This window comes from Macrobrachium nipponense, chromosome 30 (genome assembly GCF_015104395.2).
Source record: "Macrobrachium nipponense isolate FS-2020 chromosome 30, ASM1510439v2, whole genome shotgun sequence".
NCBI lineage: Eukaryota > Metazoa > Arthropoda > Malacostraca > Decapoda > Palaemonidae > Macrobrachium > Macrobrachium nipponense.
This window is the reverse complement of record NC_087218.1, coordinates 31,470,629-31,542,717: the sequence shown is the minus strand read 5'-3', so window position 1 is coordinate 31,542,717 and position 72,089 is coordinate 31,470,629. Positions and strand designations below refer to the sequence as shown.

The following is a 72,089-nucleotide window of genomic DNA, read 5'->3' as shown; positions in this document are numbered from 1 at the left end:
CAGGAGATTAATGGCCGATGAGCGATATCTCCCAGGCATCTTCGAGAAATTGGAACTCAACACATTAGCGCCTACACCAGCAGCATACTTTCCGTGATTAATCGGTGTTCCCTCCGTGTGACAGGTCAGAGAGAGCCATCTGGCATACATTAAAAAGGAATTATATGACCCGTTGTTAGAAAGAGGGAAGTGCCAAACTCTTGAGAGCTCCACCCTTTCCAAAGATAGACCTATGGACTTCGACGAATCAAGAAGCAGAGCTAGATAGTGGGTCACCCCAGAAATGGGTGTCGACGAATGACCTATGAGGTTACCAAAGGGATACACCCCTAAGAAGCCAAGACATCAAGCAGGAGGCGTTTCCGAATTTAGAATCCGTGATTCACCATAGAAAATTTGACAGGAAGGCAGTTTTGTATAAAAGTCTGTAGCCACTCAGACACAAGAAGTCTTTCAGAAGATGCCACACCCAGTCAAAATCACAAAATCCAAAGGCTATGCTAAGAAGATATCATCCTAATAAAAAGGCAGACAGAAAGAGAGAAAGGCAGAAAAGAAAGGAGAAGAGAAACAAAAGGAGGGGAGCCGAGGGGAGAACGAGTGGCACGGCCGTAAAACAGAGAGGAGAACAGAAGTGAGGGAAAGTGCAAAGTGTGGTGGTGCCAATCAAAAGACAGTGATAAGTGACAATCAATACTCAGTAAATTTCCCTCATGCCTATAGACTCGTAATTGCAACAAAGTGCCTCTCAAAGAATTAAGTTTTATCAGTCCAAGAGCCCAGTAACTCATTGGTGGAAATTTTATATGAATCCCAGCAAAGGTTAAACATATATAAGGACACATCAATTTAATTTCTCTTCCAAATTACAACCCTTTTAGCTAATTCCAGAGTGAGAACATCCAGCAAAGGTGAGATATAATTAGATAAGGCTTTTTCCCCAATTCACAGCCTCCAAGTCGGCGCATGTTACCTTAGGGCTGTGTGTGCGTAGAGTCACTGCTACCGCCACACTTGCACTGATGGGGAAATCAGAACAATATCGTCGGCGAACCAGAGGTTGTTTATAGTTGTTTCATTGACATTGTATCCGATTGGCAGTGAGTTCAGTTTGACATTCAAGGCACCTGTGTACGTATTAAGGCGCTCCCTGTGTGGCTCTGATTGACCTGGGATCATAATTCTTCCAAGGTTTCTATTTGTTTTCTACTGACCACCTGTAAAAATAGCCGAAAAGGAAAAATATAACGGGATTATGTCCGACGGAACCCTCCAAACCTAAATTTAAGACTTTAATGCATCTTCGGTTTCAGGACTTCTCTCTACCGCGCTCTCTAATTAAAATGAACGAACTCTTTAGATTTCGCCATGATACATTCTAGTCCTCTCACAGGCCACTTTCGTTTGGCTCAATTAAGTCACTATATTATAATTTGTTATCCCTTTAGTACATATATTTTCAATATAGTTCATTGAAAGCAGTTTAATAGTTGTGTGTAAGGCTGAGACAGTACTAAGATTGATCTGTTTTTACCATCGGCCATGTGCCCACAAGCTTTACTTTTATTCTCTATGTCTATGGTATAAATGGCGTTACAATTACTATGACTATCCAACGCATGTATGATGCTCTCCATTCTATACGTGAATTACATTTCCACTTTATGTATATACATTATATATCGTGGAGTTAAAACTTCTATATTTATTAAAAGCTACTCTATTTCCAACAGATACGGGTAGAAAACTATTTGCAGTAAGAAATTGACGTGTAGGCTCATGCCCCGCCATAGTCTCAAAATATAAGAATTTGACGTGTAGGCCTATGCCCTGTCATTGCCTAAAAATATTAGAATTTGACGTGTAGGCCTCTGCCCCGTCATTGTCTCAAAATATACGAAATTGACGGGTAGGCTTATGCCCTGTCATTCCCTCAAAATATAAGAAATTAACGTGCAGGCCTAATCTCAATTATATTAACATTTGCCGGAATATGATGAATTAATACCCTAACAAAGGAACTGACTGCTTAAGTCTATGCTTCATTTCAATTAATATGGTCTATGTTGGATCGCTAATGTAGGCCAACACCAATTTAAAAGAAAAAAAGAGCAAATTGCATGTGTATTTAGGCTGTGCATGGTGAAAAAAAAGAAAAAAAGATGCACAGACAAAATTATCCAAGATCTTCACAGTGATATATTACTTTTATTGGGATCTCAATTGCATACTTCACAACTCCGAGACCTCAAATCTGTGGTGTCATAATTCATCCATGAAATTCAACTTTACCGAGCGGAGTCACATCCGTACTAGTGATCATTTGGAGTGTAACGCGTTCTCCCTTCGAGAGCTAGCTGTGGCGAAAAAGATGGACTTGTGGACTGTATACTTAATGTTTTTACTTGCCCAAAAACCGCAAAAGCCTTACGTAACAACACCACATACCCTTTGCGGTTTCTAAATTACGGGGAGATATCTCTCAACTCAATTCATTGTTAATGAGGATAACACACCAATATCATTAACGAACAGCACCACAATTATGTACTTTCACTTACTGAGCAGTCCTTGCAGACATGAACTCGGATCATAATTCAGTCAATTTATATTCGCCATCCATAAAACTGAAACACGGGAAAAATCAAATAAAATGGAGGGATATTGAAACGCATTTGATAAATTTAAACTTAAAATTAATTTAATAACGAAAATTTAAACAAATCAGAGTAATAACAAAAGTGACAAAGGGTCGGCCAGACAGGAGATTATCGATGACTCACCGACCTGGGATGTCATCTGAGCCAAACCTCACTGAGGCTTACTCACTCTGACCTGACTCACACTCTCAGTCACTTCCTCATACCTGTTAAAGACACTAACATCCTGCTCTAGTCAAGGACTGATTTTAAGGAAAATGCCGAGTAACTGCTCCGTTTTCGGCTGTTCAAATACTATAACAAAAACAAAAGATACTGGAGTGAAATATTTTCGATTTCCAAAGGGCGATGAGTTAATTAGCCTGTGGAAAAATGCATGCCGTCGTGCAGACACAATAAACCATAAACATGCTGTCAACTGTTCAGATCACTTTATTTATTTTAAGAACCCTGCTGCTGATAGACAAATATTCGTCTTTGCATATGTTCCACATCTTATAAAGCTTGTAAGAAACAACCTACTTGATTCTGGTTTCTATTTAGAAAATGGGGAGTATGTATCAGATTCTAGTATTCGTGAAATGATTAATTCTAGCAAATCAGAATATGGCTTGGCATACAAAGTAAATGAATTGCATTTATGTGTTAGTGTGCAACAAAGACAACGAGTCAAATATGCTGTGCAGTTACTATCAAAATCATGTGCCGATGCTCTTAGTTATCTTGGTGAGAAAGGTCTATTGCAATCAGAAAACTGGAGACCAACTTCTGACTTCATATATCTCATAAATGACTGGTTTGATATCATGAATTCAAACCATATGTCTGGAGACTTGCAAATGCGCAGTGGATTTGGAATGCACATGGAGCAACAAACAAATGTACTTAATAAAGTGATAGACTGCGTGAGTAAAATGAAAGTCAAATCTCTGAAAACCAAATCCATTTATAGATTTCAGAAAGGGGTGATACTTTCGTCAAAGTCACTGATTGGACTTTAAAATATGGTGAAAAACAATTTAGGCATTAACCATATTTTAGCTCAAAAGGCTAAATCAGGACTGTCTAGAACATTTCTTTGGCTGTGTAAGGCAGATGAATGGTCCATATGATCATCCAAATCCTGTAGACTTCAAGTATAGGATGAGAACACTATTGCTGGGCAAAAATGTTGAAATCATGAGTGAAAAAACTAACACAAATGAAAAGTTTAACAATCAGGACATGTTGGCCAATATATCTGCAAATGAAATAAAAGAGCAAGCTAAAGAAAGGGAGCTGGCGTTAGCAGTGTGTCTGACAAGCCTTTTGTTTAAGGATTTGGTACCTGATTGTGAAAATAATTTGGATTTGTCAATGCAAGATGGCATGTCAATTAATGATGTGAACATGAAAAAAACGGTCAACACCGTTATAGAAGAAGAAGCGCTTAAGTATATTGGTGGTTATATAGTTAAAAATTTTTCCATCAAATACCCTCATTGGGGCAACCAAGAAACAAGTGATACTTCAGACAACTCGTGGATCGAATTTAAAAGTAGGGGATATTTGCATTTTCCCTCTAAAGCCTTCTTCCTGCAATTAAAAAAGTTAATAGAAGTGTTTAACTCCATTCACGGGCAAAGTCTTCGTGTAGGAAAAAACTGCTTTAAAACACTCGAGAAAGAACTTGAAAAAGCTGCAAGAGAGCTTGGAATGGAGATTCTTGAAGATGTGTTGAAATTCTTTGCCAAGATATCTATATTTTTCAGAATACGGCACCTCAACAACGCAATTAGATTCAATAAAAAATTGAAAAACAAATCCGACAGAGGACAAGAAAGGAAAAAAATTAAACTTAATATGTAGCATTTTATTCTTCAGTTCCGTATGTATTTTATATATATAAGGCTACAGCATGTCTGTATAATTCTTGTTGTTGTATATGTAATCCTATACTTCAGGTCAGTATGTTACTTATATCTATATATATGTATATATATATTATATATATATATATAATATATATAGATATCTATATACATATATACATATTAGATATATATATATATATATATATATTATTTATATATATATATATGTGATATATATATATATATATATATATATATATATATATATATCTATATATATATATATATATATTATATATATAATATATAATATATATATATATATATATATATATTTATATTATATATTAAGAGGTTCAGGAGTCCATTGATACTAAAGATGAAGGCCAAGATTTATTATAAAAACGTTTCGCACATTAACTTTGTGCATCTTCAGTCTGTAAAAAGAGAAATGCATATATTAAAAACTAAAAAACAGGATTCACAATAGTATTCATTAAAATGCAATAAAATATAAATAGTTAAAAAGAGAAGAAGAACCACTGAGGTACCAACCGACTAGAATGGAAGGAAAGCAAGGAATGATTTTTGAGAGAGCCAGGTCCAAGACGTTGACTATGCCAGATGTAGAGGTGAAGCCGAGGTGTTGTTATTCAATGGGGGAACCAGCCTTTTAATAATTAAAGATTCCAAGGTAGTTAGGTGGTCCGGGTCTTTAGTATAACCAATTATCGAAAAGTGCTGTTTTGATACATTTATTTTGCATTTGGTGGCATGATTCTTGATACTAGAAAATTCAGGATTACTAATTCTTTGACCTGTTCTATAGCTGAAACCCATATGGCTACAATATCTCATCTGCAGTAATCTTCGAGTCGATCCCACGTAAGTTGCAGGGCATCCTGCGCATTTGAATTTGTATACAACGTTGGATCTCATGAAGTCCTGCAGACGATCTTTGAAATTAAAAAGCGAGCCAATTTTGCAAGGATTGTTTGAGATGAGTTTAATTTTGAGATAAGGAATTTCTTGTTCTATTATTTGTGAGAGTCTAAGAGAAAACTTCGAGTCTGTTATATATGGAATCGATGCATACATCAGTTTTTTTGGGACATCCATTAGCGGAGGATGTCCCAAAAAAACTGATGTATGCATCGATTCCATATATAACAGACTCGAAGTTTTCTCTTAGACTCTCACAAATAATAGAACAAGAAATTCCTTATCTCAAAATTAAACTCATCTCAAACAATCCTTGCAAAATTGGCTCGCTTTTTAATTTCAAAGATCGTCTGCAGGACTTCATGAGATCCAACGTTGTATACAAATTCAAATGCGCAGGATGCCCTGCAACTTACGTGGGATCGACTCGAAGATTACTGCAGATGAGATATTGTAGCCATATGGGTTTCAGCTATAGAACAGTCAAAGAATTAGTAATCCTGAATTTTCTAGTATCAAGAATCATGCCACCAAATGCAAAATAAATGTATCAAAACAGCACTTTTCGATAATAGGTTATACTAAAGACCCGGACCACCTAACTACCTTGGAATCTTTAATTATTAAAAGGCTGGTTCCCCCATTGAATAACAACACCTCGCTTCACTCTACATCTGGCATAGTCAACGTCTTGGACCTGGCTCTCTCAAAAAATCATTCCTTGCTTTCCTTCCATTCTAGTCGGTTGGTACCTCAGTGGTTCTTCTTCTCTTTTTAACTATTTATATTTTATTGCATTTTAATGAATACTATTGTGAATCCTGTTTTTTCAGTTTTTAATATATGCATTTCTCTTTTTACAGACTGAAGATGCACAAAGTTAATGTGTGAAACGTTTTTATAATAAATCTTGGCCTTCATCTTTAGTATCAATGGACCTCCTGAACCTCTTATGTCTGCGCTCCTGTATACCTATATATATATATGTGTGTGTGTGTGTGTGTGTGTGTGTGTGTGTGTGTATATATATATATATATATATATATATATATATATATATATATATATATATATATATATATATATATATATGACTCTTGTATTTTGATTTGTCGCTGTTATCAATAAAGGCAAACTAAATCAGGTTATGAACTTGTATTTGTATCCATCACTATTCTCTAGGTCTCCAACAGAAAACTGTCATTACATAAATCTTTAATTGATCAGAAAAGTCCATGACGTATCCAAAGAAGACTAATATACTCTTCATTCTTTATTATCCTATATTTAGATATGGTTTGAATACATTGATAGAAAAAAAGTTTATCCTAATACGTGTTTAATAAAATAGAACAGAATATTAACTAACAAAATTTATCCCAATAAAGAATATTATCGTCATGTCAAAATGCCTGAAACTGAGCAAAGCCATGGCTCAGTAGACGGGGATAGAAAGAAAGAAAGAAAAAAGTGACCATCGTCTGGCCGACCTCCTCTCCTGGTGATGCCCATACAGTGTACTACGCACTTACGCATACACTCCCATAGAGGGGCACGCAAAGGAGCGAACTACCACCCTTCCTTTCCCTTCTCGATTTCTGGACCTCTCCTAATGGCGTCTGGCGAGAGGCACAAACAAGATCTAATAACACCTTCAACTCTTACCATACGTATTATGTGCAATATATTCACCAAGGGCAATTTCATATATATAAGGATAAATGATTTATCGTAACTAAAACAGTAATTATAATGCGTTACTAAAACGTCTACTGACGTTTATGTCAAAAGACTTCGTCTTTGTGCAATACCATCTTTTCGGCGCTAACTGCACCACAGATAGTACTACGTACTATAAACAACAAAATCAGATAAAATAATGTTAAAAGTGTCAGTCTCGAGTAGATGTAGTTCTTTCACCCTTCTTATGTCATGCAATGTAGAGGTACATCTTTTTACAAAATACATGCATTGTTAATATATTTGGTTTTCACAAGAATACAAATATAATAACATAGTTCCTGTCTGTCGATCACCTGACACACGGTAATTCACAACCAAAAATCAATCAATAATTTCTTATGAGACAGACACTAATAACTATATTAAGAGATAGATAGCACTGAGAAGAAGTGAATACACAAAAACATTAGAAAATAAAATCGTTGTGAGAGGAATTCCTCACACTAGCCAATCACCGGCATCCATTGGGCAGGGCTTAGCTGCAAAGCTGGGTGGACTGCTATAACTAGCCTTTTTTTCTTTTCTTAGAGCAACACCATTTATTCACAAATTACTGTATTTTTTCATATTGTGTTTGTGACTAAATAATGACTTTTTTTTATAAAAATTATTTACAATATACTTATAATGTAGTTATGTATCTATTAAGCTCATTCCAGGTTGGGCCACCTACTAGGCAGAATAGGTGTGTAAGGATGACATTTGGGCTGAATGTGTTGCCCTACCTTTGTAAATATCTTTTTCCCATATATATGTTCCTTCTCTTCCAGATACTAAATTGTAGAGCGATTCACGCCCTTTTCATCAATGTATATATCACGTGAATCCGTTTCCTCTATGTCAAACTATATGTGTATTTTCGGCTGTGAAGAAACACACAGCGGGGGGCTCTGCCCTTTTGTTTATGTTTGTTCGTGCGTCCCTGTCAGACACTACGTTTCCATTCGCATGCCACCTTATGTACAGCCTCTCTGCGGAATAAAGTTAGTTTGATCTCCCTCCTTGTCTGACTCAGTCCTCACAACTAGTGACCTTCCAGAGTAGGTGACTCAAGCGGTTTTAGTTTTCACCATTAAGGGACTAATTATCACCATTCACTTTCAGAGAACCTTTAATGAACTCATACGGCGATTAGTCTAGGTTTTCTGGTACTCCTCAATGCCATTAACGGACTCGAAATGGCACTTCCTCACAGAAGTGTTTTGGCGTTTGATCTTATGGTTAGGCCCACCATTCACGACCCTCATAAGAGTGAGCTGATCAGACAATGGAGGACTCAGCTCAATCACGTGACTTCTCCCGGCCTACGCCCTCCCAAGCCTCGACACCTTGGCCCGCAGGACGATCCATACTCTCGATAGGGACTTCCCTGACACCTGTGCCCACGCCCCGAACAACTGCGCCGGTGGAGCCCCACTCCATCAAACTGCCGCTTATCTCCAGACAGGATGTCGCAACCTGGCTATACTGGGCTGAGATCCAGTTCCTGATCCACAGCATCACCAAGGTCAGTGCCAAGGCGGACCTCATTGCTGGAGTCTTCTTGGGGGACAATTTTCACCGCCTCGCCCCATGGGTGTGCAGCCAGCCCGGAGCGCTGTCCTACGAAGGCCTGAAGATGCAGCTCATTCAGGCTTTCTCCCTCCCAGTTCCCTAGAGGGCCACCCACATCTTTGAACTGGTGGTCAATCCTATGATCACCGTGGATCCAAGACTAGCCTGGCACAAGCTCCAGGACCTAGTCCTTCTGCTGGAGATGGACCCCCAAGGACACAGGAAGGAGATGAACATACTTTTCCTTCGCCAGTTCGGGCCCGAGGTCTGCAGCCAGATCCCCGACACGGAGGACCTGGGCATGGAGAGCCTGGTGGAACAAACTTTTGCCCTCTTCACTGCCACCCAGGCTGCAAAACTCTCTGCCCTGCCATCAGCCAACAGCCTGCAGCAGGAGGAACCTGAAGAAGCAGCGATCAGCGCAGCAAATCAAAATAAAGGACCAATGAAGCCCCTCCCGGACATCGGTTGGTGCCGCTTCCACCATCAGTTTGGCAGCAGGGCGAGGAAGTGAGAGCACCCCTGCTCCTTCCGACCTTCAAAAAACGCCGGAGGCAGCACCCAAGACAGGCCCCCAGGGCAGCGGCAGTAATGAAGTCCTGCCCCAGAGGTTTCTACATCGAGGACAGCATCTCCGGACTAAGGATGCTGATAGCCATGCAGTCAGTATTCCCTCCATCGGCTGAGGACTGCAGCCACTCCCCTGATGACCCGACTGCCCTTGTAGCTGCCAACGGAACCCCCATCCGCACCTACGGCACCAGGCCCAGACCATCGCGTTCCTGGCCCGGGCCTACACCTGGCCGTTCTTCCTCGCCGACGAATGAACCCCTCTCCTGGGGGCGGACTTCCTTGCCCACCACGGTCTCTTGGTAGACGTGGCCCGCCAATGCCTCCTTGACACCGAAACCTGCCTCTCCCGCCCACTTGCCACAGCACCGAGAGGGCCCACCATCTGCTCCATTCTTCCACACCACAGGTACACCTCTGTTTTACAAGAGTTCCCAGATGTCTTCCACCCCAGGTGGCAGGGGCCGCGCCCAAGCACGGTGTCTACCACCACATAGAAACCAAGGGCTCCCCGACGCACGCTAAGTTCCGCCGCCTCCCACCAAAGCTCCTCCAGGAAGCCAAGACTGTGTTCAAGGAGATGAAGATGGGTATTTGTAAAAAAGCTTCGGGCCCATGGACATCCCCCCTCCACATGGTGAAGAAGGCAGATGGTACATGGAGGCCCTGCAGTGACTACCGGTGCCTGAACCTCGTCACCACACCCAATAGTTATCTCCTGCCAAACATGCAGGACCTCACCGGGCCCATCCATGGCACCAAGGTCTTCTCCTAGATTGGTCTGCTAAAGTCCTACCTTCTGGTTCCCGTCCATCCCGATGACATGCCGAAGACATTGATCATCATGCCCTTCGGGTCCTTCATGTTTGCCTTCTCCAACTTCGGCCATTGGAACGCCGGAGCCACCTTTCAACGCCTCATGGACAGCATTTTTGGCGACTTACCCTTCTGCGTCTGCTATGTGGACGATATTCTCATATTTTCCAGATTGCCATGGCATCAAAGGTGGCCGCAGTGGAGAAGTTCCTGAGACCAACAACCATCAAGGTCCTCCAAGAGTTCATCGGGATGGTAATTATTACCACAGATTCATCCCGGACATTGACCACACCATGTGCCCTTTGACCGAGGTCCTGAAGGACAAACCTAAGCAGCTGGGGAGAAGACTAGCAGCGCCCCTTCAACCGAACCAAGTCTTCCCTCAGCAGAGCCACCACCCTGCCTCACCAGGACCCCGACTTGCCCCTGACTCTCACCACCAATGCCAACAACATCACGTGTGGCACCATCCTGGAACAGCTGGTCAACAGGGTCCCCACGCCGCTTGCCTTCTTCAGTAAGAAGCTAAAACCCGCCAAGACCCGCTACAGAATATTCATTCGACAGTGAGCTCTTTGCTGTGTACCAGGCCATCCACCACTACAATTATCTCCTAGAAGGTGCACCCTTTACTATAAGGACAGACCACCAGCTGCTGGTCTACACCTTTGTCAAGGCGGGTGACCCTGGTCCGCAAGACAGCAACGTCACCTTGTGGCCATCTCCGAGTTCAGGTGTTCCATTGAATACGTCCCCGGCGGAAGAAACCCTGTAGCCGATGCCCTCTTGAGGGTTGAGATCAACTCTCTTCATCTTGGCTCAAACTACGAGGACCTAGCGTGTGCGTAAACCTCCGACCCCGAAGTACCAGCCTACCGGACCGGCATTACTGCCCTCCGCTCGGAGGACGTCCCCTTCAGCCCCTCCAGGAAGACGCTTCTCTGTTACACAAGCACCGGATGCCCTCATCCCTGCTACCTACCTCCCATAGGAAGCAGGTGATCAACATGATCCATGGTCTCTCCCACCCGTCGCCCTGCACGACAACCAAACCCCGACAGAAAAATTTGTGTGGCACAGCATCAGGAGGGACTCCCAGGAGGGGGCCTGGAACTGCATTGTGTGCCAGAGCAGCAAGATGGGAAGGCACACCAAATCAGGGATAGGCTCTTTCCCCCAGTCCAGGCGAAGATTCAGACACATCCATGTTGATATCGTTGGGCCCCTTTCTCCATCCGATGGTGCCAGATCCCTCCTTACGGTGATCGACCAGTCTACCAGGTGTCTCGAAGCCACCACTGGATCAGCCACTTTGGAGTGCCAGACAAGGTCACGACGGACCGGGGACCCGCCTTTACATCAGAGCTCTGGTCCTCTCCTCCCTGGCACGCCTAATGGGGACCAATCACCACACCACCATGTCCTACAACCCCGCAGCCAACGGCATGGTGGAGAGTGTCCACCATTCTCTCAAGGCTTCCCTGATGGAACGTTGCAAAGGCCCCGACTGGAGGGCACAGCTACCATGGCTCCTCCTCGGCATCCGCACCGCATCCCCTGGCAAGACTCCGAGCAGCCGCCCAGAAGTTTGTCCCCTGCCGAGAAACATATACCGAAAGGAAGAAGCAGTTCTGCCCGAGTACCTTGGACTCCTGCAGATTCATCTTCATCAGGAACAACGCCGCCCGCCCACCCTTGATGAGGCCCTACCGGGACCCACACCGAGTCATCTACCAGGAAGAGAAGGCATTCCTCATTTCCATCAGCGGCCGCAAGGACTGGGTCTTGATAGACTGCCTCAAGCCCGCCATCATCTCCAATGAAGAAGACCCTGCAGAATCCTAGCTCAGAACACGATGCCACTGGATCCCTGCAGCGCCCTAGACATCGCCAGGGCTGCCTAAGGTAAGCAGTCGAACCCCCCAGGTCCACTACCAGGGGTGGCATCTTGTTTACCGACCCTCCAGACGTCGAGGACCCGGAAGACGCCCTTCGGCCGAGGGAATCACAGACCTGCGGACTCCTCCAGCTCCCCGGAAGATTCTGTTGACCTCATCCAATGATTTCTATGCAATAATTGTCTTGGGGGGGGGGGCGAGTATTTGTAAGGATGACATTCGGGTTGAATGTTCGCCCTACCTTTATAAATATCTTTTTCCCATATATATGTTCCTTCTCTTCCAGATACAAAATTGTAGAGCAATTCACGCTCTTTTCATCAATGTATATATTGTGCAAATTTTTTCTTCAATGTCAAACTATATGTGTATTTTCGGCTGTGAAGAAACACATTCACAGTGGGGGGCTCTGCCCTTTTGTTTATGTTTGTTCGTGTGTGCATGTCGGACACTACGTTTCCGTCTGCGCGACGCCTTATGTACAGCCTTTCTGCATAAAGTTAGTTCGATCTCCCTCCTTGTCTGACTCAGTCCTCACAGGTGCATGGTTCTCTCTCTCTCTCTCTCTCTCTCTCTCTCTCTCTCTCTCTCTCTCTCTCAGGGTAATGCAAGATGTATTTAAAATATTACTGTAAATATTTTTGATGATAGAGCATATTGTGAGGACCAGATGGTACTGATAATTTATTACAGACGAACTGGGTTGACATAGACAGGTGCAGTTGGAAGCGTAGCGTCTGTCACACACGCATGAACAAACATAAACAAAAAGGGAAAGGGCCCCCGCTGTGAATGTTTCTTCACAGACGAAAATACACGAATAATATTACATAGAGGGAATGGATTCCCGACATATATACATCAAAAGAAAGGGCATAAAATGCTCTACTGAATGGGTAAAGGAACAACGCGGCTTGATGAATGCTTTGAGACCAACCAAGGGGTCTACATTTGAGTCTTATGCGAATGATGAAGTCCTGTCCAAGGTACAGAAGCACATACAGAAGTAAAAACAAGCCAAAGTGATTAGCACTGGAAAAACTCCTGCAATTGGGCCAGCTTCCTCAGAAATGAGCAGAACAAAACTGAACTATTTGGATGTGGCAGACACAATTGATTCATCTGAAGCAGATGATACAATATGCGTTATTTTCACCAAAGGAGATGCTGCACTTTGTAGCAAAGCTGAACAGGACAGTGTTGACCTACAAGGCTGCACTCACGAAGAGGCAGAAACTAAGAGATCTTTTGCACGCTGCATATGCTGCTAAGCATGAACATATCTCAAGTGCAATCATTTGTAGTTCAGACACTGATATTGTCATCATAGCAGCATCTTGCAAGAAAAAAATGGGTTTGGACAAACTATGGATTAAATTTAGAAGAGGAAAAGACATGAGGTGGATACCTATCCATGAAATTGTAGCAACCATGGGACCAAAATCTGCAGGCCTTCCATTTTTCCATGCATTTAGTGGGTATGACACAGTGTCTGCCTTTCATGGAAAGGGGAAGAAGCCTTCATGGCAAACATAGACTGTTTCAGCATGCAGCACCCACCGTCACAGAACTAAGTTCACCACCACCAGCTGTAGAAGATGAAGAACTGCAAATCATTGAAGAGTTCGTGGTGATAATGTACAAGAGATGCAGTTCATATAAAGATGTAAATGAGGCTAGATTTTATCTCTTTGCAAGGAAGCAAAGAGCTTATTATTGCATTCCTCCTACAAGGGCTCTTCTTAAGGCCTGTCCAGACGAACTGTGTTCAATGTGACGTCAGAAGCGGAGAAACAGCAGATAAGGTTCTGACTTTCCCCGCTTCTGACGTCACATCGAACAAAGTTCGTCGGGCAAAGCTCGACCGTGTGGACGGGGCTTTAGAGAGCATTGCAAGAGAGCTGCCTTTCTAGCAGGGCCATTTGAAGCCAATCTATATTATGTCATCCAGTTTTACCCAGTTCAACACACTGGGAATGGCAAATGATTGATGGTCTCAAGTTTCCGTATTGGACAGATTTGCCAGTAGTAGCAAAATCTTGCCAAGAATTGAATAAGTGTGGCTGCAAGAACGAATGCCGTGCCAGTGCTACAAGTCTGGACTTAGCTGTACATCTGTCTGCAGCTGCACTTGCTAAAACTGATTGATACATGAAACATATTGGTATCTATCAAGAGATTTATACATTTATATCTTTGGTGGCCATACTGGAAAGATAGGTTCAGTTTCTCTCTTAATGAAGTAAGAATGCAAAAATATAAATTCACAATTATTATAAGGACAGTATGCAACTTCTGTAGGCTTATGGAATGAAAATATTTTAAATATAGAGCAAATTTACTGCCATTTTCGAAAATTGTCAGCTATCTTGGAAATCGCCATATATTGAGGTGGCCAGAGGTTGATTTTGATTTATAACGATAATAAGAGTTCTCATGCTTGTACCTACCACCATTTGCACTTTTTCCCACTACCGCTCCACTAATACGCCCAAAAAGACAAATATGGCTAACCTAAATCGCTGTTAGTAACTTCAGTTGAGAGAGACAGTATGTTTATAAAGTGGACAGTTGTTTTATTTACTTGTGCAACAAGTGCTGCTCTAACTTCAGTAGCAAGGATCTCCCTGAAGTGAAGTTGCACAAAAGCAACTCCACTAAGAAGATTCGGCAAGAAGTAAGTTTGCCTGTCATTGTATCCAAGTTTTAAAATTCTCTCTCTCTCTGATATATATATATATATATATATATATATATATACATATATATATTATATAATAATATATATATATATATATATATATATATATATATATATATATATATATCTATATATATACTATAATATATATAATATATATATATAATATATATATATATATATATATATATATATATTATATATAGAATATGTATATATATATATATATGTATATATATATATATATATATATATATATATTATATATATATATATATCATAGGAAAACAGCAGTCGTTCGAGTTATATTCTCAAGGAAGCAAGGGAGACATCTTTTAATTGTGACAATTTTAAGAAACTTTTAACTTGGCAGTGCAGGACACCGCTTTTATTTCTAATGGGAAGTCCTATGTACTGAGTGATGGTCTGGCTATGGGCAGTCCTTTAGGCCCAGTCTTTGCGAATATTTTTGTGTGTGAACTGGAGGAGTGGTTGCTGGACAATCGCCCTCTAGCTAATCATCCTCTCTTTTACTGCCGTTACTTTGATGATACGTTTATTCTTTTTCGAGACAGAGACGGCTGATTCCTTCTTACAATTTGCCAATTCAGCCCACCCTAATATCAAGTTTACAATTGATTATGAAAATGATAATAAGCTCTCTTTTTTAGATATAGAAGTGTCACGTAATACAGACGGTTTCAACACCTCAATTTTTAGAAAAAAAGACTCTTACTGGACTGGACACAAACTTTTACAGCTTTTGTAGCTTTAACTGTAAAGTAAACGCTTTATATACCCTCTTCCAAAGGGCATATTCTCTCTCCTCTGGCTGGTCTGAATTGCACAATGAGATTACTGTTTTACAACAATACTTCACCGATAACTGCTATCGAGCTAAGGTTTTCTTCAAATACCTAAACAAGTATTTAAATAATAAATTAATAGAGAAAAATAACAGGCCAACTGCTCCTAGAAAGCCTTTCTTTGCTAGTGTCCCGTTTATCAGTGATACAACGTTTCATACTTAAGTTAAACGTTTAATACGTGAACATTGTCCGGCCATAAAAAGCCAACTAATCTTAAGCAACCCATTAACTATTGGGTCTTTATTTAGATATAAAGGAAAACTGAGCCCTCTTTTGACTTCCAATACGGTCTGTTTATTTTCGTGTCCCAAATGTAGTTTGGGAAATTATGTCGGGCTTCTTCTCCTCAAGAGCTTGTTGTCTTCGAATCGCTTTCCATAAAAAACAATAGTTCCAAAATTAAGCAAAGTACCGCTACCCCTCTTTACATGGCATAACTATATTTACTTAAAACCTTTCCTTCTTCTTCTGGTCACTCGTCTTCTTCCCTTCACTTGAGATGGTAATTTTCTTAGCATTGTAGTAGGTTTTCTGTGAGTTTTAAATGAATGTTATTTATGGGATGATTCTTTTTATTATGTTTTGTGTATTATTCGTTTTACAGCCGTGATGATGGGGCTGGACCCCGAAATGTCGCTTAATAAAGCTTTTTAATTACCAGAAGACGTCTCCCTTGCTTCCTTGAGAATATATATATATATATATATATATATATATATATATATATATATATATATATATATATATATAATATATGAAATATGTGTGATAGATAAATAGATAGTAGATATATCCACACTGCACAGTATGAAGGACCTTTCCTCTGTATATACGTATATATTATAGGCAATGCTGTATGTTCAGAGAACCGAAATGCCTCATTTCGAACAATAATATTGTTCTGTTGCGCTTTAGAGAATTGTCACCTTTGAGAGGCGAGAATTTATTGATTTATTTGCATTTTATGCTAGCTATCTTATAAATAGTTAAATCGTTATTTTTTAACCGTGCAGTCACTGTAGGGCTCGATAACCACTTCACTCTTCATCCATATATACATTTCCTGGTCATTTTCTCGGGGATATTTCAACTGTAAAAGAAATCTCATCAATTCATATTCACTGCCCGTCCGTATATATGTGGCTCTGTTTCACCATCATATACATATACACACAATATATATATATATATATATATATATATATATATATATATATATATATATATATGTGTGTGTGTGTGTGTGTGTGTGTGTGTGTGTGTGTGTGTGTGTTTAATATACAATATATTTCACGTATGTGTCAGCATTCCGAATCCGGTTGTCTAGGAAAACCTTACTTGGCAACATCTACGATTTGAAGTTTACTAGTTATCAACTACGCTATTTTCGTGTTTTATTTATTTTTGCAAATAACTGAACGTGATTAGTTTTTTTGTGGATGCTATCTCATTTTGTCAGTGATATGTTACAATTGACTTATGAAAGAGATTCGCCATATAAGCCTAGTTAACCTTGGAACAACTACGTTTATTGGAATGGCTTGAAGGAAACTTTGCCCGGTGCCCGACCTTGTAGGTACGAGTCGTACGATAATCAGGGTAGGGATGAAAAGACATAGTGCTACCTTCTCCACTGTAACCTCTGTTAGAGAAACAGCTGTGTATAAAGTGGACAGTGTCGTTAACTTACTCGTGCAACAGAAGTGCTGCTTTATCTTCAGCTACAAGGATCTCCCTGAGGTAAATGGCACAGTTGCAACTTCACTAAGAAGTTCCGTCAAGAAGTAAGTTTGCTTATCATTTTATCTTATACGTAGTAACACCTTTCAAGTTTAAAATAACCAATCGAATTTTATACAGCATCACACGCTGTACAGAAAACTCGATTGCACTTAAGTTTGAAACTTAGGCGCATTTTTTCTTTCTTTCACAGACAAACTGGTAAACAGGATTCGTGGCCAGGTGAAATTACGATAAACATAACGTTGTTGATTTCGTGCGACTGCGGAAATCCCTGGGACATGCGGTTTCTTATATAAGACAAACACTTGATAGAGTAAGGCTTTTTTATCTGGATTTTCAAGTAGTTCTTTAACCATGCAATAAATCGTATGAATAACTTTGCCTCTTACGTCATTTTAAATTTATTAGACAGAGTGTTTTTCATAATATTAAATAAACGAACTGGTGAATGATGAATAGTAACAGATGTGTTTGCAAATATTAGGGGGATATAAACAAGTACCAAACCAAGCAAACACTTCTTTGTTGTGCAAAGGTTGCGCTTATTTGGCAGCCTCTTCCCCAGGGGTTGATAGCCCTTTCTCCACAGTAGGCCTTGATGACCTTATTGTCAAGGTCGTCATTTACACCTTCCTATCCTAGCATCCGCACTAAGGCAGCTTAGAGTAATAGTGTGGTATGACTTGCACTCCCGTTGGATTTCGCTGTCAAAATTGATTTTATTGCATATTCTGGTTCATTTGCATGTGTACTGTGGAAAGTGGAGGGGGCCAAATTTTTCTTGGAGGAATAATAGTTTGTGAAGATGCCCTGACTCGAGTCCTTCCCTGAGCCCGGGAAGCCAGGTCAGTCAGCGGTCACTTCCCCGTTGGCTGGTAAAAAGAGTCTTGGAACCAAAGATCAGTACCACGCTAGTGTTATTGTTCATCATTGACTGTCTTTTATACATTTTTGTGTCTTACTATACACTTTCAGGGAAAATTTTTAAACGTTTTCGGACACAGTTAAACTATTTATTTTCAATTTCAAGAACATCAACATAAAAAAGCCCATAACTGTATGAACAAACCATTTAGGCTATATACTCTGGAAGATAGTTTAAATAAGATTTGTTTGAGAACATGATAACACATAGCTGCCTTCATTTAGGCAAAATTAACAAAAACATTTGTGAGGTTAACCTAATCTGGGTTCCATATTAATCCATTGAGGACTATAGAGTTTAACGGGTACGTAGCCCAGGCGTTCTCGAATACAAACAATCAAGGTATTAAAACTATGTTATAATTATTTACAGAAATCAGGTTAAACATATTTACAGATATTGACATTGTACATTAATGAATAAATAATCCGTATATTTTAATGACAAATATTTTTAATGACCTAATAATTCTATATACACCTTACATTAATGATAAATAATCCTTATATACAAATATAATATCTATATATATATATATATATATATATTATATATATATTATATATATAATATATATATTATTATATATATAATATATTATATATATAATATATTATATATTTATATATATATTTATATAAAATAATTAAAGAATATATTACAAATAATATATATATATATATATATATATATATATATATATATATATATATACTGGCCACTAATGTGAATAAGTTTTGAGAATGTCTGGCGGCTTTCCATTTTGTTATTGGCCGGCAGAGTGGCCGTGAAATGTTTTCCTGCATAGGAGGGATAGCGTACCTCCAGGTACTTTTCAGCCATTGTTCTGATGAGCACGACACTAAATGTTTTGCAATGGATTGCTGTCAAACATGTGTTCTCTAACTTTTGCGGAAAAAAAAATGGTTTTGCTTGTGTAATATTTCATAACACCATATACAATCTTTTGCAACTCTTTTCTGCCAAGGATAATGTCCGCGTTTTCATTGAATGATATTGATTTTTTCAACAATATATTACATATCTGGAAGATTTCTACATCATATTCGTGGGATGAATCAAATTATCCTTTACTTTTCAATTTGTTTGACTTGGCATTGCATTGCTTTCATTGGCAGTCCTTGCTACTCACCGATGAAATGTAATAGGTATCTGAAGTCTCATTGAATTTTTGCATACATTCATAAACAGCACAGGAAGTGTTATCGATAATGAAAAGCAAAATAATGGTATGATTACAACAGACCCCAAATTCCAACACAGTGGCGGAGATCAACCTGGTATTCGAGAACTGTCACTTTGACTGGTAAGCGTGGGTCTTTTTGGCTTCGCTTAATCTGGGTCAGGGCATCTCCTTAAACTATTATTCCTCCAAGAAATTTTTCGACCCCCGGATTCCCCCATTGGGAACCTTTTTGTTCCGGGGGGTCCTAGTACTCACAAATCAGCTAATAATTGAGCGATTTTGATGATTTTTGAATGTCTTCAGGGGTTTCTGAAGATGCTGAATCCATTTGTGACACAATTAAGTAGATTGGAAGTAAATATCATTCATTTTCAGCATACGAGTGATCGGAACATGGTACGGAAACGTTACCAAACACGGTACGATCAACGAAATTTGTCACAATCTTAGAAACCTGGTCATGTACTACCTCTTTTTTTGGGTTTTCAGGCATGGCAAGGCGAATGAAGCAGTTGCTTTTCTCAACAAACCTTTCGTTTTAGAATTATGGCCTGTGAGTTGTCTGTCTATGACTTGACAAAATTTTATTTTGTGTTGTTTCAGGTGTGATGTATCTCAAGACGAAAGATATAGCACACTGATGAGTCATGTCCACAAAATCTGTTTGCATTATCTGCCATGAGGGTGCATCTGCAACTCGAAGACTTGTCAGCAACCCTTCAATGTTACAAGGAACCTCTGAACTGTTGTAAAGAGAGGGTGACGTTAGGTCAGATTAACCTGAAGACCATAGCAGACCATCTAGAAAGTTTGAGCTAAACAGATCAAGCTTCAGTCCAATAGTGAATGTAGAAAATCTATTGTTAACAAGGCCAAAACCTAAATTGACAGACTTAAAACGAAGACAACAAATTTAGCTAACCCTGGTTGCTCTCGGCAAGCACCTGGGCGCCCATCTAGTAAGTAGACTCCCGACCCGAAAGAACCAAAACTGTCCAGAAAGCCGAGGCCTGCATGGAAATTTTGTTCTGATGAAGGTCCAGAAGTTCTGCATCGTGTCTTCTCAGACAACATGGGGCACACTTTCCTAGACATAAAACTGGAAACTCAAGATGATCTTGTTAGGACTTCTCTGTCTGACTTGTTCCAAAAACAAAATGCAGCTGTCCTTGAGAAGCTCTACCACCGAAATTGCTTGCAATATGCATAGCGCACCTGTAATCAAGCAAACGTTGATGACATGACTGTCATCCGTTCCCTGTGTGATGAAGAGTTCCTGCTCATTGTTCAGAACACCCTTGTTAGTGACAATGTCTCTGTTACCATGGCTGAACTGAATGATGAATACTTCTCAGTTTTGGAGAGATATCATGCACAAGTTAGTAGCACAGGAAACTACTGTAAACTCCTGAAAAATCTAATTACTGAGTGCCTTCCGAACGTCCATGTCATGAAACCAGTTTGGAAAAATGAGCCCGAAAAGGTAGTTCTCCAAGCAACACTGAGCAAGGCAATTGAGTTTTCAGTGCTTCACAGTGGGGAACTCATTGGAAATTTAAAGAACATAGCTGACATTTTGCGAGAGGAGATGCTCTAACACAGAGGATGGTCTTTCAAAGACAGCTCTGAAGACTTTGAAAATCCTTCACTACTTCAGTTCTTCATTGGGGCCCCACTTTTCGGCAAGCATGTTCTCAAGATGTCAAAGAGCAGCAACCAAGAGGTACACAAAATCAGTCATGTAGTATGTCAATTTCTGGTTCAGAACACCTGATTGTCAGGTAAAATATCAGGCAAAGCAAAGCACCTTTAAGCAGACAGCACAGACTCCACTGTCAATGGGTTTACCTCTTGCCATTCACTCCAGAGAACGTGATAAGAATCTTGTTTGTAACTTATCTGACCTCTACATTGGCTGTGACTATCAGAAAAATTTTTTTACTATGAAATGCGTCTAGAGCAAGCCGTCATTCAATGAGTCAATTCAACGGTGGATTTTGCTTTCCTGATTTTGTCAATAAAGTGTGAACATCTGGTTTGCAGTCGACAACATTGACCTCTTGGTAGACTCCCACTGGACAAAACACATTTCATAGCACACTTATTGTCATCAACCAGAGGGCAGAGAACAGTGTTCCAGTCAATGATCCCCTTGTTCTTCCAGAAAAGTTGCAGTAGCTTGAGCTGCTCTCGTTGGATATCTGTCACCTGAGTGAACCTGTCATCAAAAAGAAGCCAATACGCTTCGAGGAATATCAGATGGCAAACAAAAACTGACCTTTGGAGATTTACTGAAACATGGGCATTGGCAAGTTACTTTGTATCTAAAAACCACTTGGACAATATCAACTCTAATTGTTCAGTAGGAGTAGTAGATCATCCCATGAACAAACAGCAGAGACAACCCTGTGGTCAACAACGAAGTGAGGAGAGTCTATACCAACATCTAGCACAAGATCACCACAAAGACGATCAGGAGACAACTGATGAACAAGTGACAAAAGATCAGGTGACAACAGACATTCAACATGAAAGCCATTCAGGAAGTTTAGTCATCAAAACTAAAAACTATCATACGACAAAGCTAGATGTAATACCCACCTGGGCAGCAACAAAATCTCTGCTGATGTCAGTCATCTTCTCATCATAAATTGACCAACACTGAAGTAATTGCTCCACTCTACAAGACCTCACCTTTACAGACTGTGGTACATTGTACACTGTCCTGGCACTGACTCACGGAATTTCTAGTGTAGTGGTTGGTCCTGAGAGGAAAACCATCATTACTTTGGACCTGGATCTATACGCCCATGCCCTCCAGATTCTACAGTCAATTGGTAATAATAACTGGGTTTTCCGTGCAGCTGCACTGCACATCGTATTTGCTGCCCTTCACAGCCTAGGAGAAACAGCAGATGGGAGCGGCATTGACACCTGCGCAATCGAGAGTGGTAGATACACTTCTGCAGCCCTTCAGGGAATATACAATGGCAAGTTTACAAACGTGGTATCGAGTACCACATCACAACATGTCTGGCCATCATGATGAAGAAGTTTGATGCGATGTTTGCTATCATCCCCCCTGGAGCACTGCCAGTCAAATGCTCTGATTTCAAGCTTGAAATGACTAAGATATATGCACTATTGCAATCCTTTGTTTGGGCCATTTGCACTTGTCACACGATGCTTTATTATTCTAGTCTGGTGTTAAGTGTTTATTTTCATGTACGGAAAGCATTTACATTTAATAATGTGCTTAACAATAGGTCCAGTGTTTCTGTGATTTAGTTTGTCTTCTTTTCTGGTCGATACTATCAGCCATAGAGGTGCAGTGTGTAATGTCTTACAGTATGCAGTATTGAAATAATTTGTTCTGGTTAGTTATGCTTGTCACACGATGCTTTATTATTCTAGCCCAGAGTTGTGTTTATTTTCATGTATGGAAAGTATTTACATTTGATAAAGGTTTGTTAAGAAAAACAACCGCTTCATTCACTTTGTCATACTTGAAAACCCTGAAAAAGAGGTATACAAACTTCATTGCTTGTACCTTGTTCGGTACCGTTTCCGTACTGTGTCCGGGTCACTCGTATGTTGAAAACGAATGATATTTACCTCCAGTCAACTCAAAAATGGATTCAGCATCTTCAAAAACACTAAAGATATCCAAAAATCATCAAAATTGATTAATTATTAGCTGATTTGAAAATATTGTGAGTACTGGGACCCCCCAGAACAAAAAGCCCCCCATGTGGGAATCCGGGGGTAAAAAAATTTGGCCTCATCCACTTTCCCACAGTATACACCCAAATGAACCAGAATATACAATAAAATCAAATGTTGACAGCGAAATCCTACGGGAGCTGTTTTTCTGAACAAGTCATACTGCACTATAACAGCAAACATGAGAGCAGCAAAAGCATTGGGGATTTTATTTTTTAATTTTTCCTTTTGGCACCGGTCATTTGGTTTTTCAACTTCTTATAATCATCTGCTATTCCATTCCAGAGATGTTTGGAAGGCTGTCTAAGAGACTGAGAAAAGACTGGAGGAGGGATGGGAACTGTAAGTTAATTGTTTATTTTCATGCTAATGAAATAATTAGTGTAATTGTCTTCCTCAGGATTTAGAATAACTTTAATAGTTAAATTTATTTGAAGAATTGCAGAGTTCTTGCTTATTTCTCATAACTGACTGATAACGAAAGACAAGTATGTTCTCAAGAGCTCCTGGTAAAATTTTTTATACATATATCTGTGTGTGTGTATATGAAGGCTATACAAATCAACATTTCATGACTGATTTTGATGGGATTTCAAATATAAGTCAATATCAAACCAGAAAAGGTCATGGTGAAAACGGGATTAAAATTGGACCATTGATTGGGTAAAAGGGGACGGGGATTGTGTGAAGGGGGTGAAACGTAAAAAATGATTGAAAACAACAGATATTAGTGTCTAATCCATAGTTTTCAAGACTGAGAAGAATAGTGACAGTCCCGATACCCTTTAAGTCCAAGTTCAGCCCTGATAGGAAGAGGGATGATATGGGGTAGGAGGGGTGACATGAAGGATAGGAGGAGGGTGACATAAAAATAACCAAAACGCAACAAATATTAGTGTCTAATCCATAGTTTTCAATGTTGCTGAGATGAATAGAGACACTCCTGACGGTCTTAAGTCCAAGTTCAGCCCCAATAGGGATGGGGATGAGAAGGGGGTGACATGTATAAATAATAAAAAATTACAGATATTAGTGTCTAATCTATACTTTTTGAAGTGGTCAAAATGAATATTGACATTCCCGATGCCCTTCAAGTACAAATTTAGCCCTGATATGAAGAGGGGTGAGATGGGGTAAGAAAACGACAGATATTAGCATGCAATCCATAGTTCTCAAGGTTGCAGAGATGAATAGTGACACTCCCGAAGTCCAAGTTCAGCCCTGACAGGAAGGAGGGCGTGAGAAGGGGTGGGAAGATGTGACTTAAAAATAACAAAAAAAATACAGATTTTAGAGTCTAATCTGTAATTTTCGAGGTTGCTGGGATGAATAGAGACACTCATGATGCCCTTGAAGTCCAAGTTCAGCCCAGATAGGAAGGGGGTGGGGGGGGAGAAGTGGTTAAATGTAAAGTGTCAAAAATGCTGGGCATTGTAAGTGACGCAACTATCTTAACATGAATGAGAGAGAGAGAGTTTACCGATAAACTCTCTCTTTCTCATTCATGTCGAGATAGTTGCTTCAGTTACATTGTCCAGCATTTTTGACATTTTACATATCACCACTTCTCATCTCCCATTCCTATTAGGGCTGAACTTGAACGGCATGAGGAGTGTCTATATATACCAATAGGGTAGAAATTATAGCATTATATTTTGAAGACAACTGTCTTCCTCATATATATAGTTGACAGAAAGTTCCAGATGTTGGCCGCTATTGTTATGTTTGTTTAAGCTGGCCTCATGCCAGCACGGGCTCTTGCTCATGGAGCAGCCAGTAAAAGTCGGCCGCTGCAACTCTCCTGGTGACAGCTTCTTCTTGAACGCTGGTTGGAGGAAGATTTTAGTAATCAAATCTCAATCCCAGGCTCCTTTTGAGAGGTTAGAGGTTCATCGTATATCTTTGTTTAATCAGTGCTGATTCTAACATATGGCTTTTGAACCGACGATTGCTGCTACAAATTATATGTGACATATTCCAGTTTATTCTATGGTTATGATTATTTATGTGGTTAGATATAGCTGAGGTCTATTGGCCATGTCTTACTGAAATTTTGTGTTGCATTAATCTTTGGGAGTGCTTCTCCTGTAAACCAGATGTGGGATTGTTCACAGTCAAGGCAAGGGATTTCGTATACACCTGTGTCTTTGGGGTCTGGCTTTTGTTGGATTTTAAATAGGGATTTAGCTAGGGTATTTGGTAAGGTAAAAACAAAACAGTTAAAATTTCCAAGTGTCTGTGTCAATGTCTTAATCCTGTCTGGAATTTTGATTTTATTGCTGGGCCTCTCTCTGGTCATGTTTTGAGGGGGTCGCCATAAAATGATGATTTAGGACTTTAGGAAACATGAAAATTTTCAAGACTTTCCAAAACACATACATGAGTGATACGAGGTCTTTGTCATTCATTCGTATAACTGCAGCTTGTAGTTAAAGTTTGCAATGATGACAAAGGTCTTGTGATGATCATTTTAATCATCTTTAGAACACATGGGTTGTTCTTCATTGCAATCACTTTGGAAAAAAACTAGAGCTTAAACCTCATGTTCCATTTCTAAATGAATGTGTATCATTGATGTGTAAATATTTGCTGTATTTGATGAAATGTGGACAAAATCTCCGCCAAGTCCTCTTTGTGTATCAAATACCAAATAGGCCTATCTGGAATAAGAAGTCAAAAGTAGGTTTAAAGTGATAAAGAAAGCCCTCTTCGAGTATAAATACCAAATAGGCCTATCTGAAACAAGAAGTCAAGGCTAGGTCTAAAGTGTTAAAGAAAGTCTTCTTTGAGTATCAAATACCAAATAGGCCTATCTGAAATAAAGAGTAAATGCTAAAGAAAACAGGGTGTGATGTACATGTAAATAAAATTCAACATGGACCATTTGTGGATTCTAATTCACTATATTCCTGTGCCTTTCCATGCAGGTGTAATACCCATTGAACCAGTTGGTAAACGTCAGGTGATCCAAGAGGAATCCATCAGGAAACGCTACGAAAGGTGCCAGTGAACGTAAAAAATTCGAAGTTGCCTTAAGTTCATGCTTGGGGAAATTTTTATGCATATATTAGAAAGCTTTGAGAACTAGCTGTGTCTTGACATGATATTAGGCTTATGGCAAAATGCTAGGACACCTTCAGGAACAGTTTTCTTTTTTATTTCTGAATGTAAGAGTATTAGGTCTGAAGAATGGCTCTCATGTTTCATAGATATCTGATAGTGTGTTTGAGCCTTATTATATGATATTATTTGATTAAGGTATATCCTTATGTCATAATAGCTTCTTACTTCATGATAAGTTTGTATTGAAGAAAATTGTTTTGGAGAAATCCTTGTATAAATGGTAAGGTTCAAAAACAAATACCCAATTCGAGTAGGTGGAGAGGTAATGTAAATAATTTAAAGACAGAAGTGTGGCTGAAAGAAAGATTATGTTGTTGCTGCTATGTAGACTCAGTTATAGGCTAGTAGTGGGCATTTTAGCACCAGATATAGCAGTATAAACACAAACGGAGTTGAGCTAAGACAGTGTTTCTTAAACTTTCTTGTGCAGTTGACCCCTTTTATTTAAATTACTCATGTAGCGGACCCCTTATTATGATCATTTCCCTCTTGGGTTTAAAAGTGTTTTCAGGTTATATAGTACTAAAATTGCTACTGAATTATTTATTAATGGCTTATCTTTAACATAAATGTTTACAATTTACTTAAAATAACATTCACAACATTATTAATTTTGCAATTTTCCACACAAATTTTAGTGAACTTAACAGCAACGCTTCCTCCTCACATTATCCTGAGGACCCGTTGGAACATTCCACGGACCCCTAAGGGTCCACGGACCACACTTTAAGAAACACTGAGTTAAGATTACGAATTTTGTTTGAAAGGATGATAACAAGGAAAAGAATTTGAAAAGTGGGATAAGATATTAGGAGTGGATAAGTTAAAATAGAAATGAGGACCTTTTTAAAGGAGAATTCGGGCATTTGCAAGATAAAGAAAAGGTTTGTTTATTTCCAGTGAGGTTTATGGCACTTTTGGTTTCTACGTAATTAATATATGTGGGATACATATTACTGAAGTGTATATTCCCTTGCTGACAATAGGCTGCTTGGCCAATCACAGCCGACAAAAAGTGATGTAGAATGACGTCATCTTCTTTTCTGCCAATCATCGGAGGAGGATGAATTTCGGAAAACCCATTTAGTCGCATTTACCCTTTTGGCTATGTTTAAGAATATCATTCACCCCCAGCAATATCAGTTGTGATGTTCATTTTTAACTAAAGACAATCTGCCTGATGTGGCTCAGATAGAGAAAAATATAAATCAAATAAATAAATCAGTATGCCGCCTCTCACATAAGCCTCCCCTATTAGGTCTTATTAACCATCCATGGTCGACATGTCTTCATGTAGCTATGTCACTCTGCTCAGAGATTGGCCTTGGCATGCAGGCTGGAAAACCATCATGTATGCATGGAACACTGTGATTAGGTGATAATTCCCCATTCCTTGCTCAGCCAATCACCGATTGAGGGAGACATTTAGACATTATTACTGTGAATATTATCACTATAGAGCTTCGCTACTTTCAATTTTTATATTTAGCCTTCTGGACATGACTACTGTAACCACCTAAGGTCCCTAGCTGGAATTTAATTATTTGTAATCTTATCACTAATTATTATCATTTCTAATGTTTATTTTTATCTGCTATTCTCAATATTATTGTTCTTATATTGCCATCATTATGAATACTATCTTTTATACTTCTTCAGCAATATACTGTGTGGATATTGCAGATTTATCATTATTTATCATGTTATCTCATGTATCTAGATTTTGTATGTTATTGTCTATACTTTGTATATTCCATGTATATGGCCTTGAGCTGAAATACAACTTATTATTATTATTGTTATTTTTTTTCTATCAGTCATCTATTCGACTGGGTGGTTTTTATAGTGTGGGGTTCTGCGTTGTATCCTGTCTCCTTAGGAGTCCATCACTTTCCTCACATGTGTGCTGTTTCTAGGAGCACACTTTTCTTCATGAGTCCTGGAGCTACTTCGGCATCTAGTTTTCCCAGGTTCCTTTTCAGGGCTCTTGGGATTGTGCCTAGTGTTCCTATGATTATGGGTACGATTTCCACTGGCATATCCCATATCCTTCTTATTTCTGTTTTCAGGTCCTGATACTTATCAATTTTTCTCTCTTTTTCTCTTGTACGCTGGTGTCCCATGGTATTGCGACATCAATGAGTGACACTTTCTTGATTTTGTCAATCAACGTCACGTCAGGTCTATTGGCACGTATCACCCTATCTGTGCTAACGCCATAGTCCTAGAGCATCTTTGCTTGATCGTTTTCTGTCACTCCTTGTTTGTGTTCGTACCACTTATTACTGCAAGGTAGCTGGTGTTTCTTGCATAGGCTCCAGTGGAGGGCTTTAGCTACTGAATCATGCCTTTTTGTACTGGTTCTGTGCAAGTGCAGGACATTTGCTTGCTATGTGATTTAAGGTCTCGTTTTTCATAATACACTTCCTGCATGTGGGTGAGATGTTATTCCCATCTATCGTTCTTTGGACATACGTATATGGTTCTTAGGGCCTGATCTTGTGCTGCAGTTAGCATTCCTTGTTTCCATCTTGAATTCTCCCCTCTGTAACCATTGCCAAGTTTCATTGCTGGCCAGTTCTTTAGTCTGTCTCATGTAGTGTCCGTGCATTGGTTTGTTGTGCTATTCCTCTGTTCTGTTTGTCATTCTCTCTGTATATTTCTGGGTGTTCGTCTACTTTTATCAGTCCTTTTTTCCCATGCACTCCTTAGCCATAAGTAAATTTTGACTAATGGTACAAAATCCATTCAATTATTTGTATCAATAATTGAAGTCTAAATTCAATTGTGATGTTACAGTCTCGCATTGCTGTGATTGGCCGAGCAGCCATACCGCTGATTGCAAGAAATGTAATGATAAAAAGAATAATTTCGATGTACCAATTTATTTATGCATGGTACTAATAATAAGGATAAAAGAAATAAATTTGTTTGTGTACTTCTTTTCCGAAATACACGAAACTTTTTCAACATCATTCATCCTCCTCTGATGATTGGCAAAGAGGGAGATGACGTCATTCTGTGTCACTGTTTTTCGGGTCTGTGATTGGCCAAGCAGCCCCTTGTCAGCTAGTGCGTATACATTCATGGATACATTTCAGTAATATGTGATCGGCATACATTGGGACTGTAGGCTTAGATGTTTGAGGAGTAAATTCTGTATCCAAGGGGCTTGCTGTCTATCAGCACCTTCCTCTGTGTCTTAAAAGTAATCCAAAGCATATTATTACCATGGCAAGTTTATCTACAAAGGTAAGTCATGACAGGACTAAGGCAGATTAAAAGGACCGTGAAAATTAAAGAAGGCCTTTCTTTTTTAGTATAGAGCTACTAGATAAGGTCGAGTCATGAGTCAGATCTCGAAATTTGCTGAGAGACTTATTATTTTTCATAAAATTCCCAGTACAAGTTTTGGTTCTACCATTTGCTAGTTTCCATAGCTAGACAATTAATCTCTTTTAGTATTGCCTTATTGATACTAATTGTTGGACAGAAGTTTTTACGCCTATTTTTTTCAGAGTTGGAGAAAGTTCATTACGGCTGGAATATAATTTCCCTTTGTTACAAGCTGTTGATGAACTGAACTATGAGAAATGCAAATCACTGATCGAGGAGGGTGTCGACATCAACTGTAGAGACGCCAGGAGTGGTAGCTCAGCTCTTCATATAGCAGTAAAGCATGATAATACTCTGATTCTGCAGCTTCTTTTAGAAAGTGGAGCTGACTGCAATTTGCAAGATGAAACAGAGCAAGCTCCCATTCATTATGCAGTTCACAAGAACCATTTCCAGAACTTCCAGCTGCTGCTTAATCATGACAGTTTGGATATCAATATCAAGAATAAAGCTGGTGACACACCTCTTCATATCGCTGCTAAAGAACAGAGGTACGAGATGTGTAAGTTAGCCTTGGCACACCCGAATGTGAAAGTTAATTACAAAAATAGAAAAGGAATGACTCCCTTACATATTGCTTCACAAGAAAACTGTGTGGAAATAATGCAGCTTCTTTTAGATTTTGGTGCGGATTTAAATAGCAAGGACAACAATATATTTTTGCCACTGCATTATGCCGCAGATAAGGGGTGCATTGAAGCCTGTGAAGTGTTGCTCTCCTACAGGAACAGTTCTGATAGAGAGAAACAACTAACAGCTCGCCTAAGAGATGGAAAGACACCCCTTTTACTTTCAGCCATGCATGGTCATCACAGATGTTGCAAACTTATGGAATCTAAACACAAGTATTTTAGTGACAAAGGTGGTAACACGGCATTCCACTATGCTGTAATGGGTGGGTTTGAAAATACAGTGTCCTCAATTTTAGAAATGGGTTTTGATCCAAACGCTAAAAATAAAAAGGGCATAGCTCCTGTTCATTTGGCTTCTGCCAAGAAAAGAACTGCTACCCTCCAAATCCTGATTGAAAATGGAGTCGACTTGCGTAGTATTGATAAGCAAGGTAGGACAGTTTTTCATTTTGCTGCGGAGAAAAACTCTTTAGAATCCTTAACAATACTTTTAGATAATGCTAACTTGTCTGACTTAATAAACAAAATAGATGACAGTGGTTGTACACCACTGCATCTTGCTATTAAGAGGGATTCTATAGAAAGTGGAATGTTGCTGCTTGAAAAAGGTGCTTCAGCTGCAATTGCATGTAATGGAGGAATGTCTCCTCTTCATCTGGCAGCTGATAAAGGATGCACTAGACTTTGTGAGGTTCTTCTAGCGAGGAAAGACGTCGATGTCAACCTGGAAAATGAATCGAGAGCAACCCCACTCCATTTGGCCGCACTTCACGGATCTCTTGATGTAATTCAAATGTTAGTTCGTAAAAAGGCAAAATTAGCAGCTGTTGATAAAAATGGCAGGAATGCTTTGCATGTTGCTGCCTCTGTAGGCTCTGTTAATGCAGTCAAATTTTTAATAAAGAAAGGCGTCCCACTGAAAAGTAAGGATGACACAGGATCATGTCCTCTACATCTGGCTGCATTTAAAGGGTCTTTGGAATGCTGCAAAGTTTTGGTCAGCAATGCTAAAGGAACTTGTTGGGAAAAGGACCACAGTGGAAGTTTGCCATTAGACAAAGCTTTTAAGGAGTCAAATCCAACACTGAATGAAGCCGACATTACTCAACATGACAAAGTCTTCCAATATCTCTTGTTGAATATTTCTTTCAAAGAAGATAAGGAAATGACTCAGCACATACGCAAGTATATGGACTTGGCAGTATTAGAGAATCGAACGTAAGTATCTAATGTAGTCATTCATTTTCTTTAAAGTTAATGTTTTAATGAATGCATAGTCATAGGATTTTCGAGAATTTCATAAGGATTTCATGGAATGAAAGTTAATTGATAGAAGTATGTGTCTGTAACATTATCCTGATTGAAAGATGGAACCACTGTACAAACTTCCTTAAAACTAAAAAAAATCACAAGAAATTACCACAGTTCTAAGTACACTGTAAATCTGTTTTCAGATGGTTTATCAAGTGTTAGAAATGTTTCAGATCTTATCCCTCACCATTATTGTTCACATAAGTATTTTGGTCAGGCTTGCAAAGTAAAGTACTGTATTGAAGGAAGTAATTCGGGTGTTTAGGAGTGTGCTAGTAAATTTGAGTGCATTCATAGGAGCCTCTTGAAAAGGAATAAAGTATTATAATAGAGGTGGAATATAAATGAAAGGGAGGATTCTCAGAATTGATGATTGAGGGTAAAAGTCTCCAAGTAAGACATTTCAATGAGCACTGACCTCAGAATGTATATAGAATTTAGAATTTGGCAATATCCTGAAATGTATTACAAACCAGTTGTCAATTAGAATTCTTGTATAAGGCCAGGGATGAGAGAGGCTGGCCATAGCAGGATGACTGCAAATATGAAACACGAAGATTATCGTGAAGACTGTCACTATCTTACACACAAAAATTCAGTACTCTACATGAATGCATGTTTTATTACGCAGTGTTAGGGCTAATGCCTGTGGGGGTGAAATTGCACTACTATATAGGCTTTCTAAGTTAGAAAAGCTCCTCTCTGTGCCTAGGCCATAAACTAAGAGCCAACCCAAGGGCCCCAGTTCTATCTGAAATGCTACTGAAGTCCTCTTCTATGGAGTTTCTAGAGGCGTTGATGCCCCTTCAGATTAGTCTATCCTAAAGTGATGGCTTTGCATACCTTGTACTAGGGTAAATCTCTTCTGTACAGGGTACTTTCCTTATCTTGTCATCTTGTATTAATGAACTCTATTCCCATTTTAATGGGGTACAAAATCATAATTTAATTTAATTAACTACTTTGTGTTCTGATTTAAAAATTTGGATAAGATTTCTTTATATCACCATAACTGTATTAGTTTTATACAATATCATCAAAGTGAAGTCTGTATATTTGAACATTATGAGCATTATAAGAAAAGATGGGATAAAATCTGAAAGTAAAAGAAAATTACCTTTCTCATCCACAATTCAGTTTTATTTTCCTTTTTCAATAACAGGATTATTGTTGATGCTATTGTGAACAGCGGTTGGTGGTACCATGCTATATCCAGAGAAAATGGAAAAAGTCTACATTTCCAAAAACTTATAGCTGATTACCCAGAGTTAGCCCTGAAAATCATGGATCACTGCATTACCAACTCTGATAGTTCACGTGACGGTGTTACTTATGATTTCAGGCTCTTGGAAGAAAATTACTATATTCCATCAGGTAAGCTATTTAAGTTATATTTCCTGTATGGTACATTACATCTTCCTTGAGGTTGCAGTATAGCTACTATGTCATTACACACTCATTTGTTGGAGCATCCATTTTCCCTTTGAATTTGATGTCTTTTCATCTGCCACTAACAAAGGTCCCCTCTGTGTTGGAGTTTGTCAGTGAAAGAGGGATGTGGCAACTTTGCATCCATATGACAACTGGTACAAAATAGAGCAAACTGCTCAATTGATGCTACGGTCTCTTATTTTTACTGTAAGACAGTATATTGCGTTAATATGTAGTAAACCATTGTTTCCGATAGCCCAGAGCTTTATTTTGAAGTTTTTTTATATCACACCCATAAGTATCAATGGAAAATGTATTCTTTAGTACAGTTGGTAACACATTATCTATGTATAACGTGGGTTTGATTTGGATATACATTGCTACACGAGTGTGATGTAATGTGTCTGCACAAAGTTTAATTCATTTCTCTTCAGTTTGTGCAAAGATTTCGTAGGAAATTGAACTATGTTGTATGGGAAAAGTGTTATCTTACATAAATGTTGTGCTAGCACAGATATTCACTTAGACCTTAGCAATTTCAGTACAGATAAAGAAATTACAGTATGATTTTTATATAAGTAACTTACCAAGTAATTACATAGCTAAACGTTCCTAGAATCGACAGCTAGAATTTTGAAATTTGTGGGTCACGCTATTTTCTAGTGGCTAGGTGACTAGCCCTGCTCACTCTTGGGGAAAGAGAATAACAACTAGCAAAAAAAGGCTTCAATTTGTCTCTGCTGGCAGATGGCTGTACTACAGTTATTAGTTCCAGCTTTGTTTCGGAATGAATTCTTTCTGGTTGACATTTCATCGTGTTTGGTGAAGTATTCTTGGATTGTATAGCCTTATGGAATATTTAGATAGAACTAGCTCTATTGTTACCAAATTTGACGTTATTTGATCAGTTTTGACTTGTTCTCAATTATGACGATTTTTTTTACTGAACTGTCATGTTGGACTCGAGTGCTTCTAGCATTTGGCACTGCAACGAGGGATGTCATACATGACTGATGAGAGAGTCTTATGATTCTCACTCTATGTGCACAGATGTCGAAGACAGGTGAGTTCAATAGAAGTAAGATGTAGTGAATGTAAGGAATGGGACAGAAAAAGGCTGTGTAGGAGGTGGATACCTGGCCCACTGATTCTCCTAGGCAAAGGTCAATGACATACTCCCCTAAACCTGGGAGGAGTCAAACTGGTAGCCTAAGGGAGGTTGGTTGGGTCTGCCCACGGGTAGTCGCCTCCTCTCCTGAACCTGTTGCTAGTTTCCAGGTTGCAGCTAAGCACCATTGGGAAGTGTATCGCTGGATATGTATGGTTTTTCATCGAGTTCGGATGAGTTTCCTCCCAAACGTCAGTGGCATTTTTCGATTGTTTCATGCTCTCTGAAAAGGCGTGCAATGGATATGTCTTAATCCCCTCCAGCACTGTGTAAGAGGACCAGAGATACTGTTCCTAGTCCTTGCCCTTCCTGCAGTCATTAGGATAGCTCAGAACGTTTTTCCTCTGTTTTTTCCACTGCAGAGAGTTAGAGTTTGCCTTCCTAGCGCCAATCATCTTGTAAGCACTCTTCATCTCTAGCAGACTTGTATCCTGAGTGCCCGCAGTGTCGGGAGTTGACTTGAATAATTTTCAAGCAGTGTCTGAGTGACCCATAGTGCCTGTTTGCTTACCAATTTAAGAGCACCCATCGTTTTTGGAGTACCCCATCCTTCTTCCACTTGTTTGGGTTTCGAAGAACTCATTGGATATTTCTTTGGTAGTGGGGGCTCCTTTAGTTGGCTTCCCACCTACTGCTTCTACTCATCACTCACCCTCTCCCTCAGACAGCTCCTCCAGTTTGTACACAAATGCCTCTTTCAATGGATCCTATTCAGAGCAAGCTGGATAACGTTTTGAACTTGCTTAAGATAGCTCCTTCTGCTCCTCAACTGGACTTAGCCATGTCTCCAGTTTCCTCAGATGAGGAGGGGATGATGTACTCCCTCAAGATACTCACCCTTCGGCCTACATACCATTGGTTAAATATTTACTTATGACTTTTCCAGTTCCTGGTTTCTTTTCTCCTGCTACTCCATCAGCTCCTGTTTCTGCTTTTCTCATGGAAGCTCAACCAGTAGGCCCTGCGATGCTTCCTAAATTAGTCCTTCTTTGTCCACCAAGAAACCCATCTTTTGCTTTCCTCCTTCTGGATTGTCCAAGGGAAGACACCAGTTCTATGCCACCAAGGAAGCTCCTTTTCTAGGAGTTTCTGCCTCCTCCCAGGGGGACTTCTCTGGTCTTGTTGATTCATGAAGGAGAGTGCCTTTTAATTTGGCGAAGATTATGTTTAGCTCTTTGGAATTAGCATACCTCCTCATGGTATTTTCATAGTGTTCGAGGTACTTAGTTTCCTTGATTGGGCAATGGAAGCTCTCATTTGTAAGGTTAAGGACTGCCCTGTCCTTACTTATGAATTCTCCTTGGACTGATTAGGGGTCCTGTCGTGTATTGATAAATGTTTTAGGGAGAGTTCGCAAGAGTTGGCTTCCCTATACACAATGGGTGTGCTGAAGAAGAGGGAAGTTTGGTGTTCCTACACTTCTAAGGGCATGACCTCCTATCTGAAGTCGGCCTTTCTTTTCTTGCCTTTGGACCTCCACATATTTTCCTGCAAGACATAGTTCTGAGATTTCTTTGGATCTCCAGAAAAAGAAGATAATGGATCTTGTGTCCCAATCCTTCAGGCGTCCTAAGGAAGTGTCGACACACCCATCCAGGACAATATCTCCCCTGCAAATGCAGCCCTTTTGTGGCAGTCGACAAAGATCCCTCTCTAGGTCTCTAGGTCAATCAAGAAATCATCATCTAAAGCTTCAGGATGTAAGTGAAGATCCCGTCCTCGGAACTCCAGTAGGGGCCAGACTTCTTTTTTGGAAGAAGTGGAGAGACAGAGGGGCGGAGCCATGGATCGTCAACATCTCGAGGGAGGTATACACTATCCCCTTCAAAGAAAGACCACCTTCATCCAACTCTCCAGTGGCATTAGCAACCTACTCCAAAGGCTCAAAGAAGGCTTTAGCCCTCTCAGAAGAAATTTCATCTCTCATAGAAAAAGGAGCAATAGAAGTGGTAAAGAACATGAACTCCCTCAGTGTTTACAATCACCTGTTTTTAATGCCCAAAGCATCAGGGGGCTGGAGGTCTGTCCTAGATATCAGTGCTCTGATTGTCTTCGTTTCAAGGACAAAATTCAGGATGGAAACAAACCAGACCATTCTGTCATCCATTTGCCCGGGAAACTGGATGACATCCATAGATATGCAGGATGCATATTTCCAGATTTCGATACACCAGGCATCGAGGAAGCTTCTAAGGTTTGTCTACAGTAACAAAGTGTTCCAATTATGTGCACTGTGTTTTCGTCTTTCAACGACCCGACAGGTATTTACAAGAATTCTCGCCCCATTAGCGAAATGGTTGCATTTAATGGGAGTAAGGCTATCTCTCTCGCTTGACGATCAGCTACTTTGAGCCCAATCAGAATTAGTGTTTGGAGGACCTCCAAAAAAACCTATTAGCCCGAGAGTTGGGCTGGATGATATGTTCTCAGAAATCACAATTAATTCCATGTCAATAGATTCTATATTTGGGGATAATAGATGTTTGGAATTTTTGGGTTTCTCCATCCTTGCAGAGAGTAGAGTCGGGTTTGAAGATAGTCAACAAGTTTCTCTGTCAACAAGTTTCTCCTTTTAAATCGGTGTTCCACAAACAACTGGATGAGTCTCCTAGGAACATTATTGTTAATGGAACAATTCATTCACCTGGGCAAACTTCATATGGGACAGCTCCAACATAATTTAAGAATCAACTAGGATAGGAAAGTGTCCCCAGATTCAGTAGTGTTCCCAGTGACTCTCGAAATAAAGTCTGATTTGTTGGTACAATGTAGACAGCAGACTTCTAGAGGGAAAATCCCTCCCGCCAGTGAACCCCAACCTAGACTTCTACTCAGATGCATCGAATCTAGGTTGGGGAGAGATATTAGTAGACAAGGAAGTCTTGGGAAAGTGGTCTCAGGAACAAGAGAATTGGCATATAAATGTCAAAGAGTTGAAAGCAGTACACCTAGGACTTCAGTATTTCAGGAAGGAAGTATCCAACAAGTAGTAATGATACACAAGGACAATATGACCGCTCTTTCTTACATAAAGAACCAAGGAGAAACACACTCTTTCTTCCTTTACTAAGTAACAAAAGATCTTCTTTGGGAAGATTAAAATCAAACTACCCTTCTGACAAGATTCATTCAGGGAAAACTCAACATTCTGGGGGATGAACTGAGCCGCAAGAAGCATGTCTTGCCAATAGAATGGACACTAGACTATCAAGTTTGCCTGGATCTCTGGAAGTTTTGGGGATCACCGATCTTGGATCTGTTCACCATATCGAGAAACAACCGTCTGCCTCTATACTGCTCCAGTGCCAGATCCTTTAGCATGGGCAACAGATGCCATGCTACAAGACTAGTTTGACAAACATCTCTATGCCTTCCCACCTCTGACTATGATTAGGCAAGTAAGAAACTAATTCCACCACCAGAATGTGACCATGATTCTAATAGCTCCTTTTTGGCCAACCAAGCAGCGGTTCCCAGACATGATAAAGCTTCTGGGGATTTCCCAAGACTGCTACCTCAAAAGACTTGGCTGCTCAGACAACCTCACTATTGGCGATTTCATCAGGGGTTTTCTTTTCTGGCCCTGACTAGGTTCTTACTATCAAGAAGCTCCTGCACAAGAAGGGCTTTTCAAGACCAACTTCGCAAGCTATCGCCAATTGCAAGTGATGATCTTCTGATGAAGTATATCAAGCAACATGGTCTGCCTTTCGAACATGGTGCAGAAAGAACGGAGTATCTTCTTCTCAAACATCTATAGCTGAGATAGCAGATTTTCTGCTAAATTTTGAAGTCAGATATAGGTCTGGCTACTTCAGCAATCAGGGGCTATGGAGCTATGTCACGTTCTGTCTTCCATCACAAGGGAATAGCCTTATCCTCCAATCAGGACTTATCAGATTTAATTTAATCTTTTGACGCCACAAGACAGAGAAGAGCAATGGTGCCTTAGAACCTTGATGTGGTTCTCGAATGGTTGTCAAGTCCACATTCTGAGCCCTTGAATTCACTCTATAAGAGATTTAACTAGGAAAACAATTTTTTAGTAACCTTAGCTACAGCAACAAAGATTTGTAAGATCCCCACCTTAGCCCTCTTAATGAGAGAATGCCTTGATGAAGTCATTGGGTTTCCGCACGGCATATCATTCCCGTGCTGAAGCTTGGTGACGGGCAAGAGGGCTCTCGAACTGGGGAATTTTTTCTTCCTCAGTTTGACTCTAAATTTCTCTCATCCTATTTCTATTACTTATAATTGTTTCATTCTTCTTCATATTTATCAACTGTCTCCAACCTTGCTGTCAAAACTCTTACCCATTTCACTGTCCAGATGTTTTTTAGGGGACATCGTATCCAGGATTGGAATTTTTTTCAAAATCAGTTGTGGGAGCTGTGGTGGTTTTGCCAACTACCCGATAATGTTTGGACACCTTGGAATGTCAGTATTTCCATACTGGCATGCAGGACTATTCTCGAACCAAAACTTGGCCTTCGGATTCCAGGGGTTGGCTGGTTTCATAGAGATAGGACTCTCAGCATTCTGTCCGGTTTGCCTGCCACTATGATTAAAGTGGGGATGATTGTATTCTTGTAATGCTCTCAGTCCCATCAAGTGGGTTTGACATACACTTGAGCCACTCTAATCATAGTGGTACCATCCCTTTGTGGTAGGGTAGGGAGTGGACATTTGGGAAGCAGCTCTCGCAGGTGTCATTGGTGGAGAAATTAATTTCATGAAAGGATAATGGGTTCTCTTTTGGGATGTCAGACAGTCTAATTTTTTTTCTTTCCCCCAACTAATTTAATGACTGAAATTAATGTTTCTTATACCCCTGGATCGAATGGCGAACCTCAGACACTGTTGACGACCTCCGCTAATTTAATTAGGGAAAACTCTGTTGATGACCTCGGAACTAGGAAGGACCATTCTATTGATATTACAAAATTGAGTAATCTGGGTAATGCAAGGAAACTTCGAATCCTTCATGTTACCCAAATTCCAACAGAGACAAATTATGATAATATATACAAAGCATTTGAGTGTTATGGATCTATAACAGAAATAAGAATGAAACTTGAAGATACAAAATGGGATTCATGGATATCTTACAATAGTCATGACGAAGCATTTAATGCAATATGTAATATTAATAATATCAAAATTAATAACTTGAATATAATGGCTGCTCTTTGCGACAAGGTACCAAAGGATTTGGATGTTTATAGACCTGCGGACTGGTTTGAAAAAGATGCTGATTTAGTTATGCCTTCCCAGAGGAAGCCAAAACCACCGATGTGGCTTGTAGCTGAATCTCAGGGGGTTACAGGGAACTATTTCAAAATATGCAAATTAATTCAGAAAAAAGTAGGAACTATTGCAGCGGGAGATATATCTCGTTTTGGAAAAAATAGTTACCTTATCCATGCCAAATCATGCACACAATCCGTAATACTATCCAACCTTAAAACAAATGATGATGATATTAAGTTAGATGTCAAACCCCACCTAAATTTCAGGTACGGAAGGGGAGTAGTTTTTAACAAAGATCTGTATGAATTTACAGAGGAGGAGATGCTGGCCATGTGTCCACTAAATGTATGGAAAGTACGCAAAGTCCCAGGTACATCAATGATTATCCTTACTTTCGAGGATGCTGTGGTACCTTCCCACATTATTATTGAAAATGAAATTATTAAAGTTCGACCATTCAAGCAGAAGCCACTGCAATGTTTTAATTGTTTTAAATTTGGACACCCGTCAAAAGTTTGCAAAAACGAAAAAATGTGTGGTATTTGCTCCAAATCTTACCATGGAGAATGTGCACTTGAGGCCAGGTGTTTAAATTGCAACTCAAATCATAAATCCACTGACCGGAGCTGCGAGCTATATAAGTCGGAAGAAGCTGCCCTTAACAAATCCAATTTAGAACATATAAGTGTGGGATATGCCAAAAGACTATTAAATAAATCAAGTAGCTATGCAAAGGCATTAAAATCAAACCCACCTAGCACTGCCAATAGTTCTAGAAAAAGAAATATACCATCTAATTATAAAATGCTGCATGATGAAGTAAGCATATTGCCTTCTGAGGCTTTGCCACAGTGTATTTGTAATAAATACATTTTAGAATTACATATCTGTAAATAAAACCCATGACCTGAGGTCATTGGCGAATTAGGAGCGTCCTACGTGACTAAATCAAATCTAGATCACGCTATGCAATGCCTGCAGTAGCCTGGTTTAAGTTTGTTTGAAAACATAATCATTTTACATTTCTGTCAACTAGTCATAACAACTTCCATGGGAAGCGGTTGACTTGTTAACCTGCGCCGGAAACTTGTAACTTCCGAGCCGGCGGACTACGTATGTTTTTATGTGAATCGCTGAGATAGCTAATGTTTCACTATCAACGTAATGCTCTAAGAAGTTAGTTCATTTCTAGCGATAAAACGGAACGGTCTCACTACCGAACTTTCTCTCTTGTTATGGAGTTCAGAATAAAGTTGTTCTACTGTTATTCAACTTATCCGTTTGAATCATCTCCTTTACTTTAAGAAGAACCACTCTACTAAGATATCACATAGGAGAAAGAAGGAACCAGAATGCTTACGAATGACAGTCGTAAGAAAAGACAAACAGTCTTTCGCAAAAGCGAAATGACTAAGATATTAACAGTGGGGCATTGCCCATCCCCGTACAACCTCCGTCCCCCATTACAATAAGTAGTACAAACCTCTCTCAGGCCATGTCCTTGCCTGATTTGATGGAGGTTCCACTTAAAACCAACTTACCTGGCGCACCTGTTGTGGGGAAGGTGGAAAAACCTAGAAGCCCACCACCTATTAATCGAAAAAGAGAGAGACCTCCATCTCTCTCACCCCCTTCCAAAGAAACATTAAAACTATGACGTCAAATAAATTTGATGTTTTATCTGTTGATGTTTCTGATCAACTGGAAGATAACTTGAATAAATCAGAAATTCAAGTTGAGATCCACCATCCGCCTCAACAAATAGATCAAAAGGACACAAAGAAAAAGACAAAGGTAAAACCCAATATATCAAGACCATCTCTAAAGAAACCTACAGGAAATCATGTTAGATTAAAAGTTGCCAATGAGAAGACCTCATCCAAGATGTCTTCCAGAAGTGATCCATAGTTTTCTCCTCCATTTTTCAATGGAATTGTCAGGGTTTAAGGGCCAAATATGAAGAACTTAAGCTACTAATTCATGAGCATTCCCCCATAATTGTATGTCTACAGGAGAGCAAGCTTGATGCTAATACTCCTTGTCCTCGAGAGTATGTTAGCTATAGAACACCATATAATCAACAAGCAGGGAGCCATGGCGGAAGTCTCATTTACGTTTGTCGAGATGTTCCCCAAGTATCTTTGTCTATTCGTACACCTCTGCAGGCAGTGGTTGTACAGATTGATATAGGGAGAAAATATACAATATGCTCTCTCTATCTACCTCCAAATGATAATATTTTTTATGATAATTTAGTAGAGGTGATTCAACAACTCCCCCAACCTTTTCTCTTACTGGGAGATTTTAATGGTAGACATCCTTTATGGGGCGATGTTTTAGCAAACACAAGGGGCAATATTATATCATCAATTGTGGAAAATGAGGATGTCGGACTCCTTAATACAGGAGAGCCCACACACTTTCATGTCCAGACAGGTACCTTGTCATGCATTGACCTATCAGTCGCAAGCTCTAATTGCCTTCTCGATTTCGATTGGAGGACATTAGATGATTGGCATACTAGTGATCATGCACCAATCATTATAAATACCAACAATGGTCCACCTTTACAGAGATCGCCACGATGGAATCTTGACAAGGCAGACTGGGGTAGATTTCGTGAGCTAAGCGAAATTGAAGGGAATGCAGAACAGTTTGAAAATATTGATGATGCCATAGACATGCTGAATGGAACCCTTCATACAGCAGGAGTCAATTCAATTCCCAAAACAACAGGGTTATTCAAACGACGACCAGTCCCCTGGTGGTCTTCAGAACTAACTGCCCTGCACAGAGCCACAAGAAGGTCTTTAACCCGATTGCGCAGATGCCGTACTGAGGAGAATTTAATTATATACAAGAAATGTAGAGCACAGTTCCGTCGTGCCATGAAAGAAGCTAGGCGCCTGTCATGGGTGTCTTTTGTTTCCTCCATTAACAGTAGAACACCACCATCTTCTGTGTGGAGGAAAGTAAAAAAGATAGCAGGGAAATTCACCCCCAACCCACCACCAGTGTTGAAGGTGAATGATCAGTATGTGACTGGAGCAACTGAGGTTAGCAGTGCCCTGGCGGATCATTTCTCAAATGTATCATGCAAGTGTGAAGCAGCTCCTGGAGCATTGAAGAAAAGAAAATATTAAATTTTGCAACAGGAAGGGAAGTCATACAACTCTCCTTTTACTGAAAGAGAATTTGACTCCGCACTTGCTACGTGTAATGATACAGCCCCTGGACCCGATGGAATTCCATATGCAATGATTAAACATGTACCTATTAATACCAAGTTGTTTATTTTAAGCATTATTAACAGAATATGGCATGGCCATAGTTATCCAAGTGTTTGGGAACTAGCCATTATTTTAGCCTTTTTAAAACCTGGTAAGGATAAGTTTTTAGCTGCAAGCTATCAACCAATTGCATTGACATCTTGTTTATGTAAGATCATGGAGAAAATGGTCAATGTAAGACTGTTATGGTACCTAGAAAAGAAGGGTATTTTATCACCTATCCAGTGTGGATTTAGAAAAATGCATTCAACGACTGATGTGTTGATGCGACTGGAATCCTCTATTTGTGAAGCCTTTGCTTCCAAACAGCACCATGTAAGTCTTTTTTGATCTTGAGAAGGCATATGATACTGCATGGAGATATGGTATACTTAAAGCCATTCATGAATTAGGGTTACGAGGAGAGTTACCATTGTTCATTCAATCATTTGTTTCACATAGATTTTTTCAAGTAAGAGTGGGGGAAACTCTATCAGAGGGGAGATGTCAGGAAGAAGGAGTTCCCCAGGGTAGTGTGCTAAGTGTAACACTATTTGCACTAGCCATTAATGGGATATCCTCTGTCATTCCCCAAGATATTCTCTCAACATTATTTGTAGATGATCTCTCCATATCATTTGCTGGATCTAGAATGTCGATGGTTGAGAGAAAACTACAACTCTCAATTGACAAAATTATTCAGTGGGCTGATATGAATGGATTTAAGTTTTCGACAAGCAAAACTGTTGTTGTCCATTTCTGTCGTATTCGGGGAGTACATCCAGACCCGGATATATACATCAAAGGCCAACGGATCCCATGTGTAAATGAAGCTAGATTTTTAGGTTTGATATTTGATTGCAGGTTGACATGGGTTCCTCACTTAAAGGCGTTAAAAGTTAAGTGTCTTGAGGCCCTGAATCTTTTAAAAGTATTGTCACATACATCATGGGGGGCAGACCGCAAAACTATTTTAAAATTATACAAGGCCTTAATTTTTTCAAAAATTAGTTATGGGTGTGAAATATACTCCTCAGCCACCCCAAGCCGATTAAAGGTATTAGATTCTATACACCATGCTGGTATTAGATTGTCTACAGGAGCGTTTAGAACTTTGCCTATTCCAAGTCTCCTTGTTGATGCTGGAGAATTAACTTTAGACCTTTACCGAAAGTCTTCTATTATCGGTATTGGTTTAGGTTGCAAAGAATTCCCAATTCTTTAGTCTGTCAGACTGCAAACTTTGTAAGGCATTGTAGATATTTTGAGTTACACCCAAAATCTCCTCAACCTTATGGTTTTCGGGTAAAACAATTAATAAACGGTCTTGATATAGCAAGAAATAGAGTTCTTCCATTTAGGATATCACCAACCCCTCCATGGAAATTACCGGATATATCTTTTTGTAAATATTTTATTGGTATAAAAAAGAACATGACTGAATTAGAAGCCAGGTCTCTCTTTCATGAACATGTCGAAGAACATAGCGAATCGACTTTTATATACACAGATGGCTCCAAATCTGATGCTGGCGTTGGATTTGGAGTATATAGTAGTTCTTTTAATTGTAGAGGTGCACTTCCTCTAGTATCTTCCATATTTACCGCAGAACTATATGGCATATTAACCGCTATTGAGAAAATAGCATTAAAAGATGAGGGCAATTTTACCATTTTTAGTGATGCAAGAAGTGTCCTTCAAGCTTTAGAAGTTTTTAATTCTAGTAACCCTTTGGTTTTAAAGATTTTAGAGTGTCTTTTCATTATTGGTCTGAAAGGCATAACAGTTCGATTTTGTTGGGTTCTGGCACACGTAAGTGTGTGTGGAAATGAGGAGGCAGATTCACTGGCAAAGAATGCTGCAGCAGAGTTGCTACGAAGAAGGTATCCCATTTCATGTAATGATTTCTTACCCACAATTAAGAATTTTATTTATAATAATTGGCAAAAGCATTAGGATAGCTTAGCTGATAATAAGATGAGAGAAATAACAAATGTTATATCCCCTTGGAAATATAACGTAATGCCCCGAAAGTGGGAGACTACTCTTTGTCGTCTCCGAATTGGTCACACTTGGATGACACATGAGTTTCTGCTAGCTGGCCAACACCAACCATATTGTGACGACTGTTTGATACCCTTGACAGTGAGGCATTTGTTGACTGAATGCCCCACTTATAGCACGGAAAGAAATAGATACAGTAGTACCTCAAGATACGAAAGGCTCAACTTACGAAAAATCCAAGTTACGAAAGTAAAGACGAAAAATTTTACTGCTCTACATACGAAAAGTTTTCAAGATACAAAAGGTTTCTGAAAGTCCGAGATTCGCCCCATAACAATTTTGAAACTCGCGCCGCACGCCGCCATCTTAGTTATAGTAGACTCGCCACCATCCTCCTGCTCTCCCATTGGTTCCTGATGCTAGCCAAGCCATGAGATCCTTCTCTCTAATTGGACAGCATCCCTCCCATCATGCATCTTCTATACATACGTGTTGGCGTGCCTTAGCTCGGCCACTCCACACCCGAAACTTTACCATACGCAATCGGCATTCGTTCGCTCCAACGATTTCGTTTAGTAACGTAAATTCGTTAGTGATTTCGTTGCAGTACATATTATCGTGTTGTGCGAAGACTGTATTGTGTAACTTTACGTAAATTAATGTAGTCATGGGTCCCAAGAAAGTTGAAATTCACGGAAAGAAGCGCATGCTCTCTTTGGAGACAAAGATGGAGATCATAAAGAAGTATGAAGCTGGTATGCGATTGAGTGTGATCGCAAAGGAATACGGCCGTAATCCGTTGACAATAGGCACCATCCTTAAACAGAAGGATGCCATCAAAGCAACTACACTGTCGAAGGGCATCACTATTTTGTCCAGCAAGAGGAGCCATGTGCACGATGAGATGGAACGGCTGCTCCTCATCTGGATAAAAGACAAAGAAATCGCTGGCGATACAGTAACGGAGACGGCAATCGCTCACAAGACCAGTGCTATTTTCGGCGATTTGATTGCGCAGGCGGAAGACGACGGAGGGGAAGGGACTTCAACGCCAACCCCAGAGTTCAAGGCTTCGCATGGCTGGTTCGAGAAATTCCGTAAACGGACAGGCATCCATTCGGTGGTGCGTCATGGGGAGGCTGCCAGCTCGGACACGAAAGCGGCCGAAACCTTTAAAAAGACGTTCGACGAGATGATGACCAAGGAAGGCTACAGTTCTCAGCAAGTCTTCAACTGTGATGAGACTGGCCTTTTTGGAAAAAAATGCCTCTTCGGACATACATCACGGAGGAAGAGAAGAAGCTACCCGGGCATAAGCCTATGAAAGACAGGCTTACGCTCACACTTTGTTCGAACGTCAAGGGGATTGCAAGGTGAAGCCCCTACTGGTTTATCACTCCGAGACTCCTCGAGCCTTCAAGGCCCACAAAGTGTTGAAGGAGAAGCTTCCAGTGATGTGGAGGGCTAATGCAAAAGCCTGGGTAACGAGGCTTTTGTTCACCGAGTGGGTAAATCTGTGTTTCGGCCCGACTGTGAAGAGTTTTTTGCAAGAGAAGCGCCTCCCCCTGAAATGTCTGCTGGTGTTGGACAATGCCCCTCCCCACCCTCCTGGCCTCGAGGAAGATATCCTAGCGGAGTATTCCTTCGTTAAGATTCTTTTTCTTCCGCCCAACACCACCCCTCTCCTCCAGCCCATGGACCAGCAAGTGATAGCGAACTTTAAGAAACTGTACACGAAACATCTTTTCAAGAGATGTTTCGACATCACCGATACCACAAACCTCACCTTGCGTGAATTTTGGAAGAAGCATTTCGACATCATCATTTGCATCCGACTCATTGACCAAGCTTGGCAGGAGGTTTCGAGGCGAACCGTGAATTCCTCGTGGAGGAAACTCTGGCCTGATGCCGTATCCGCCCGAGACTTCGAGGGATTCGACGTGGGCGAAGCTGGTGCTGCATATTCAGAAACAGTTGACGATCCCGAAACTGTTTCGCAACCAGATCTTGACGAGATCGTTGCACTCGGCAAGTCCATGGGGCTGGTCGTCGACGAGGACGACATCAACGACCTTCTTGAGGAGCACCAAGAGGAGCTTACGACGGATGACCTGAAGGAGTTGGAGGCCATGCAACATAACGTCGTTCAAGAGGAGTTCTCTAGCAGCGGCGAGGAAGAGGAGGAGGAGCCTATGACAACGGCAGAAATTAAGGATATTCTAGGCGCTTTTCATAAAGTGCAATCGTTTATCAAAAAAAGACACCCCGAAAAGGCTCACACAGGTCGTATGCTTGCACAGTTCGATGACGTTTGCCTGAGTCGTTTCAGGAACATTGTGAAAAGTAGGCAGAAGCAATCTTCCTTGGATCGTTATTTTTTAAAGAGGCCTTCAGCATTAGCAGGAGTAAGCAAAAAGGAAGAACCAAGTGATAAAAAACAGAAAGTTGAAAGCAAAAAGGAAGAACCAAGTGATGAAAAACAGAACGTTGAAAGTGGTGATGAAGTTGAAATTCTGTAAAAAAAAAAAAAAAAAAAAAAAGCCTACGTAAAAGTAAAAAAAAAGTTAAAAATAAAAAAAAATTAAAAAAAAAGTTTTTGCGTAATTTCTAGATTTTTGTAAGTTAAGTGTTACAGTTTTGTTAAGGTGTTTCGTAAATTTTAGTTTTATAGTTTTCCTTAAATTTTTTATGTGTTTTCGTAAAGTTAAGTGTACGTACGTACGTACGTACGTTATCTGCCGTTTGTCCTCCTCCTCCTCTGCCGCCACTATCGGAGATAGCCTCACTCGAAAGGTAAGCTTCCACATTTTACGTTACAGTAATAATATTTCTTGTACACTAATATACACTTTATTTACAGGTTTTGCATTTTTATTCTTAATTTAGGTATTGAATGGTCCAAATTGTTGTAGTATTTCATTGTTTATTTGTCAATTTAGCTTTATTATGAAATTTAATGGGGTGTTTTTGGAGGGCTTGGAACGGATTAGCCATTTTACATGTAAAATGTGTTCCAAGATACGAAAAACTCATTATACGAAGGCCGCCTCGGAACGGATTAATTTCGTATCTCGAGGTACCATATCTGTTTGAGGCTCGAGGTGAGGATGGCAGGTTCATTCTTGCCAAGATTCTTGGACATGATGTGTCGTACAATGCAAGAGGTATTTTTAGATTTATTTCAGAAGCAGGTCTTCTGAAAGCTATTTAACTTTTACAATGACATATTTGCTTCTATGGTTTTAATTGAATATACTTTTATTCTTTATTTATAATAAACGATATCGGCGTCAATGACCTTCGATGTCAGGATGCCAGAAAACTTCCAATCATTCATTCATTCCCCACCTTAGACAAGAAAGTGGGCATCTCACAAGGAAATGCTGTTTGCTCATTTTCTTTGGGATTTCTAGCCAAAACTAGTCAATTTCCCATCCTTGGCCTCGCTCTTTTATGATTAAGAGCTTGTCTAATATTTTAGGTCCAAGAGATCAAGAGATTGTGTCCTGTGAGAACTCTCAAGTATTACCTCCATAGGACAGCGGGAATACATGGATCTTCAACTTCCTTAAGGTATTCTATGAAGAATCCCGCACAACCTCTGTCAAAGAATGCCCTGGCATTCTTCCTTGGAGACATCATTGCTGAAGCTCATACCTCTCTTGGAGAGAGGTTATTATCCCGTTAGAGTGTAGGAATTTTGTGCTAAATTGATTGTTTTGCATTTGCATATTTTAGGTGATAAATGAATGAAAAAATAGGGGTTGAATATTTTGTACTGTTTTGGGGGCTCCAATTAGTGGGGGAGTTCCCCAGTATGCCATAATCTTTAAGTTGGGTTCTAGGTTTGTGATTTTAGTGTCCAGGGTAGAGTTTTTTGGGGTGTCTGGTTCAATTACTGTGGTTAGAAAGTGATTTGAACTAAGTTTTATAAGTTTAAGTCCCCCCCATCCCCCAGTGTAATATCATATACCATTCAAATGCGAGTAACGGCAAAAGACAAACAATTTCATATACAATGCACCTTTCACTTTATCCCATAAAAAATAAATAATTGTAGATTTATAATAGAGGAATTAGTAAAATACTGAAAGCACTTCATAAATATAATCCTTACTGATATGTTCATGAGCGTAAATTTGATAAAAACTCATGGTAAAAATAAAAATAGTACTGCATTTCTGTGTGCCCATCATAGTTTAAAAAAAATATATACTTGTAAATTCATGATATAGAAATTAGTAAATTACTGAATACCACTACAAAAATGTCATCCTTACTAATATGTTCATGAGATTAAATTTTGTAAAAGCTCTTGACGAAAACCACAATAGTGTACTGCAATGTACCCATAACATTTCTCTTGCTCATATAAACAAAAGAAATCTGTGTAGATTCATATGTACAGGAATTAGAATATTGTGTAAAAATAATCTTTACTATGTTGATTAGAGTAAAAAAAACTAATGATAAAAAATAAAATACTGCAATTTTCCCATCACACTTCTTTTGATCACATAAACAAAATTATTCAAGGATTAGTAACGTACTAAATGACACTGCAAAAATATAGTTCTTGCTATTGTGTTCATGGGTGTAAATTATGCAAAAAATTATAACAACAAAATTATTGAATTGCAATGTATCCATCACCTTTCTTTTGATTTCAGATACAAAATAAATCCTGGCAGTTTCATAAACCAATGGAATTGGTTAATTATTAAAAGCCACTACATAAATGTAATTTTTAGTTCTAACTTCATCCATGCAAATCTTGAAAACAAACCAGATATAAAGCAAATAGTACTACTGTATAGAAATATAAGTCACTATTTATCTATTATCTTCAGGATACTTAAAAGTTTTAGCTTTTATATCTCTTTATATTCTTCAGTATCAGTATCACATTTATTTTGGCTGACATTTTCACATCCTTGGTTGTGGCACTTACAAATGGGAGTGCATGGGAGGCCGTTCTTCATACAAGTACACTTGCGAGCACAGAGAGAGGATTTACAGCCACATTTTATCAGCTCTAATACCACCTCTGGAACTGGTAGTTCATGACACTTCAGAGGGAATAAGGAACCTTCTTTGACTCAATTTGAAATATTCAATGATTCACCTCTTCTTTGTATTACCCACAGACTATCACCCTAGTCAGCTCCAGTAAAATTGTATACCCTAATGAGACCTTTACACTTCTGAGAAGTTATGCCTCTCACTCTCTCAATTACAATAATCTTTCTGCACTTGTTCCACCTTGCAGTGCGGAATCCCAAGGTGTTTGAAGGTCGCAAATGTCCATGTGTTATGAGATCAATGAGGAGGACCAACACATCTGTGTCTAGAGAGGAAACAACGATATGTTTGTTTGCACAGTTCTTGGTACTGTGAAGAAAATGAGGGGGATCTGCATGCTCATGGGTAAGGAAATCATCCTCAAGACTATGGGGTGTGTTGATCCTAATGCTGGTGTCATATGAGACAATTAGTCGTAGATCCTTCCCTTGAAAGTCCTCAAGTATTCCTCTGGCAAGGAGCCTTACAAGTTGCTCTTGGTCTTGGAACGGGACAAGAAGTTCCACAGAGAAACAGTCATAATGTTCATCTCATCATGGATCTCATATCCAATGTTTGAAGCTTCTTTTGATGTAGCTCTCTTTGTTCATGCTTTCATGCTTTCTCTTTTAGACTGATCGGAAGATATTGAGAAAAAAAGTACTCTGCAGTGTAATGTTACTGATGAAATCATCATTTAAGTTTTTTATTTTGTTCGTCCCTGGAGTTTTGCTCATTGCCTGTAGTACAACCATTGCATCCAAAATTAAATATGGTGATGTGGGTTGGTGAGCAGAATCTGGATTTGAATTCGAATAGCTTCAGAGTTGGGTCTGAAGGCAGTGGTTGAGAGGGCTGTGTCTTAGTGGTGTACATGACACTGGCCTTGTTACTTACGAGGAGGAGTGACCCATCAGGAGCAAACAGAACAGGTATCACCGAGATCTCTTAAGTGCCAATTGGTTTCTCAAGATTAGGTAAGGCTGTGGGCCTTGTCTGACAAATTACCAGGCATCTAACAGTATGATCCCAATCCTCTCACAGTTTGATGACCTTGTCCCCAACTTTCACCTTACTCATCATCATCATCCAATTCCCATGTCTTCATCATCCAACTGCTGAATGTCTTAAACTTTGACCTGGTCATTTAATCCCAAATGGATATTTTGGATCCTTTAAGTAGGTGCTTATCTACTTTATTCTTATACAGCTCTTTTCCCAGAGTTGGGTTGTTTAGGATGTCATACTTGGGTATATCTGGGATAACTGTCAAAGAGCAAATATTATTGAGGTACATAGTCATTGTGTAAGGGTTTCCATTACAATGAAGAGTAATTTGATTCCTTACTCTTAGTGTATTTTGGCTAGGTCTGATGCACATAATATATCTCCTGCCAGCTGGTTGTGCTCTTTCTCATTAGCTGCTGACACCTGGAAAGGCAGGATATATTTCTGTACCAGTCGTGCAAGGTCAGGTGCTGTAGTGATAAATCTATTTAGAGAAACTTCACTCTGATTGATGCTTGGCAGTGAACCGTGCTTCCTAAGAACTTTTATTTCCTGCTCCAATGCTTGGCCTGTGAAGATGTTGCAGAATGCCTGCACTGACTTATTCACAACAAAGTCGCCGTTCTTGAGGGCTTCCCATGTTGTAGGATCATCTTCTTTTAGATGATACACATTTCTTTTATAACATAGTGACTTTGAACTCCGGTGATATTCTAACCATCAAAACTGAACTTGTCTCCAGAATCCTATTCCAAACACCAAGACAATTACTTTAGCTGGGGATGGGAGGAGGTCGCTAACACAGATAATGGATCCCTTAAATTGGTGACTCTGACCTCAGATAGCCACCTATTCATCATAAATGAGCTCAGGGCCCTAAAAAACATATTCTAACCATAAATAATAAGGTTAGGCTGGCTAAGAGCCATGATACTGATAGTTAAATTTTGCAATGCACTGGCCAAGGTAAAGTACCCCCCAAAATATAGTAAAGTGTTACGAAAAAATTCAACCCCTATATTTCAGTTTCTACATGCAATAAGGTAGTAAAAAAGTAGAAAAAAAATAAATTTCGGCACAAAATTCCTACGACAACCCTTTTTCGTACATATAGCAATGCACTATTATGTAAAGTGAAAACTCATGAAATTAGAGCTGTAGCCACTTCCATGGCAATATCGCAAACGACCTTTTGAGGTGTAAGTCGGTTTTTGCATTGCATTATTTAAAGGAAGTAGAAACTATTTATGATAATTGCAGTACATTGGGTCTCTTCTCTGTGGCCAGCGTGGTGTTGGGGGAGGAAGCATTCCTTCCTTCCTTTCTCCACCTTGAATCATGGAGTTGGATTTTATGGGAGTCTGGGAGTACTGTGTACCTGAGTACCCTCCAGTTTTTATGGTTGGGTAGTGGTTTGTTTTTAAATTTTGGTGGTATTACGTAGCATATGTCATTGGTTATTTGTTATGTACTGAGCCCCGGGCAGGGGCAACTTGTCATTCTTGTTAGCAATTAGAATCATCCTTGCTACAAGGCACCCACTATAATGTATGTGACCCTCGGTTTTACTACTGTGCCACTATGGAATAAAAGAGCTCTATCCAGAGCCAGTCTTCCTGTAGCAGCTTGTTTATCAGATAAGGAACAAGAAGCATTATTAGAATGCTAGCAATTTTCTATTCTCATTACATTACCTTTTCTTAATGTGTTAGATTAGATCTGTTCATGCATCCCACTTCCTATCAATGTGGGAATCAGCTGTGTAATTACTTGGTAAGTTACTTATATAAAATGACATTTTTTTTATAAAATTAGGTTTTACATATACTTACCAAGTAATTACATGAACAGAGCCTTCCCTCCTCCCATCGAATGAACCTAAGGCATAAACAAATTGAAGCCTTTTTTGCTAGCTGTTCTTCTCTTTCCCCAAAAGTAGGTGGGGCTAGTCACCTAGCCTCTAGAAAATAATGCTACGAGCTAATTTCAAAAATCTAGCTGCCGATTCTAGAAACTTTTAGCGATGTAATTATTTGGTAATTATATATAAAACAATTTTATTAAGAAATGTCATGTTTTATTGAACAAAATCTTCATAGAAACCATGATAATTTTTTTTTTCTCTTCAGATGACGGCTGCGCCACTGAGGGTCCATTTGAGTCACAAACCCACAAAATACGACCAGATGCGCTCGAGTATACAGAAGATGATTTGAAGTGGAAAAGGGATCACCCTGTTTCATTTATGGTATTGCACCAGCGTCTTTGCATGCTCGTCCATCCTCTTATCAATATGTGGCTACTTCACAGGTGGACGTCATATATGTGCGTCATGGTCTTAGGACATCTGATGGTGGAGTTTCTTTTCACCTTATCCCTTACTCTATGCATGGCAGTTATAGAGTAAGTAATTACTGCTTCCAGTTTTGCTTTCAAAGTACCTTTAACAGCAGGTACTGTTAAAGTGAGCTAAGGTTTCTTGAATATATGATAGCAAAGGTAATTAATTCATTAATGAAATTAATGTACTTTTTTATTTATGGTATAAGATAGCTTGAATTTTGATATTTATTACATTAAATTTTGATGTATAATTACTGCACTTAGCGATGTGGGCTAAATCTCAAATACCTCATTTATTTGGTTGCGTTTGGGCATTTATTACTAGTCTTGATCTGCTGCTAACAGTAATTGGTATCTGTAATGATAAATACACTTATTGTACATTTTCATTCTATCATACTGTATATAGTTTTTTACTGAACTCTAATGGCTTTTTTTAACTTATTTTTTAAAACTTATTTTGAGACTTGTGGTACAGGTACACAAAAGTGAAATAATACAGTCTCATGGAAGGCCTGATTATGTCTGTATGACATTTATGCATAACAGAATATGACATATCCATTACACTGTACACAGGTATTGAGATCTGGGTCTAAAAGATGGTCTTTATTTTAATAACCCACGGAGGATATCAGATGAATCGGTCAAAAATGTTAAAACAAGAAAGTATTCAAGACATTAATAACAGCTACAGCTCAGCAAGGAAGTAATGCACATTTTATTTTATTGCAGCAACTGGTATCATATGCAAAACAGGTGTAATATGACAAAGGATGAAATTTGCCGCCTGAATTATCAGAACATGTCAGTCGAATTAGCATCACTCCAGGAGAACTTAATGGACTGTAATTCTTCTGTGACCTTAAAACGAGGCTGTTGGATAGCGTTTGCCTTGACATTAGGAGTGCTACTAGCCAAAGAACTTTACACCTGGTGGAGAGTAAGTCCAGAAACTGTATCATGTTCTCCATGTCAGGTTTCAGCCTTTCAGAGCAATGAGATTTCTGCCCAGCTGTGTTTATGCTATGCGACATTTTCATTGCTCGTTCTGGTAAAGTAATTTTTTACGTATACTGACACTCGGTGTCATTCAAAGCTAAATAGTTTTATTTCATTGCAGTGAATTTATAAAATGAAAATAACAAAAGCAAAAAGTCATAATGATGAGTGGATATTATTAGACTATGCAGGTTGCCATAAAACAAATACGTCACAGTAATAGATATAAGGAACTGCACTACGCAGAAGATAGGTAAATCACCTTTCAGATGATTAATAGTCCACAGTTGAGTGAATAGAGAATGATACAGAAATGTCGAATTCTCAACATCATTGTTTGTTTAACAATGAATTTTGTTGGTCTACCTCCTGCGTAAATATTTTTATTCATAGTAGGATACTTACTGGGGCCATTTAGAGAGAGAGAGAGAGAGAGACATTGGGCCTGATCATTCACAGGGTCATGCTTTTCCAACTGTGAGGGATATGGACCAGTCATCTTCATCTCCCACATGAACCTTTTTTCACGTGTGTGTGTGTGTGTGTGTTGGGCATAAATTGAGTCGTAAGTTTCTTGGATTCTGAACCTACCTTCACACCTCATGTGCCTGATAAGTGTCCATTGTTTGGAATTTCTGATTTGCATTACAAATCATTGGTTAATGGAATTTCCTTCTGTTGTTGATGCTACAGTTACTGCTGTAAAACCGTCCCTTAATCCTTTATGGAAAGTAGATGAACTTCTTGTATTATGGCTTTCACTTTTTTCCTCATTGAATGCTTCTTTGTCATTGCTTTCTCTTATAAATTGTAATTCAGGCTGTTTATAATTAATGGGTTTATATGTTCATATAAACAGATGAAGATTTTACAAGAAATTATACTTTCCTATAAATCTATTACTCATAAACTTGCAGTGCTCTCCTCCCTTCCCCACACTCTTCCTCACCGAGGTTGGCATGGAAGAATAAGATGGTGCCTTCTGGAGTCTTAAAACAAGGTCTGGGCATGTGCACTGGGTTGTTTGGTCTTTCAAGAACCACAAAGTTGTTGTGGCTAGTTGCTGTTTACAGGAAAAAAAAAAGTTCCTCGTTAGACAAGTGGGTTACGTGCTCGACTAGTGATTCGGTAGTCCGAAGTTCGATTCCCCACTCGGTCAAAGTGGAATCAGAGGAATTTATTTCTGGTGATTAGCAATTCATTTCTCGATTGATGTGGTTTGGAACCCACAATAAGCTGTAGGTCCCATTGCTAGGTAACCAATTGGTTCCTAGCCACATAAAACATATCTTATCCTTCGGGCCAGCCCTAAGAGATATGTTAATCAGCTCAGTGGTCTGGTTAAACTAGGATATGCTTAACTCTTTACATGGAATAAAGCTGTTTTACATCTAGTGATATTGTAGAAAAAGTGTTTTATCATAACAACATATCTCAGTGATAGCTCTTAATTTTCTTCCCTGCATTGTTGAACATAAATGGCAATAATATTTTTTTCTAGCAGCAATTCTAGTTGGACAGTGCTTATCATCTCTGCTACCTAAGAGTATTGCAGAACTGCCTTATGTGCATTCTTCTTTTCCCAACAACAAAATTTCTTGCAGTGCTGTTTTGAATATTTAGCATTCTAGTTTTCAATGTGTACTTGTGTATCCTGACTTCTGATGACCACAACTCCCCTTACAGTGTGCCTTGTACTGCATTACTGTATTAAAGGGTCTTCCACCTCCCAGGTGCATTACATTACTTTCTTTTACTTTTGATCCCTCTTATTGATCTTCTCCCATTAAGGTGTCTAAGTTCGTTAACTTCATCCTGCTAGTTTTCACCTTTTGTGAAGAGAAAATCTTTTTGGCAAGCCCTTCAAGATTCTAGAAATGTGACTTATGATTAAACTACTTTCTATCTATGATTAATAATAATTTCCATCTGAGTATTTTATTTCTCCAGAATGGGAACAGATGCTGACTGGAAGAATAATAAGGCCTTTATTTTAAAATATTCTCTGTTGGTTCCCCCTTGAAGTACCCAAGTAACAGCTATAGTAAGACAGTGTTTTGTAATTCACAAAAAATAAAAGTGGTGTTACAGTATTCATTTTTAGAAATAGTCACGGCCACGAACATTGAATTTTGTTTCCTTGTATTTTTATTCACAGCTGAAAACTTCATACTTCTCCTACATTGAACACAAAATACGTATCATAAGGATGTTTTTCACCATGTTTATTCTGATAGAGTTTGAGGCCTGTGGAAACAAGCATATGGTCTTGCAAGTAAGTACTTTTCAATTTTGCATCGAATATTCAAAAAGACTTGTTAGTGTATTTGAGTAGAAACTTAGAGACAAGAAATAGATTGTGCAGAATTGGTACTTAATCATTTTTGCTGAATCCACTAGTCAATAGTTTGGCTCTCTTGATTAAACTGACGGGAAAATACGGCCATTGTTACAGCTTTAATTGCAATTGTGGTAAGTTTCACGTATGAGCTTCAACTGATATGTTCACGCATAAGTGATAGCATAATAAATCTTGGAAACTTGCAGTACTTTTTTTAACTTTAACTTTGTTTTGGGCTGATAATTTGTCTTAACAGTTATCTTTCAGAAATAGTTTCTTGTTAGTTGGGCCACCTATAGCAGTTCCGTGACCGTGGAGGGTGAAGGTTCATTTCTCATTGGATTTGTCATCTATGAAGGTTAAAAAATTAGCCGGGGTGCCCTTCACAAAAATGTGGAGATATTTTGTGAGAGACCTATATCCAAAATGGCTACTGTCAGCCAAGCTGAAAATTAACTTTTTAACGGTTTGGCCCAGTGTTGCATAATACATGGATTCAAGATTACTTGAGTCAAGAAATTCATAAATGATGTAGATTTATTGATTTTACCTACTCTTAACCTTCAAATTCAAGATGGCTGCGAATTATTGGCTCTTTAGATGTCAATTTTCTAAAATCGTCATATAGAGGTTTTAGGTTCAAGTGAAAGCTCTGCTCATACTGAGCGCAGTTATGGACAGTAAAATTACACATATGTCATCAGATGTCTGGAGTGGAACGAATGACAGCTGGGAGACAGAGAAGATTCTTTAGATTGGTGTTCTTTTTATTGAGAATTTTCTTTTAATATAAACTAAAATGAGTCTCCACACTTACTCCTCTCTTTGTCACTACTAACTAATCTCATCTGAGGAGCAGTCATGAGGTGTGAGCTTGCTGGGGCATTGGCAGCAGGGTGTGATGCACTGGTCAACAAACACCTCAAATTCACTAGTTCCCAGCCATGACCAATGGGAGAAGGATGCTCTTGCAGGTTGTAATGGAGCTGACAATATGTAAGGCAGTTTGTCCTTGGCATATGAAGATTCAGAGTCTCATTAGGTGGGAGATGGATTGTACACATATTCTTCAGTTTGTGCCATTTGGAAGCTATGGCCCACCCATAGTTCACATCTGCACTCTCAACATAAATGATAAGAGAGGACAAATGCCTTCATATCTGCCCTGACTTCATGTTTTAATTCCAGACTCTCAGCCACTTGTCACAGGAGCTCTCTTGCCTCAGAATTGATCTTCACCTTCTCCAACACCTTCTTCCCATGACCATAGAACCCTGAGGTGTGGTCACTGCCAGTGATTACATGGAGAGGGAGAGATATGAATGATATCTGCAACCTCTTCTGAGTGCATGTCACGGCAGTTGATTAACGCATGGTGGCGTTTAATCAGCAATCACCCCTGACTTGCTGCGAGACATAAGCTATTTGGAAATTCACATCTGTGTCCTCGCAGTCTAGTACAACAGGTCCAGTGTACTTACTGGCTCTCACTTTCCATAGGCAGAGAGCAGTATTGTATCTGCTTCTGAATGTCTAAAGACATAGACCCCATTAGCCACACCAGTGCTCAGATTGGTTGACGTTTCTCCCTTGTAGTACTTGATGTCACTCTGCACCTGGCCCACTTGTTTTTTCAGCTGTTCCTTTACAAGTTTCTGTAGGCTGACCTTGTTTCCGGAATTGGCCATGAATTGGTTGAACTCAGCGGCACCTGGAAACCTGTCTTTAGGCTTGGGGAAAACATTTGGGCCTTTTGGATATTTTGCTGACTGGCAATAGTGCTCATCATCCTTGATGCTGAAAGGCAGGTCACATATGTCACTGATAAGGATGATGAGGCAAGCATTGCCATGCTGTGAGAAGATTATAGCAGAGGTTTTATCCAAGTAGTTACCCCAGTGGTACTCAGAACCGTTCTGCTTCCAAGACTCATGGTCTGCAGGTGTAGGAGAGGCAAGCCACCAGATCAACCCCATGTCCACAAGGCTAATGCAGTCTCTTGGTTTTTCACTTTCTGGGTATAATTTGAAGAGCTCTAACAGCTTGCTCCTCACAGTCTTGATCCATCTACATTGTAGAGTGAAAGGCACACCTTAGTCACTCTCCTCTCAAGGGCTGATTCAAGTTGGACTATTCCTGATCCCTCTGCAAGGTCCACTAGGGTTGCCAGCCCCAATCTCTCCATATCAGCAACCTTCATCTGAGCACTGGTGTACAGATTATTTCTCCAGTGAAATTCCACCTCTTAATCCTGTGAATGGTTGCAGTGAGAAGTTTGTTCTTTGTGAAAACTCACTCTTGCAGGAAGGTTTCAACCTGAGCTTGGCCATCTGGAATTGTAGTCTTCAGGTCATGCGCTAACTCTGGCGAGGCAACCAGGCCAGACTGTAGTGACCTCAGTGTAGGTGAAGAGATGTCAAAAGGGCTCAGCTTCAAAATCTTTCATGAATGCCAGAGGGTCCTGAACTGCTTTCTCATCCTTCTACATCCCTGCTGGCTGGCATTCTACATGCTTCCTATGGTGGCACTGGCACTTGAGGCTCTGTTTCACAGTAGACTGTACCCTTGCAATGTTGTTTTTCTTGTTGTTGAGAACAGTTGCTTCTCATTCAGTAGGAGTTGAATCCATCCTTGCTTTAGCTTCGAATTCAGATTCATAGTTGTTTCTATCCAAAGGTGGAGTGGAAGACAGGGGTAAGGTATCCCTGTCATTGACTGAGTGACGTGAATGCTGAAGAATGCCATTTCCCCATCTGACAGCAAAGAGAGTAATGTCCAATAATCTGGCAACCACCTTCCACAATCATGGTTGTCATATGCCATCAGTCCTGGCAGCATGTTATATATTGACAGTAGGTACTCTACCATTTCTTGAATGACATACATCAAGACATTGTACAAGTGGGTTGGTCATTACCAAGAACAAGACCCACAGGTCCCCCTTGTCTGTGCCAGGTTTCTCATAAACTCTGTTGACCAACTCCTTTAAATCACTATCTTCCTCAAGATCCTTGTGGGCTTTCTGTAGAGTCTCCTATGTTGTATATACTTGTTTCCATGGCAAGCCGAAGGTTTATGTCAGTCGACATAAGTTGATTGACAGCTAATGTTAACATTGGCTAGCTAACAATAAAATTACCTAACTTAGCTAACACTAATTATCAATGATAACACCTGAACATGATATTATCTCTAACTGTCATACATTCATGATGATAAAATTCTCTTTGGACTATTGAATAATGTTGAGCATAAGAACTTACCCCAAAGCAGCAAGGAATTTTCTCATGATATGAGCGTTTGGCAAAGTAAACATTAGAGCGAGTGCTCTCACATCACTTGGATGTGGGACTGGGTCTGCTTTGTTGAATTACTGCAGAAGACAACTTCAGAGATATTTTATGCTATTGAAGAGCATTAAATTATTTTCCAGTTCATATTGAAGTGATGGGTCCAATGACCAACTTAGTTCAGGTAACCAATGGAAAAGATAGCAAACGTTGTTTTGGATCAACCACAAACCTTGATCTTTTTTTACATTTGAGATAACTTCTATGTAACTTGCTTGATTTTTAATGTCCATAGCTGAACTCAGTTTGAGCAGAGCTTTCATTTGAGCCTAAAATTAATGATCTATGACGATTTTGAAAACTGCCATTTAGAGCCAACAATTGGCGACCAATTTGAATTTGAAGGTCAAAATTAGGTCAGATCAATAATTCTACATTATTTATGAATTTCTTGACTCAGAATCCATGTTAATATTATGCAGCACTGTGGGCCAAACCACTAAAATGTTCATTTCCAGCTTGGCTGACGGTAGCCATATTGGATATAGGGGTCTCACAAAATTTCCCCACATTTTTGTAAGGGGCACCCCGGCTAATTTTTTTCTTTAACCTTCATAGACGATAAATCCAATGAGAAATGAGCCTTCAGTCTCCATGGTCATGGAACTGCTTTAGATGCCCCAACTAGTATGTGTCTGGAAAGATTCTTTTTAAAGATTGAATGGCACAGAAATTGCATTTACTTTGATTTTTTATCTGATTCTCAAATTAGATAAAAATGCAAGTAAATTTTGAAATCACTTTAGCTGTACTCAGTAATCCTCTTGATATTTATAATGTTGTAAGTGGTTTTCTGCATTCAGGGATTTGGTCATGTGTGTTATACATCAAATACCAATGGGCCAGGGGCTACTCACCTAGGAGAAGACAAAGCTTTTTTGAAAAATAAATTTTCTCATCTATGCATAGGTTTCCAATTGTGGAGCATTGGTAAGCACTCCTGAAACTTTTGCAGAACTACTTAACAGGTACGATCATTGTTTTTGCTCAACTTTCATCCACAAAACAAAGCCTTGTTCTCCATTTGAGAAACTTACGTATTTCTTTCAGGTATGGAGATGGCAGTTTGGCATCATCGGACTTTTGCTGACTTGGCTGCACTCTCTCAATACGCTGAACCAAATACCCAAGTTCTCTATTTTCATGCCGGTGACAAGAAGGTTCATCAAGAGTTTCTTCATGGTTTTGATATACATATTTAGTATTATGTTTGTGTTTGCTTTCATTTTTCATCTTCTTCTATCAAACCAACCGGCATTCTCGAGTATTACTGAAGCTATGGTAAAAACTACACTGTGGATGCTGCAAGATTTAGCCTATGACAACACTTTCATATTTACTGAAAAATATCCTCTCCAGTACCCGACACTTATCAAATGTTTGTTTCTAGTATTTGTTACTTTTCTTGGAGGTTTCATTGCTAATTTCATCATCACCCAACCCTCAAATCAGTTTGATATATTCAGAGAAAAAGCATGCTTTCACAGAGCTGAAAATCGAGTTCAGCTTTTTTTCAAGTATGATATAATCTTTCCGTATTTCCGGAGAGTTAAGACAAAGGTTAAAGTAACAGAAATTGAAGGGAAAAAAAGTCCTCATGTAGTTTTCATGAGAAAGTTACTCATGTTTGATAATAAGGAAGACCCAAAACCTATCTCACAAATTGATTTACTCCAGAAAGATGTAAAAAACCTCAATGAACAAATTTCAAGTCTGATTGCAATTAATAACAAGTATCTTGAAGAAATGACCGATCTGAAACATCAAGTAAGTATTTTAACGAAAATTACGATAAAGTAAAAGAATATCTTAATTATTTCGAGTGTTTGATAGTGCGCTTGATATTTTATTCAAGATTTCATAGTGGATGTAACAATATCCCATCTAAAACTTTTCAAAGATTGCAAAATTTATGTATGTTTCTAGGATAGAGAACGATATAGAGTAGTTGTACAACCCAAATAAAGAATATATCAAACTATAAACACACAAAAGGTATTGGCACTTTTTTCCTTTCTGACTCTCATGTTATTTGAACCCAGCTGAGAGTACGACATCCCACCAGTCTCAAGTTTCTTTATCAAATTGAGTCATTTGACACAGTAGATTCAACAAACAAGTAATTTTGGCTCACTATGAAGAGTAGGGCTATCAAATTTTCGTCATAGACTCCCCTCTTCCCCAGGAAGGTTTCAGTCAAAATCCGAAATTTGAGGGCCATTTCTAAGGGGTAATAACACCTCTTTTTTTATACGCCCTCATTTTTTACAACTTTCGGAGTTGGCATCGATGTAGAAGTTTTTCTATAGGTACAAACAGGCTCCCCACAATATGGTGGCTATAAGGCACCCTCTGTAGTAAGGGGGGGGCGAACCCCCTGGGAATGGGGTCCAGGGGTTTCCCACAATATTAGGGGGCAGGAGACCTACGCCCCTTTGACTTACCGACCAGGGGAGAAGGGGGTCGTAGCCTACCTACCCCACCTTGATAGCAGGGGGCACAACCTCCCCCCCTTCGGGAATTAGGGCGCAAAGGGCTTGGTCTGAGGATTTTGTGATGAAGTTCCATTTACATTAGCCATATCATTGGCATTTTGAAATACATGCTAGCCCGTGGATGTTGTGTATGCTATCAGTTTTTCCAATTAGTGAATTTGATATTTCTTTGTGCTCTGCAGATTCCATTGCTTTTTTCTATTCATTAACCTTCCTTCATTTTGCATACCATTGTACGTATATGACTGAATATGCCCGAATTTCCTTATGAAAGTGAATTATGTTCTCTTGCAAAATTTTATTAATTTCTTTAATTATTGTTTTTCATGTTGGTACATTCCTTTTCACTTACTGGGAGATGAATTTAACATCATTTTGATAGACAGGAAGGACTTTTTGGTTATGAGATAGATGTTTAACCACACGGGACTATTTTCTTTTGGGAGGACCTAATTCATTTTAATTTCTCTCCCTTCCATTCGACTCTTCCATTTTTTCTAACATTGTTACAAACTCTTCATCTAACACTGCCGTTTACGCTCAAGTTATTTGCACTAGGGATTTACCAGGGACCACCCATTCTGTATCTCTCAGTATTTTCCTCCATTACTAAGTTAAACAACAAGTCTCAGGGGAGACTCTTAGTGACACCAGCATTTACTGTAATTTGTTCATGTCAGATGACGAACCTTGAAAACTGCTGTCACATTCATGATATCGAAAGGTGACCATATGGGACAAAGCTCATTATCATATATCACCTCTCTTTAGGACATAATAGGTGCAATGAAAAAGCCATCGTAAAGGATGAAAGGGAGTAATGGGAGTTGGAGGTTGGCTACTGGAAAAATACTGCACAGTATAAACTGAAAGAAAAAAAAAGTGAATGGAGTGTTGGAGATTATTAAAGCGAGGCAAGATACAGAGGCGACTCTCGGATAGAAATGTGCCACCGCCATTCTGCTGTCAAAAATCCCCTTTGCCTACTGAGGAATTGCAGTGTGCCATGGGTAGTCAGACGTTTAGTGATACAATAATGAAATAAAGACTGGCACACAAGAGAACAGGAACGTCAGGGGCTAAATGTTTTTTTTTTACTATCATCATTATTAATATTTATAATAATATATAAATAGTTTTTAGAATCCTTAATACTTCCCGTCTTTTCACTCTTTTCCTGAGACATCCTATAACGTTATCTTCCCCTACCATGCAGTATGAAGTGCATTAAATTATTTTAGATAAAAATTATTTATCTAGTAATTAATACCTCTGCGCTTAGATATTAAGCTATCAAAACTAATTTATCATCGTTTATCATCTTTCCGAAACTGATTCCACGTAAGTTACAAAATTACAAGATGTTGGCAAAAATCTCCTTGCTTTTCGAGTTCAGTGACCACATTTAGCCAATTCAATTACTCTCTCTCTCTCTCTCTCTCTCTCTCTCTCTCTCTCTCTCTCTCTCTCTCTCTCTCTCTCTCAAACCTCCGTTCGTTATTATTTCTGACAATTGGCTGCCTATTATCATTCTTACATAAACACACTTGTCTCCAGTCACCCTTAACAATCTCTTATATCAAAAAGCACTTACACAAACAGACATCAAATAACTCGAACTAAAACACAACCTTCTCGACGGAGGTAGCAACGTCACATGCATATCTCCCTGGCGTCTTCTTTGCCAATTCCCTTTTACTCGGAGGTACACAGATAGTCTTAAACAACAGCAAAACAAGCAACCAGAACCGGTGTCATCATAAACTTGACTTGGAAGCGCTCTTAGACACAAGTATTTCCTTTTTTTAGTGTATACTTAATTTCCACTGAACTTTTACGGCCACAAAAGAACAGGCAATGTACAAGTATTTAAACCAGTGCTTTTTCCCTTACATATATCGACATACTCATATCTAAAAGCTAAAATGTCACTAGTTTTGTTCTGTGTTCTAGACTGCACCGTCCTCATTTTAGCTTCTTCTCAGTCTTTAAAAATATCGACTGTTTATCTGTTTATACCCGATTCTCTTTACTCATTCATGATTCCTATAACTCCTTCAGCAATGAACAGCAACCACAGGAAATCTTGAGAGACCTAATCTGATAAGTGCACGTGAAACTGTCAATCGACGATGATGGCGCCATGTTTTGGGTGTAGTCTTATTACGTAAAGAGCTGCAGCGCAGCCTGTCCGGGTTTAGGTCTTTCAGGGTTAATTACTCGTATGAAACGGATAATTATGCAACATTTGTATCAGTGGTAGCCTACAGCAGAGTTAATTGCTGAGTTTGCACAGCTGGTAATTATAATTACTCTAACAGCAAGAAGTTTCCCGCGGTTTTCGCATTTTCACGAAGCTAGCTTGCTTAAAAGAGGGCATCCGAGTCCATTACAATCTTCATTCAGCAAAAAAAGAAGAAAAAAAAAAAAACATAATATTTATCGAGTCTAACAAAATAAGTTACGTATAAAGAGTTTCGTTCCGGAACAATCCAACAAGTCACTGTCAACATGCAAGTAAGGATATGCATTTAATGATAAGTGAACTGCATTTCGTGCAGTTTGATTTTAAAACAAGGAGTTTCCATATGATCTTTATCCTTTATCAGGCCGCTCCATAGCAAGTGTAACAGTCACAACTGTATTGAAAACAAAAATATGTAAATGCACGAATAAAATATGAAAAATAACATGAAACACAAAACAAATTCGTATTACAAAAACTCTAAAGTCTAAACAAACAACTTTCAAGGAAAATAGATAACAGTACATACTCATGAGAAGACGATTATTTGGAACTTTTTTGTAATAGAAACTAATGAGATATAACTACAAAGAATAACCTAGTCACTGTAAGTCGTGTTTGCTCCAAGTCCCCTAAATGGACAAATTTATGAAGACACTGGGGAATTATTAGTCCTGCAAATTGATGAACATAATTGCCTATGAATCCTTATGTTCAATAACAGCATGGTAAAACTCCCAAACTTATGGCTGGCGGATCATGTAGAAAGAATTAATGGAGAGAATGAAAAATAGGGAACATGACAACATAAAGGTAACTGACGAGAAAGAGATAGTTAAAAGAAACAAAAATGAAGTCATGGGAAAAATGCCACTTCTGTGTAGGCTATGTTATATTACTTAATTTTTAAAATAGACTTACATTAAGTAAAGAACGAGTCGGCAGTACTATGATATTAACACATAATCTGCAGGGGGCCTTTCGAAAAACATCACATCTTTCCTCTAGCTGACAGATTCTTTGGCGCAGTTCTCCTACCACACACACACACGTGCATATTTTCAATACCCTAATACAAACAGACAAGCACAAATACATAGTATATGTGTGTGTACGCACACGTGCATATTCCAATACCCTTATACAAACAGACAGGCAATAACAACTGTATAGTATACGTGTGTATGGCACACGTCCATATTTCAATTCCTTTTACAAACAAACAAGCACAAACAACTGCATAGTATATGTGTGTACGCACACGTGCATATTTCAATAGCCTTAAACAAACTGACAAGCACAGACAACTGTATAGTATACGTGTGTATGCACAAATGCATATTTCAATACCCTTATACAAACAGACAAGCACAAACAACTGTACGAACTCACCCTCCCCGCCTTACTAAGCTTCTCAATTGTACCTATATGAGTTTTTCGTCATTCCACTGTGATGTGATCATTCATTACCGGTCGCAAAGAAAATGTCCGCTGCCTACTTGACTCCCTTTTAGGCTAATTTATTATTATTATTTTCCACTGGAAGTCTGCAAACCGTAATGAACTGGTCTTAGAAAAGTTTCCTTCGCAGCTGAGAGAGAGAGAGAGAGAGAGAGAGAGAGAGAGAGAGAGAGAGAGACCTTACCTTACCTTACAGACCTTACAGTTCGTTCGGGTTGCCCCAGGTCCCTCAGTGTGAGGCGCCTCTAATGTCTACCAGAGAGTTGCTAGTACATCTTCCGGTATATTTTGCATCTTCCAATCTTGGATGGTCTGGGATGCAGTTTAGATATTTGTCGAGCTTATTCTTAAACACATCTACGCTCACTCCTGATATATTCCTCAGATGAGCTGGCAACGCATTGAATAGACGCTGCATTATCGATGCTGGTGCGTAGTGGATTAATGTCCTGTGTGCTTTCCTTATTTTTCCTGGTATAGTTTTGGGCACTATTAATCTACCTCTGCTTGCTCTTTCTGATATTTTTAGTTCCATGATATTTTCTGTTATTCCTTCTATCTGTTTCCATGCCTGAATTATCATGTAGCGTTCTCTTCTCCTTTCTAGACTATATAATTTTAAGGATTGTAGTCTTTCCCAGTAGTCTAGGTCCTTAACTTCTTCTATTCTAGCTGTAAAGGACCTTTGTACACTCTATTTGTGCAATATCCTTTTGATAGTGTGGGTACCATATCATATTGCAATATTCAAGTGGACTACGAACATATGTTTTATAAAGCATAATCATGTGTTCAGCTTTTCTTGTTTTGAAGTGCCGTAACAACATTCCCATTTTTGCTTTACATTTTGCCAACAGAATTGCTATTTGATCATTGCATAACATGTTCCTATTCATCATCACACCAAGGTCTTTAACTGCTTCATTATTTGTGATTGTCTCATTATTAGGTCCCCTATATGCATATAGCTTTCCTTCTCTGTCTCCATAATTTATTGATTCAAATTTATCAGAGTTAAATACCATCCTATTTACCTCTGCCCAATCATATACTTTGTTAAGGTCTCTTTGTAGAGCGTTCCTATCTTCATCACAAGTAATTTCTCTACTTATTCTTGTGTCATCAGCGAAACTACTCACTACCGAATCCTTAACATTACTGTCTATGTCTTCAATCATAATAACAAACAATATTGCAGCTAGCACCGTACCTTGTGGCACACCGGATATTACCTTGGTTTCATCCGATTTCTCATCGTTTGCAATAACTATCTGTTTTCTGTTGTGTAAAAATTCTTTTAACCATCTTCCTACTTTATCTACGATATTGTGTTTTCTAATTTTCTTTGCTAATATATTATGGTCTACTTTGTCAAAAGCTTTTGCAAAGTCTAGATAAACCACATCTGTTTCATTTCCGCTTTTCATATTTTTGAATATGTTCTCACGGTGGACTAACAGTAGGGTTTGTGTACTTTTTCCGGGTACACAGAGAGAGAGAGAGAGAGAGAGAGAGAGAGAGAGAGAGAGAGAGAGAGAGAGAGAGAGAGAGAGAGAAATTTATTGAAGGAATACCTAATCGAAGCCTTTCTGGTTTAAATGGTAGCATGATATTAATCGTATATACTTACATTGAGTATAGATCGCCATCCTTGCAAATATCTGTATCTCTCTCTCTCTCTCTCTCTCCTTATGCGATCGGCGGCAGTCAACATATTTCGATAAATCATCTAAAACGCAAAATGAGACAAGGATAACGATTAACCGAAAAGGTTAATACAGTACACTGATTAAAGGACACCGACGTCAGTATTAGAACAACTATAGTATGCTTCATAATAAGGACGTAACTCAAAGAGTCCATTCTGACCACCGGGGGACAGTTGGCCTACTGCCATTTTGCCTCCGGACAATGTGCCTACCGGTCAGTTTGCCTACTGGACATTATGCCTACCGGGCATTATGCCTACGGACAGCTGGCCTACTTTTATATAGCGAACAACTGTTTCAAAACCTACTGAGGGGATTCTTGATCATTGTTAACTTACACAGTCAAGAATTGGTATATTTACCTTATTTTCGACAAGTTTGGATGGATGGATTATGAAATTTAGGGACAAGCCAAAGCACTGGGACCTATTATGGTCATTCAGCGTCGTAATGGAATGAAATAAATAACTTGATGATTAATGAAATGTAAATGAACGTGATGATTAATCTGAAGGGAATGAAACTTAAAAACCATATTTCATTAAAAAAATAATTTCATAAAAAATACATTAAAGAATTATTTTTATATCAAAATACAAATAAAAGTATATCTGCATACGCTTGTATGCATTGGGTGAAAGGTAAAATTAAATATTAGTAAAATAAGTCAAATTTTATAATATATATCAATCTCTTTCAAAAATTTTACAAGGTTATTGACATCAACATCATCTAAAATATAAACAAGTTGTTTCCCTGAAAGACCAAATTTCGTGCGGGCAGCACCATACATTGGGCAACAAACCAGAACATGCTCAACTGTCAACAGGCAGTTACAGCGAGCACAGACTGGAGCCTCACTTCCTTCCAGTATAAGGCTGTGTCAATCGGGAATGACCAATACGGTCTCGTTAAAACAATCTCAGTCCTCCTATCTCTATGAAATGAAGTCTGCCAAAAGTTCAGATTAGATCTGATTGCCCTCAGTTTCTTGTTTGTGGCAAGGTGGTTTGTGAACCATCGTTTCTTCCATTTGTGGCGGATATAGTTTCGAATAGGAGACTTCATATCAATGTATGGAACTTCATGGATATCCAGTGATTTTTTATTACATGCCCTTTTTGCTTCTCTATCAGCTTTTTCATTACCTTTGACCCCTACATGGGCAGGAACCCAGCAGAACGAAACAGCTTTGTGCTTGTAAGAAATTCAAAAGAGCCACTCATGAGCTTAGAGAATCAAAGGATGTGATGAATTGCAAATATTAAATCTCCAAAACACCTTTAGAATCCGAATATATTACAATTACAAATTTCTTTTTCTCGTTTCGATGAACAATAGCTAATACTCTAATAATGCATAAAGTTCTACTGTATATACTGAAGCCGAATGAAGTAGCTTTGCAGCCTCATAAGAATCTTCTGTAATTATGGCTAGCCCAACTCCCTCTCTCGACTTGGAACCATCTTTATAAAGCTTATACGCACCATCATGGGTTACATCATTTTATAGAAATAAACTCTTTGCCATTTCATCTGTAAGGTTCTTCTTAACCAGAGTTTTGTTACAAACTTTTGCTTTAGGGATACGCAATGGGGGGAATATTGGGGCAACCAACTCAGAAATATTCTGATTTTTTAAAGTATCATTATTTACTTCTTGATGTAGCCTTACTCGGAAAGGAACAGATGACCTTGGTTTAAATTTCCTGTTGTCAAGTTGGCGAATTACCTTATTGGAAGGATTTTCGGAACTGCTTTTAATGTGCATTAAGTAGCGCAGACCCAGTTCCTCCCGTCGTAAGTCAAGTGGCAGTTGATGGGTATCTACATGCACTCTTAACAGATGTTCGGAATGCACCAGAGCAAATTCGTAATCCCACGTTATGGACAACATTGAGGTCATTAAGTTTACTTTTACATGCTGATGAATAAATCTGACACCCAAAATCTAGTTTTGATTTACAACGTGCATCACAAAGACTTGTCAGCTCCCCACTCATATCCAGAGACTACTTTCAAAAGATTAAAAGAAGCTTTTATTTTACATTTCAGGTTAGAGATGTGTATTTTTGGGGATTGAAGTTCACTCTCGACGTGGTTCGGACGTCACGTAAAGCCGTTGGTCCTGTTGCTGAATAACCACTGGTTCCATGAACGTAAAAACACCATACAAACAAACAATTTGAGGCTATCAATATGTTTGGTCCAAGTGACTTTTTAGGCAAAAGTTATTCCCAAAAATTTGACATCAGCTGCATATGGTAAAATCGATCCCTCGAGTTTTAAATTAAGTATAACCTCTTTATGTCTGCTCCTTGAAAAGCGGATAGGAACTCCCTTAATAGCAAAAAATTTAAGCCCATTTAGCATGGCCCATTTGGAGACAGGATCAATAGCTTTCCGTAAATATCGGCATGCAGATATAATATCGTAGGCAGTGCAGTAAATAGCCAAACCATCCACAAACAATGAAGCTCTAACGGGGCTTGGAACTTCTAATGACAACCTTTGAGATTTGAGGAGGAAGGATCTAATGCCGACCTTTGAGAGTTAGGGAGGAAGGATCTAATGCCAACCTTCAAGATTTGAGGAGGAAGGATCTAATGACAACCTTCAAGATTTGAGGTGGAAGGATCTAATGACAACCTTCAAGATTTGAGGTGGAAGGATCTAATGCCAACCTTCAAGATTTGAGGTGGAAGGATCTAATGACAACCTTCAAGATTTGAGGTGGAAGGATCTAATAACAACCTTCAAGATTTGAGGTGGAAGGATCTAATGCCAACCTTCAAGATTTGAGGTGGAAGGATCTAATGCCAACCTTCAAGATTTGAGGTGGAAGGATCTAATGCCAACTTTCAAGATTTGAGGTGGAAGGATCTAATGACAACCTGAGATTTGAGGAGGAAAGATCTAATTCCAACCTTTGAGATTTGAGGAGGAAGGATCTAATGACAACCTTCGAGATTTGAGGTGGAAGGATCTAGTGTCAACCTTCGAAAGTGGAAGGTGGAAGAAGAGGGAGGAAGGTTTATAAGATTTCGGGGAACGATCTAATCCTAACCTGCAAGAGTGGAAGGGGAAGGATCGGGAGGCTTCAAGAAGGAACTGCCCTTGGGGCTTATCCCCTATACATGGGAGTCTATACACCCACATGTGAGGTGTTTAGTTCCCCTCCATACAAGAAGTTTATGATACTTCATAGGAGGTTAGACGTGACCAAGACGAACTTGACTGATCTGACTAACGTTGAGTTACTCGTTCCTTCCATTTCTCACGTGAGCATTGATTGAAGGTGAGTTAATGGTATGAATTGAAGGTAATAGTTTAATGAGTTTATACCAGTGTACATCAGTTGGTCGAGCTGAAACAATGAGTGAGCCCACCTCAATTTAAATGTTGTAAATCGGGCTAATTCAGGTGTTCAGTGGTGTATTGCAGTATGGAGTTTTCATATCAAAACTAATATTGTAATACCAACCTGAACACCTGAATTACACCCACCCTCCTCCCCTCGTCAAATGATTAATGATTAGCGATTGACATAAGTAGTCACTGTCGGCCGGTTGTTGGCGGCAGCGTTGCCAACCGTGGACAGGTGTCTCGGTAACAAGGTTTACCGGCAGCATTGGTAACGCTGGCAGTTAAAATTTTACCTAAGTGTGGATAATTTTGTGGGGTGTTGTTCGGGCTGGTCAGGTGACCAGGACTAATTCAGGTGTTCAGGTAGGTATTAGAATATTAGTTTTAATATGGAAACTCCATTTTCTTTCTTTTACAGGCTAACAGTGGTGATAGTGATTACAGCAGTAGTTGGTTGGATATCTCTTCGTGATGGTTATCCTAACCTTGGAATTGTACTTGTGACTCGTATCATGCTGTGATATTGGTCCCGGAGTGTGTGTACTGATCCCCTGCTGGAAATCCTGTTCATTTACCACAACTATCCTGGAGTTACATCACTGGTCAAAGCCTTTGCTGCTGCCCTGATTATTAACTATTTCTGCTGGTAAATATACCTCATCATGTAGATGTCTTGCAGAATTTGGAGAAGTCTAAGAGGGAGAGAACTTGTCAAGCGTCGCCTTCTTCCTCTTCGGAATTATCATATTTTCATCTGCCTCCACCCCTTCGACTTCTACGGCTCCCTGCCGAAGAAGGAGAAGTAGTCTCCCCCTCAAGAAGTCTCGTCACGGGACTTCAAAGGGTCTGCCTCCTCAAACTGAGGAGGCAGTTGGGTGTTCCGCTGGCTCTCCCATTCCTTAGGTAACGGGAACCGTC

General features: G+C 39.3%; 1 protein-coding gene across 5 annotated transcripts; it reads left to right on the top strand.

Annotated features, from left to right (window-relative positions):
- Positions 1–17,174: 17,174 nt before the first annotated feature.
- On the top strand, positions 17,175–61,890 carry LOC135202404 (ankyrin-1-like). Of its 5 annotated transcripts, none has more exons than XM_064231797.1 (10): positions 17,179–17,349; positions 17,543–17,665; positions 23,493–23,549; positions 26,135–26,207; positions 29,849–31,576; positions 32,832–33,043; positions 52,990–53,263; positions 53,939–54,146; positions 56,364–56,480; positions 60,947–61,890. In XM_064231797.1, exons 3-10 carry the CDS (start codon positions 23,495–23,497, stop codon positions 61,694–61,696), a joined length of 3,417 nt encoding a protein of 1,138 aa, XP_064087867.1. In that variant the 5' UTR covers positions 17,179–17,349; positions 17,543–17,665; positions 23,493–23,494; the 3' UTR covers positions 61,697–61,890. The 5 variants fall into 5 exon arrangements, with proteins under 5 accessions (XP_064087870.1, XP_064087867.1, XP_064087866.1 ...); XM_064231796.1 differs by having other exon boundaries at positions 17,179–17,393; XM_064231799.1 differs by lacking the exon at positions 17,543–17,665.
- The last annotated feature ends 10,199 nt before the right edge of the window (positions 61,891–72,089 follow it).

What these genes read in the sequence shown, in the direction of transcription:
- LOC135202404 (XM_064231799.1), top strand. Translation starts at nt 23,495, where the DNA reads ATGTTTGGAAGGCTGTCTAAGAGACTGAGAAAAGACTGGAGGAGGGAT. An exon ending in CTGGAGGAGGGATGGGAACT is followed by an intron (nt 23,550 to 26,134) that starts GTAAGTTAATTG and finishes CTTTCCATGCAG; the next exon opens with GTGTAATACCCATTGAACCA. An exon ending in ATCAGGAAACGCTACGAAAG is followed by an intron (nt 26,208 to 29,848) that starts GTGCCAGTGAAC and finishes TATTTTTTTCAG; the next exon opens with AGTTGGAGAAAGTTCATTAC.